Here is a 72,089-nt window from a genome sequence, read left to right as displayed (position 1 = left end):
CTTGCTTAACCTGAGCAAGGTGCGTCTGTATCCCAGTCATTCCCTGTTGCACGCTAATCAGCATCCGGACGATCTGCTTTTCAGTAGACGTTAGGATATGGAGAACAGTAGATGGTTGGGGTACAGTGGGGAAGTGGAGCGGCACCTCATGTGAAGATGCAGATGTGGCAGAGTTGTTGGATGTCCCAGCAGAAATGACAGAGGCAGCGGTGTTTCCTTGATTATCCATAATCCGTTCTCTAGTAACTTCTCTGAACAGATGTCTCTGAGTGTGAGAAGGAGTAGGATTGGTTTCACGTTGAAAACGTCTAGGGCCCCTGAATTAAAGATTGCCACATCAAATATAAGTTAGTCCAGCAACAAAAATTAAAGATTAACATAATTTAAAAGTAAATTATGGCGCAAAACTCAATTAGTTCAACATTCGGTTTCTTGAGTTTAAAATTCCCGGCAACGGCGTCAAATTATGATATACGAAATATGTATATCAATACAGGGAATTTAAAATAGATTTATCAAGTGAAATGTGAACTCTTAGGTATGGTCAGATAAAAAAAATGGTTAGAATGAAGTTGTAGACCCTGAACCGCATTATCACAATAATCTATACTTTTTTTACTAGTGAGTTTTTAGATAGAATATAGGGATTTTAAGTCATGAAACTAAATCAAGAATTTTATACAGAGTTAAGCGCAGGTGGGAAAGCAATATGGTGGCTTGCTAGTGAATTTTATACCTTGGATAGATGATACTTGACCTTAAGGATTTAGTACAAGACTTCAATGACAGCCAAAATTAGAACATTATAAGCAAGAAATGCTACTATCAATAGAAATTTCTATGGCCTAATAAAAAAGTGCTTATTGCCCCTTTAATTATCCTAAATCTTGTCTCATTAGTGGCTTTACCCTTTTGTTACCTTTCTTTAATCAAAATCGTTTAAAACAACAGCTAAACAGGTCGACAAGGCTCCCACGTTCTTAACTCTATTGAACTTCCTAAATTATGTTTAATGAATATGACACAAATCTAGGTTTAATTAGTCGATTATTCTCTCTTCTTTCAACAAACCAAATCTTTATGTTTAGGGCATAAAAAGCGGGGATGAAGATGCGTATCAATAAATCAAGATATTTCATTTAACTATTGAAAGCAATAAAGATCTAAATATTATGAAAGCAATAACAAAGTAGAAATCAAAGCTGTAAACTATTCTAGAAAGTTGTAAGGTGAGCGGCCAAATGAGGAAAGGATCTCAGCTCTTTTGGCCATTCCTAACTAGAGAACTCTCTTACAGGGTTGAAACTCTCGGAAAGCACTAAAAATCAACAGTAAATATGAACAATAGTGTGTAGTGTGTTGTACAAATAAAATCTGGCCCTATTTATAGATCGTTGAAATCGATAGTTGAACAATAGTTGAGTGGCAGTTGAAGCTGAGCAGTTAGGTGGTTGACAACCCTTAATCTATTGAAGTAGTTGAGCAGGTTGTAACTTCCAAGGTAGCCGCTTTGCTTGCCACAGAATTTTAAGGCCATAGATCTTCCTCACTTTCCTGCCTTGGCTGGAGGGTATCAGCGCTGCTCAAGCGATGCTATCATTGCTTATTGGTAATTGAATGGTGTGACCACTAGGAGATGAACACTTAGTCAAATTTTGGAGTGGTCCAATCTCCTTACTCAGAGGCAGATGCGTAGCTACTGGCACAGGCATTGGCTCAAGCAGCAAGAGGGCCGCTTGCCTAGCTGAGGGCACATTCGCTTGGCTTTTGGTACTTAGCTTTTCTGGGTCAGAAACATCGCTTAGAAAGGTTAAAAATGTCAATAATCTCAACAAAAAAAAACTCTGGATCATACCAAGCAAAACAATTCAATAAAGTATATCATAAGTAAGATATTCTAATGGTTTTCACATAAAAATTCAAGTAATGCACATTTTTATCAAGCAATAAATATGTTGTTATTTGAAGTTATCAAGCTCCAATCATGTGTTGTGGGAATTGTTGAAAGAGATATATGACTAGTGCAACGGTCCCCTTATCTAGCGACTTCGAAGAAAAATCACTGGCTAATCTCAACGTGGATTGAGCTTCGCTACCTACTTCACAAAAACGAAGAAACTAAAGGATGAACTAAGATTCTTGACTCTCATTCCTGAGATGAAAACTGAGATGAATGAATACTTGATAGGATTATAGATGACTCTTACAATGCTATAAGAAGTCAGATTTTATGATACAATCGGGTGTCTACTAATGATAAAATCAGGTGTCTAATGGCTCAAGATAATGCAGGGGGCAAGAACGAGCAGTTTACTATCTGAGTAAAACTTTGAATTAGACATAATCATGATATTCTCCTACAAAGAAGTTATGTTGGTCCTTGTACCACATATGTACTACCTTGGAGTACTATCTCATGCCGATGTAGACCAAAGTCTTATGCAAGGTGGATCTCTTTCATCATTTACTACACTGGCATATCCTTTAAGGCAATTAAGTGAAGTGGACTATAATGTTAGTGTCATTTACCCCAACATATGAGCCTTTATGTGCTATTAAGGAGCAAACTGTGGCAGATTTTTTTAAGGAGCATCCTGGAATGGTTCCACCCGAGGATTTTTCATCATCATATGTGGGGTTAGAACCTTGGCAGGGAAGATCCAATACAAGGGCTTAGTAGGTGTCGAAATGGTTATTATCAGTCTTAAGGGACAAGGTTCGTGTTTTTCTTATCGGTTGCAATCGGGATATACCAACAATCAGGAAAAATACAAAGTCTTACTCTCGGTGTTATGGTTCCTTGCCTCTAAAAGGGCAAAGAATGTGCATATCAGAGAAGACTCTCAACTCGTGATCTGCCATGCATTAGGGGAATTCCACTGCAGATAGGCAAATTTGCAAGATCCCTTAGAAGGAGCGAAAGTGCTGCTAAACAATTTGATGAGGCAACTTTCGAAGATATTCCCAGGAAATAAAATTTAGAAGTAAATGATTTAGCATAAAAAGTTTAGGGATAACAGTGGAAACACCTAGTATGGCCACAGGAATGTGCAACAACGTTAGATCCGGTGGAGTAGCGAAAGAGCACCTTGAAAGACTAGCAGGTCCAAGTGCAGTAACTGCGAGACATTTAAATGAGTAGTTACTCAGATACACTATGTTGGATAGGAAATTATTCCTCTGAAGGTTAGATAAGACTCAAGTTCGATATTTAGAGCCCCTAAAAGCTAGAAAAGTAATGGCGGAAGTGCATAAGGGTATCTGAGGATCACACAAAAATATTACAAATATGAGATTGATGATTTTCCGTTACGGTTACTTTTTCTCATAAATTTCTAGAAATTGTGTGGAATATACCCATTGTTGTGAACAATGCCAATGTCAAGGACCTATCCAGCAGATTCTTGTGGACAATTTGAATTCCATGGTGAAGCCATGGCCTTTCAGAACTTGGGCTACAACCCCCCAAAATCTCCCCTTATTTTTGCAGCCAGGTATAGTGCTACTCCATTTTTGGAGTAACATCGTATTTCCACTCTATTTTTTGAGTGGAATTTTTGTGTATTTTTGTGGTGTTTTATGTTTTTTTTTTTTTTTTGTTGTATTATGTAATTTTATTTTTTTTTTTGAAAAATAATGTATACTTTTATATTTTAAAAAAGTGAGATATAATTTTACTTTTTGGAAAAGTGATACACAATTTTATTTGCCTTGATAGAATTTATTTATTTATTAAAAATTATTTTATTGGTAATAGGTATTAATTATAAATGCTAATTTTTATATATGTAATTTTTAAATAAAATATAAATTATATATATTTGGGTTATAATGTCAAAATAAATTATAGTTGAGATGTAATTTATAGATATAAAAAATTATATAAAAAATATAAAAAATAATATATATGAAATATACTTTTTACAGTGAAAAGTGAAGTATGGAATTGGTGATCAAATGGAATTTGCCAATGGGTGAAGGGCTAAAAAGAACGATTTTTCTAAAGAAAATAATGGAGGACTTGCCTGCGAATCTATGAATTCTAGGAAGTACAATCGTAACCATAAGTCCAAAAACTAGATAGGGGCCTATGACATATGGCTTATTGGAAAGGGATTTAGTCATTTTGTTAACAAGTCATTAATTCCCCTATAGAGAAACCCAAAAGAAATGAGGCTAAGAGTGCGTTTGGCAATTAGTTGATAGCTTTTAGTTGTTAGCTGATTCAATTAGTTGTTACCTTATTCAATTAGCTGGTTTGACTAGCTGATTCAATTAGCGGTTTGTATTAAAGTGTTTGGTAAAATAACTGTTTGACGTTAGTTGTTTAAACATAAAATGAATATTAAGGACATTGATATGTTATTTTCTAAAATATTTAATTTTGTTCATTTTGGTTTGAAATTTATGAGAAATTTTGTTATTAATTATTGAAAATTATAAAAATATTTATTTTTATTTTTATTATTTAGATTTGAGAAAATTATTTTTACTAAAAAATAATAATTTTTTATTAAAATTATGTAAAATACAAAATAATAAATCTTTTGTATATATATTTTTATTATGTTAACTATTGTTTTAATATATATAAATAAACTAATAACTTTTGTTTTTTTTATTTGATTTAGTTTTAAAAATTTATATATTTTACAAATAAAATAAATTATATGTAATAATTAATAATAGTAATTATTTTAAATTTAAAAAAATAAAAATATAATTTAATAAATTAAATATATTAAAAATAATTAATAAATACTGCTATAAAAATGTATTTACATGTATAAAATAAATAATTAAGTTTTAAGGATAAATTTGCAGTAAATAATTAGAATATTTGTAATAATTTCGAAGTAATTTTTGACAAAAAAAAAATTATGCATTTCTTTTTATGTATTTGTCACAAAATAATAATTTATATTTTTAAATAAATTAAAATATATAAATTATCTTGTAAATATGTGTAAAATAAATATTTAAATTAAAATTTTATTGACCAATATAAATAGAAAATTTAACATCTTGATTTAATTTAAAAATAATATATTACATTACACAACAACAATATATTACAAAGAAATGCAATAATATTTATTGAATTAAAAGAAAATATATTATGAATCACTAGTAATACAAATACTAAATGAAAAATAATCATTACAAACAAAAACATATTATATTTAGTACGACCTGAATCACCTCCACTTTCACCAATGCCATCAAAGAATTGCGAGAATGAGCCTGTCGAATTTGTTTGATATTGTATTGTTATTTTCTTTATGATTTCTTGTTCTTGATTATAATATAACATACGAAGATTTATGTCTGAAACAATATTAAGATCTATTGTCAAAACTCTATCCTCACATTTAAGCATTTTATATTCTAATTTTTGTTTTTCAATCACATTATACTTGTTAATTTGTTCATATGATTTTTTAAAAAAATTTTGACAACTTTGAGGTGTTGCTCATCATGGTTTGAACATCATAATGAAGGTTTCATCAATCTTTTTTTTCGTTTTAGATATTTTATTCCCGTAGAACGTGTGTGTTTTCTCATGGAGTTTCAATATCAATATCCGTGAAATTGAATGAAGATCCTCCAACGTCACCCTCATCCTCTAGATGAATAAAAATGAAGACAATGCAGGAGAATCGCTAGTTAGATGCTCGGACAATGATGAAAAATGTGTTGTAACATATTTTCGAGGAATGTTTCTAGGAGGGCACACAGTCGTTGTGATCTTTATATTTTTCAAATATTTTAATTGATCATAAATATTATCACATTTAAAACCCGTCTTGTTTTTTTCCGAGAACATTTGTCTAGCATCTCGCAACTAGGAAAAAAAAAGTATACAGTTAATGACAAATTTATAAAAATTTTAGAACAATAAAAATTAAAGAGATTTTTTTCCCAGGCAAGAAATTGTCTAACCTCTTTCTGTAATTTACCCATCCGAGTCGGTACTGATCGAAAACTACGTGCAACCCATTCTTTCCCTTCTGTGCATTTTAGGCTTCAGCCACTCGTGTCGAAAACATGATAGATGTTTGATCAGTGGATGTAATTGCATCTTGAAAATTTTCTAAAAATTTCTCAGTAAGCAACTGATCTTCAACGTAGGAAAAAACAGCATAACATTTAAAAGACATTTTTTTCCTTAACTTTTAGACAAATGTAGTGTATAGGATATGAAACAAAACCCTTTAGTTATAGACGAATCACAATCCACCTACCATATCCCACCTACGACGAGCCAACTACCACATCCCGACTAACATGATGGATCCATTGTTAGCCGTTTGATATACCTAACACAATTGATCAAAGAGAGCCATTGGATCCACCTAACATTATGATCCATTGATAGCCATTTGATCTACCTAACACAATCGATCAAATATGAGTCATTGGATCAAACTAACATGATGGATCCATTGATAGCCATCCTATCTACCTGACACGATTGATCAAATATGAGTCATTGGATCAACCTAACATGATGGATTCATTGATAGCCATTCAATATACCTAACATGATCAACTAAATAAGAGCCATTTGATCTACCTAACATGATCAACTAAATGAGAGTCATTGGATCTACCTAACACTATCCTTATACATCTTATATAAATTATCACCTTTGTAGCATATATTACATACTTCAACCAAATATCAATGTATTTATCTAATATAGAAATGAATAGGCCTTCAAATGGGGTTGCTCAAAGTTCTTATTCATCAACATCTTCGTCGGAAGACGATGCTATCAGCTAACACATCCTGGAAAATACCCATGAGTGTGTGAAGGTAGTCATCTCAGTTATCGAGCAAAATAATATTTTTTTCGATCATTTTTCCACTTCACAGCAACCAACTTGTCATGGGTCTGTGTCAGATAAATTTTTTAATCGTAATCGTGAAGAAATTGCTCGTAATTTATATAATAATTACTTTGCACCTAACCCAATATTTGATGAACGGACCTTTCGCTGACATTTTCAAATGTTTCAAAGTCTGTTTCTTCATATTATTGATGTATTTAAACATCATGATTCATATTTTCAACAACAATATCATGGACTTAGTCGTCCTGGATTGTCGCCTTATCAAAAAGCAACAATTGTATTTGGCATGTTAGCATATGGTACAGCAGCAGATGAAACTGACGAATATGATAAAATAGGTAAATCAATGGTCATTGAGAGTGTAAAAAGATTTTGTCGTACTGTGGTGGAAGTTTTTTTTCTGAGCAATATCTTAGATCACCGAATGCTAATGATATTGTGAGACTACTTCATATTGGCGAATCTTGTGGTTTTCCAAGTATGTTGGGTAGTTTAGATTGTATGCATTGGGAATGAAAAAATTGTCTAACTGTCTGGAAAAGTGCATATGCAGGTCGAAGCGGTTCACCCATTATTATTCTATAAGAGTGGCATATTACGATATTTGGAACTGGCATGCATATTTTGGATTAAAAGGAACCAACAATGATATCAACGTTTTGGAGAATTCACATTTATTTTCATATTTCACTAGTGGAAATTCTCCTCATTTAAGCTATGTTATCCGAGTAAAACAATATAATACTGGTTATTATTTAGCTAATAATATTTATTGAAAGTGGTCAATGATTGTGCAAACTATACATGATCCACGAGGTCTGAAGAAGATATTGCACAAAAACATAAGTCGTATAGAAAAGTCGTTGAACGTACATTTGGTGTTCTACAATCGTGTTGAGGAATTATTGTTGAACTTGGTCGTTTTTGGCAAAAAATATATTTTTTCTGATATAATGACTACTTGTATCATCATGCATAATATGATAATAGAAGAGGAACGCGATCTCAGTGCTCTAATTATTGAAAGGGTGGAAGCACCGCCTATTAGAGTTGAGTTGGGAAGAGACCAATATGCTTAACGTGAAGGATTTTTTTCAGCGATAAAGACAACTTATAGATAGAGAAGCTCACATATTACTTTGTGATGAGTTGATTGAACATATATGGGAGCAATACAGTAATTTGGATAATTAATCGCATATATAATTTTTGATTTAATTTAATGTTTGTTTTAATTTAGCATTGTCTAATTTTCGTATTTAATGTAAATATTTGTGTTAATTTAGATTTTGTAATTTTTTGTATTTAATATAATGTTTGTTTGTTTTGTATTTAACTTCTAAAAATTATTTCTTTAACAATAAAATATTATTTATTTATATTATAAATATATAGTATTTAGAAAAGAATTATGTAAATAATAATAAAAGTTGTTGTTTAAACTAATATATAAAATAGAATATTTGAAGAATATTATTTTTGGAGTTAAAAATAAAGTTGTGGTTTAGAGTAAAAATACTGTAGCAATTGCATTTAAGAGTTACAACCGTATAAATAGAGTTGGTAGGTTGAAGATGGCCTAAACTAGAAAGCAAGAACACAAGCAAGATACCCCGGAAAAATAGAGTGTGTATAGCTCTCTAAAACTTAAATGAGTATAAATGAGGGGTCCTCCCCTATATATAAACACTGTAATGGACCGTGCCGAACACAGACCAGAGTATATCCAAACTCAAATAGACTTTATTTATACAAGATACGGATAAAGATAAATTATGTCAAACGGATAGATACTGACCACGTCAATGGGAGATCTCGGTACTTCTAGAGTATTCTGGGATGTTCCGAGCGGTTTTAGAATGTTCCAGAAGAGTCCGGAACATCTTGGGAGAGTTCCGCTAGCCTCTCCATTTTGGCACATCACAAGGCGCTCATCTGCGTCCCTACGGCAAGTCGTAGTGCGCTCCTCAGCATTCCTCGGCCAAAGTTTTGGTCTGAGACATTCCCCCCCACTTGAGCTAGGAAATGCCCTCAATGCCTCGAAGTCTCGAGTAAAATCCTCGAACTGCCATAGGTCCTTGGCCGGCTCCTAGCTCAGGTAATCTACGCCATCTGGCCAAGTACTTCATCGATGATGGTCGATTATGGTGTTGGACCCCTTGTCAGCTTTATTCCGCACTGAGGGTAGGTGTTTGTATTTTCACATCATGCCCTTATACATTCCTCAAACACGGACACGTTGGCATAACTTCACGAACACCACGTCTCATTCTTTGAATTCTCAGAACACTCTTCTCTGGTCCGCCCACTTCTTCACTCCCTTTTTTGACTTCTTCAGGTAGAATCAGACAACTTTTGCATGGCCTTTCCAATGCTTGCTAAGGTGGAGTGCTAGCGGACTCAGTTCCTCGTACGCTCCTATTAGCTTCTTCGGCATTATTGACTGGAATTCGAGCACTACTTTTAATGGACTCTCTCTCGTACTTCCATTTTTATGATAGACGTGCTCCATTAGTCCATCGGTCTGGAGGTCCATCATTGTAGAAACTTTAACTCGGAATCCAATAACTGAAGGGCTCCATCCAGAATTTTCCCACAAATTGTGGGCCCCAAGCACAACAAATTTTTATCAGGCAACCCTAATATTTCTCAGCATAACTCATGAACAACTTGCTATTCGTCTTCCTTGTACACTTCTTCGGTGTGGGTATAAACTCCATATGCTTAGTATCATGACATTCTCGCAAGGTATCTCGCCTCAAGTCTTCTCACTTTGGCATGCACACCCGATAGCCTTTGGTCACGACTAAGCCATCCTCCAGAGAATATTTCCAAACCTCCCTTCCCCATTGACATAGTACAGAGCCGTTTTCTTGCGACTCAAAGCATTGACCACATTATTCGTCTTTTCGGGTCAATACTTCCTCCTAAACTTGAGCTCTGCAAGGAAGGCAAGCCAACATTTCTAAACATCCGCTAAACCGTTAAGGGACATCCGGTAAGTGGGCCAAGAGACTAGTCTTGCCCCTCCCGCCAAGTCAATATTACAATCGACAGTTCGTCGATGAAATAACCACTAAGGCCGGTCGTTTGGTGTGGTTTCCCTGAACTCCTTGAGGGCTAGCTCTAAGTCCTTAGGCAGGCCCCCAGCATCTTCCTCGCCAACCCCACGGACGTAATTATCACTCCAAAAAGCCGCTAGAGTCGACTTTCTTTATCTCATACCCCTCTCGACTTGTTTCGGGTTGAGTTCCCTCTTTATGTAAACCGTCACGTTACACGGTATCCCACCGTCTGTATCGTAAACCTTTGCTCGTGTCCATGAACTTCATCTCTAAAAATACCTCATAATCATCCATAGGGGTTATATTAAATAATTCAATACCTTTTCAACTGCCAAGTTGGATGGGCACGTCTCTAGCTATGCCAGCTATGGGAGTCCACCCGCCATTGAATCCTTTGAATCACCCTCCAGAAAGTGCCCAACATAGGCCAATCTTACGTAAGGATGGTTCAATACCGAAACGGTCATACCGTATATCGTACTAAACTTTATGGTATGTTAAAAAATATATCGATACCATACCGAAGTTTTCGGTATACCGAAATTTGGTATATCAAAATTTTTGGTATAGTACCAATATTTACCGGTGATGCCAAAAATTTTGAAATAAATTTTCGGTGCAATATCGTTATATACCAAAATTTATCATTAAAAAAATTGAATTTTTATCTTAAATAACACATAGACAATCTTAAATGATAATTAATCAATGCAATCAAATAATTGGAAAAAAAAAAACATTATTAATCAATCCTATTCTGTCATTCCAAACACAATGCACAATCTCATTCCAAACACCACCAATCATCTCATTTAGCCATTCCATATAAAATCGACATTCGATCATAATCAAATATCTAAAAAAAGAAAAAACAAAAACAAAAAAATAAAATATATTTGAAACTTATAGAAGAACGGTCGGCGAAGTGGGCAGACGGCAGACCGACGGCGGCTGGTGTCCAAATGGTAGGCGGACAACAAGCTTGCGGGTGCAGCGGCCAGCGTGCGTGAATATTGAATCGTGTGTCGTGAGTCTCATGATTGCGTACAAGGTGCGTGAGGTTGGAAGGGAATTGGAAAATAAATTAGGGTTACAGATGTCTACCTTTTAGTTACTAGGTTAGTTTTTAGAAAAATATATATTTATATAATAATTAAATTACTAATTAAAATATTATTTATACGGTATAATACCAAAATACTAAAATTTCTGAAAATCTATACCGATATTGTACTGAAATATTTGATGTGGTACCGATATCGTATAAAAAAATTCAGTATATCAAATTTTTTGGTATTTTCAGTACGATACAGTATATCAAATTTTTTGGTATTTTCAGTACGATACAGTACGGTAAATCGGTATTTCAGCATTTTCGGTAGATTTATCCATCCCTAATCTTACAGGTCAGCTGCTCACTCATGTAGTTGTCGTCTACGCCCGGGTCAAGTACACATGTCACCAGTACTCCACCTATCCACACCTTAACGAGCATCCTCCCTCTAAGGGTATTAACAGGAACTGACTTTGTATAGGCCAATCGGTCTTCGGTCCCCTCAATTTGTTTATCCACCACCACGATGCCTCCCCGACTCGTACAATCCCTGGCATAATGATCCTTGCCCTTGCAGATAAAGCATTTGTCATATGTTAGCCCTAGCTTCCTCGCATTCCCAACCTTAGCCCGCGGGTTGCTGCCAAGTATCGTCGGTATCACCAACCTATGGAGTCTGCCAAGTTTGTTCTCCTCCACTTCTGTCTTGGTTAGCCTTCCTCGACTTGTTATCTTTACTTGGCTTCTTCCGCTCAACCCAAGCAACCATTGAGCATACCTGATTGCTTCATTGACGTTTGAAGAGAGCTTTTCCTTAATCCTCAGTTTGTCCCACGGCCTCAGCCCTTCAAGAACATCAATAATGCCTCCTTAGAAGACATATTTGGCACTTTGAACAATAGACCGGAGAAATTCTCGATATACTCCTTTAAGTGACCGTCTTGATGTACCCACCAATGAATTGTACACCATGCCTACTCTTCTGCCATCGGCTGGTGCGAACTCTGCCTTAAGTTCATGCTTTAAATATTCTCAAAGTTGTGATGCCTCCCTTATCACCATGCATCCCCTTGTTCTGCCTCCAGCAAGTACGGGCCAAGCCCTTCAAGAACCAAAATGCAGTTCGGATTTTGGCTTTATCTCCCATGATGCCAGAATCCTCGAAGTATTTCTCTATATCATAGAGAAGTCATCCACCACTCGAGCCTTCCACTCTCCTGTATAACTCCCGAACAAGGGATATTTCCCTTTGGGGCTGCCGGGACAGCCTCAGTCATCCTCCTTGCTTAGAATTCGGCTAGCGCCACCTTCATCGTAGCCAACTCCTCTTGAACATTCGAAGGCTTGGCAACCTTAGGCTTCTCCATCTTCGTAATCTTGACGTTGCACTCCGTCAGCTCAAGATTTTTTTCTACCACAGTCTCCTTGAGAGCAATCACCTCGGCCTTCAGCACCTCGCTGAGCTCCTGTATCGCTAGTTCCCGCTCTCGGGACACATTCCTTGTAGCATTGACCGAGGCCAATATCCCTTCATGCGACTCGCTGCCCTCGAGTTCGCAGATATGTAGCGCTACCTCATCGAGCTTGTCATGGTGATCCCGGCGGTCAGTTCCACCTTGGCCAACCTATTCTTGCGACATCCACAGATTTGTCCCTTACGTTCTTCCGGTTCCATCTCGGAACCTGGTTCTCAACCTTAAACTCAACATCGGACTTGTCAAATGTCATTCCCTCATAATGCAACTCTAATACCACTTGTAACGGGTCGGATGATTCCTCTTCGAATACCTTTCCTTCGGCCTAGTAATCCATCTACGCTCGCGAAAATCTTGCTGGTACAGCCTCGCATATAACCTTAAAAGTAAAGTAGAAAGCAAAAAACACAAGCAAGATGCCCTCGGAAAATTAGAGTGTGTATAGCTCTCAGAAACTGAAGTGAGTACAAATGAAGGGTCTTTCCATATGAGGGTGCTTACTTTTTTAAAAGTTTTTATCTTATTGAATAACTTTTAACTGTTTGACTAGTCAAAAAGCTAATTTACATATTTGGTAAATTAGCTTTTTGAAATAGCTTATTGGATCCAAAAAATGTTAATTTGTGAAAAGATATATAACTCAGTGGTTTCAGAAGAGCTTTACTTTAATTTTTATTATTCTTTATTTGTCATTCAAAATTATTATTTATTTTACACACATATAAATATATTTTGTATTGCGGTAGTTATTAATTGTTTTATATATTTTTTATTTACTAAATTATAATTTTATTTTTATAAATTTAAAATGATTAGATTTGTTATATAATTTATTTTATTGGTAAAATATATACATTTGTTAAAATTAAAATAAAATAGAAAACATAAATATTATTAATTTATTTGATATATAATTTTATATTAATTAATAAATAAGATATAATAAATTTATTGAAAGTTATAAATATAATCAATTCATCAATAAAACATAATGAATATGTATACAGAAATTATACTTATTTAATATTTTACATTGTTCTCCCGAAAATATTAATATTTTTAATATTTTTTTTAAAATCTAGAAACAATAAAAATAAATATTTTATAACACTATCACAATAACTAATAACAAAAAAATTTTAAACTTTTAAACAGAAAGAACACAAATGAATATTTTAAAAAATAAAATATAAATGTCCTCGGTTGTCATTTTATATATAAACAATTAATTTCAAACAAGTGTATTACTAAACATCTTAATACAAACAGCTAATTGAATCAGCTAGTCACACCATTAACTAGTCAAACCAACCAGTTAATTGAATTAACAAACAACTAACCGCTAATTGAATTAGCTAATAGTTAATTATGAAACACACCCTAACACAAAACAAAGTATATTCACATTTGGATATATTCTATCTATACAACATAGGGATAAACTATGTCAAACGGATAGATACTTACTCGGTTAATGGATTATCTCGGTACTTTTGGAGTGTTTTGGAATGTTCCGAGAGGTTCCGGGACACAAGGAAGTAGGGAGGGCGCATTTCGGCACATCGCAGGGCGCTCCTCGGCAAGTCGCAATGCGCTCCTCGGCATTCTTTGGCCAAAGTTTTGGTCCGGGATACAATGAGGTAGGAGGCAAAGTGATTTTCTAATGATAATAGGTACTACGAGTAATTACTAAAGCATTATTTATAGCATTATTCATGTTGGATTTAAAAGAAAAAAAAAAAAAAAAAAAAAAAAAAAAAAAAAAAGAAGACGATCAACCAAAACACAATTCGTTTGTAGGATTTTGTCAAAATCTTACTATTTATCCAAAATTTTCTTCCCAAAAATATCAAATAAAACACCTATTTTTTATTTTTTATATTATACTAAAAATCAATTTTATATTCAAAACATCACATCAACACCTATTTATATCACATCAACAACTGTTCAAATTCAAAATTTTTACTATTCAAATCCCAACTTAAAATCCAAACTCCCCAAACAAACACACCCTCTCAAGTTTTTAGATATTTCTTCCTTGTACTTGAATTTTTACTTTCTTCAGCTTGTTGCTTAATTTTGCTTAATTAGACTTCGAGTTTCAGTCCATTGGTATGATTTTTCTTCAGTGGATTTTCATTTCATTCTTTTCTTTTTTTTTTTTTCTTTTTTTTAAAAATTTGAGTCTATTATTATGATTTTCCTTCGGTGGATTTTTATTTCATTTTTTTTTTTTATCCAATCGATTAAATATAAAATATTCTATCATAAGGGCCTAAGGGCTTTTTGAAATACCTTAGTGAATTCATTCACCACTTTTCAACTTATTTTTTCAAGTAGTCTAAAAAATTGAATATCGGAAATTTCAACAAGCATAATTTTAAGAATCAATTTGGATTTATTTCAAAACTAAACCTAAGTAAAAAATAAAATACAAAATAACTTTTTAGAAGAAAAAGAATATTTGAATGTAATAAAATTTAAAATTGCTTTTAAACTACCAAGACTATTGAAAAAATATATATTATTAATATAAATATGTAAATGTATTTTTGTACTATTTTTTTATAAATTATAATATTTTAGAATTATTAATATTAAATTAAATTTTTCTATCTTAATTCTATTTTTAAATATAATATCTAAATTAAAATAAAAATAAAATCTATTTTCACATGAATTATACTCTATAATTTATTTAAAACTTCATAAATTATACTAGTATTTTAAAATTTTAAATTATGTAGCATAACTAAAACTTTATACTATTTTTTATTTTAGTTTAATTATAATACACAAATTAATAATTTTAAATTATATTATTTTCCTTATTTATTTACTTATTATTATTAAATAATAATAATATTAATTTTTAAAATATTTTTTGCCTTGTTCAAGAGCTATCCAAAAGTACTTTTAAACTAAAGAAGAAAAGGTAAATATCAAATGGGTTTAATATCATCATTATTATCAATTTGGTCTCATTAAAAAAAATTTATTAGTTTTGGTCTCAAGCAAATGAAAATTTATGAATTTTAGCACGGTCATGTGTTCAAGTCAACACGGCCATATTGGATGACTCAGAAGCGTGACAGACAGCCAATACGGCCATGTTGGGCGTGCCCCAAACAGCCAACACGGCTACATTGGATGGCGTTGGGCGCGCCCCAGACAGCCAACACGGTCGTGTTGATTACCCTGCGCTGAACATTGCTATTTTCAAGTCCCTGACGGTCATGTTCTGAACACGGTTGTGTTTTTATCTGTATTGATGTCTGTATTCTGAACACAGTCATATTATAGGTCATGTTCACGACCATATTTTTAAAATAGTGATATTATAGGTTATATTTATTATTATTTTCACTTTTTATTAAAAATTATTTGATATATATTTATAATTCAACAAAAATATTTTTTGCAATTATTTCATTATATAAAAAATAATCAATTTTTAATATTTTAAAACATAATTGTAAAAAATTATAAAAATAATAATATATTAATATATATTTTTAGTAATCATAATTATATATTTTTCAAAATTTATAGTATTTTACTATAAATTTGAATTAATTATTTATATTTTATATATTTAAAATTATAAATTAAATTTGTTCTAAATTTTTTACTATATATATATAATTATGATTAATAAAAATATATCTAAATATATTATTGTTTTTATTATTTTTTATAATTATTTCATAACATAAAAATAAATCATTTTTAATATTTTAAATAATAATTGCAAAAATATGTTTGTTGAATTAAAAATATATGTCAAATAATTTTAACAAAGAAGTGAAAATAAATAAATATGACCTACAATATGATTATATTGAAAATATAATTGTGAGCATGACCTAAAACATGACTGTGTTGAAAATATGATCGTGAACATAGTCTAGAATAGAAAAATAATAATATATTAATATATATTTTTAGTAATCACAATTATATATATTTTTCAAAATTTATATACTATAAATTTTGAATTAATTATTTTATATTTTATATATCTAAAATTATAAATTAAATTTATTTTAAATTTTTTTTACTATATATATAATTATGATTAATAAAAATATATCTAAATATATTATTATTTTTATAATTTTTTTATAATTATTTCATAACATAAAAATAATTAATTTTTAATATTTTAAATAATAATTGCAAAAATATGTTTGTTGAATTAAAAATATATATCAAATAATTTTAACAAAGAAGTGAAAATGAATAAATATGACCTACAATATGATTATATTGAAAATATGGTCGTGAACATGACCTAAAACATGGCTGTGTTGAGAACATGATCGTGAACATGGCATAGAATATGGTTGTATTGAGAATAGAACATGACTAAGTTCAGAATACGGACATCAATACGGGCAAGAACACAGCGTATTCAGAACATGAATGTAAAAAGGGGCATGAACACGGTCATATTCAGTGCAGAGTAATCAACACAGTCGTGTTGGGCCGTGCTCAACACGGCCGTGTTGACTGTTTGGAGCTCTCAGTCACTTTTCTAAGTCATCCAACATGACCAGTCGATAATCAACCATTATGAAACTAAAATTGATAAATTTTCACTTGAGTGAGACCAAAATTAATAACTATAATATTAAATGATACCAAAAATAATTTTTGCTCTAAATTTTTCCTATTTTATCTTCAGTTCTTGTACGGAATAATTTTATAAATTATATATAGAAAAGTAGAAGAAAAGAATTGTGTAAATGAAGAAAATATTTGAGACAAATAAAATAATATAGAAATAATAAGTTTCATTTAAATATTTTACTCAATATGTGCTTTTCTTTCAGAAAAATATATATATTTTCAAAGAAATAATATATTATACCTATTTATTATTTCTATATTATCTATATAATATCTTTTATCTTTCCCATAAAAAAATACATTTTTAAATCATTTCACAAAACACTATTTTTTTATTCAATATTTATTATTTTTAAAACAGTCGGCATCTTTATTTAATTTGACTTTCTTTATTATATATGCAACATTAACTATTGGTTTTTAGCATAGAGTTTTAAAATCTTTTTTTTTAAGAAAATTTAAAATAGTAAAAAATTAACATTTGATATGTTGTTTTATATAAATATATCTATTTTAATTCAATTCATAGTATACATTTATTTTTTGTAATAAAATTTTAAAAATAATAATATTTTATTGGTTAGTAAAAAATTATATTGATATCTTACCCTTGTAAATACAAAAAAATTATTTTTGTAAAAATAAAAATATTTGGATATTTATATATGGATACTTTTATATAATAGAAAATAAATATTTTGAATATGAAAGACAAAAACACTAAAACAGATATAATGAGTTTGGATGAACTGAGTATTTAATATTAGAAAAATATATATTATTGTAACTGAATATTATCAAAAATTTCAAAACTAGCTATGTAATCGGAGTTGAGATTGTTTATTCTTACAAAGCTGTTATATCAAAACTATTATTCGATGATTAGAGTTGTTAAATGAAGCAAGTCGTTCGTGAATTTCACTTAGTTCGGCTTGATTCGATTTTGTTAAAGTCCGAACTCAAACGTAAACAAACCAGAGTTAAATAACATAAATATCCTCGTTTTGTTAACCAACGAACTTAAACCTTGTTTGTAAACATTGCGAACGCTCGTGAAATTATATATATTATGAAATTATTAATAAATAAATAAAATATGAATTAAAAAAATAAAATAAAATATTATCTATATTCAAACAAGCTAGAACAAGCCCAAACGAGCTTAATTAAATCGAACACAAATACGAGTTCGAACAATAAAAAAATTTAGCAAACCGAGCTTGAATGTTTAACGAACGAATATAAACTTAGTTCATAGACGTTAACAAACAAATACAATTACTTAAAATTTTATTTGATTCGACTAGGTAACAAGTGTATCAATAATACACACCCATTGGAGCGTATTGTACTAAGAAACCGAACGTTAGAAGGAAGGTGGTAACCGGGGCCAATATTTGGCCAAAAATACATGTAGTAGTTGCTACTTAATTATTCCCCTCTCTCTCTCTCTCTCTTCTTTTCTGTAGTGTGGTAGCAGCAGACAAAGCCTTTCCTTTTCCATCTACAGACAGCAACCACTTGATTGATTTTTAATAATCTCTTGTTATATATATAAGTTATAACTAACATTCATTATTAAATATAAATAAATAAAGAAACCAAAACAACCTGGTTCCAAACTCATCCTCACCTCTGCCTGCCTTACCAAATTATTCGATTATTAGCATGCAATGCAAACTCACATTTTGCTTTCCTTGACTTGAATGACTGTATCCACTACCACTGCCTGTCTGCATATCACCCACCCACCCACCCACCATTTCTGTACCTCCATTCAAATTCAGGCTGCTTCCAAAAACGCTATATATATATAAGGTAACCATATTGGATTCATTTCCCATCCATCCCTCATCATTACAAATATTTTCTATATTTTCATCCATCCATTCGATGATGGCTTTTCCTAAAGTTGTTATTGCCCCCATCTTTATTCTTCTAGTGATCCTACATCATCAAGTCCATGCTGTCCAAATCAAACAAGAGGTAATAATAATAATTCATCACACCTCAACTCTAATTCATTATGCTTTAAAACACTAATGATTACAATATCTACATTTCAGGCTAGCAATGTTGTCTCAGAGAGTTCATACAGTCCTGAACCAGGTAAACATAAAAAAACAGGCACAGAAATAATCTACTTGTTACCAGGTAGTGCTTATGTTGTTTGCTCGCTTCACAATTGTACATGTGTTTCCAACAAACAGATTGTGGAAGAGCTTGTGCAGCACGGTGTAGGCTATCTAGCAGGCCAAGGCTGTGCAAGAGGGCGTGCGGGACTTGCTGTATGAGATGCAAGTGTGTGCCTCCGGGCACCTATGGCAACTTAGACCTCTGCCCTTGCTATGCTAACATGACTACCCGTAACAACAAGCGCAAATGCCCATAATTACACAACCCTAATCAACTCCCAACTACTGAAACCTATATGTCTCCTTATTGCATCATATTCTTTTCTCATCTTTCGTATTCTCTCTTGTATTATTGTTGTTTCCCTATTTATTTTCGCAGAGTGGAGTTTATAATGTTAAAACTGTGATCAAGGAAAGTAATAGATGACTGTATTTTTCTCTTCTGCTAACCTAGTCCTGTTCTGGTAAGGGTAAGCACATCATGTTACAATCCAAAATTAACAAAAACTTTGGTCTATTGTGATTACAAGTCCTAATCCTGAAGGGATAGCAACCTAAATGTACTTGTCAGAAGGAGAATGTGATCTACTTGAGAACTCAATAAAAGTTAGGTCGAAAATTGCATAGTCTCAAACAGTATCAACTCTTAGACTAGATCGAATCAGAAGAAGAAACCTTAACAGGCAGTAGGTTGACAAAGTGAATTTTAATGTAAGAATCTTAAAATGTAATACCAGGTCAAATGACATGCATTGATCCCTAACCGCATTCAGCTTTTGACTTTAGATGGCCAAAATATACAAATACTAGAAATACCATTAAGAACAAGAAATGTACAGCCAAGGTTAAGGTTGTACATGATGTGGAAAATCCATTGCAATCAAAATATCAAGATAATGCATTATCTGTAGCACTTGAAGAGTAGCAGAACATAATCAGGGGGAAAAAGTTATTTGTTTTAAGCAGATATATAAAGGAGGCTTACAGATCTGCACAGCACTTTCCGCTTATGAAATCTACAACTTGTGTAGTTGTTTGATCAAGGGCAGAAGTGACTGAAGCCAAATTTTGGAGAAACTCTTCAGCTGTTGGCTTTTCACCATCAATAAGATCTGTCACGGCTTTCAACAATATAGCAGGCACTTTGAAGAGATCTGCCACATAAGCAACAGCAGCTCCCTAACCACACAACAATCACAAACCACCGAGAGATCAAAACAAAATAGAATATGGTGTTTCTTGAGACCAACTAACGCATTTTTAAGTGAAGGCTACCTCCATGTCCTTCACAGTTGCATTATTAGCAAGAATTGAGGCTTCATCTTCTGGAGTCATATCCAAGGAATCCCCAGTAGACAGTTTGCAAACCTACATAATCCTCGTCGTGTTCCTCCTTTCATTAGTATGTAAGATACAAATATGGGCTGAGCTGCATCTACACTAAATTCAAATACACCCCAAAAAATGCAATATTCTACATGTGACCAAACTATAGAGAATAAGGAAAATCTTTGGCATATCAATTAAGTCCGTGACAAAATGCTTTAGTAAGTCTGATCATCTATGAGAATGTAAGTTATGTAACACAATCTATATACTGCAATTTGCAAATACCAATCAGGAAAACATGTAAGCAATTCAAAACCAATAAAGAAGGCTCGCTATCATTTCTAAAAGATTGGAGTAGTAACCTTCAAACTCAGCTCCTTCGCAAGATTTGGAGTGGAGTACATTTCCCGTGCTCCAACACCATAAAGGTCAAAGACCTGTATGCATCCAACAATGCTATTATTATCAAATGAATAAGGCAGCTTTACAAGCAATGAAGATTGTCAAGAAGCAATATCATTCAAAATGAAATAGAGATCCCAATGGGATTGCATCCCTAAATCAGGACTCTGGGAGGAAATGCAACACTGTGAGACGGATATTTTGTGGAAGCAATCTGCATTTGCTGAATAGTTGAAAATTTGCTGATGAAGTGTGAGGCATTGAGAAATATAAGAGGCAGAAATGAGAGCAGAAAAGTACTTACAGGAATAGGAATTCTTCTGTCATGGAAAGCAACATCAGAAACGAGAAATACATCACCAATCGATGCACCTTTTGCCTGGTACAATCATGGTCATGATGCCAATACAGAATATTAAAAAGGATAAATGCAAAGAGACAATACAATCATGGAAGCGATTGTCATGCCTTGAATCCTCCAGCAGTTCCTGCATTAATGATAAGGTCTGGGCGCAATGCTTGTATAGAAGCATAAGTCAGGAGAGCTGCAGAAACTGTGCCTACGCAATCAACCCCTGATGATGATATCACACACCAACTCAGTAGTTGCATACTAAAACACTTGAATCTGGATATGAGATCAGGAACATGCAATGCTTCATCCATAAAAATCATTTACTTAGAACTGCCACATTCATTATATAATACTTCGTCTCCTTTTTTAACTTCAAATGCAATTGATCTCCATTCATTGCAAAATCGGACAGCTTTTGACCATAACCTAGTCAAATCACTACATCAAAGGGCAATTGCACGACCAAAAAAATGAAAAAAAATTTATATGTATTTCTGGAAGTTTTTAAATGTAATTTCTGGATAAGTAATTAAAAGAGATAGATACTAAAAGAAAGAGCAGTGCTACTACAAAACACAACCATAAGAATACGCTGAGTGGTTGTATGCCATTGTTATTAAATATGTCCTCTAAACAAGAGCTGTGGATTTAAAAGTACAAACCCAAAGTTTTGTCTTTTCCAGGACAAACAATGTCGATGTTCAAATCGTTGTATTTCCCAGAGTATCTCACCCATGAAACTCCCTCTGGAAACCTGTAAAGTTCAGGTTGAAACTTTGTATAAGCATGTGAAATGTGAGGCGATATTGTATTATAAAGATTAAACTGAGTTTATGTGAGCAATATAAAACCAAACTCCGCAGCCCTTTTCATCTTGATTATATAAACTACATCAATGATAATTGAAGCAAATACTAATAAAGTAGCTACTTAGAACATATCTCAAATATGCGACTCCATAAAATTCAATAAAAACAGCTGAAAATTCATGTCCAGCAATAGCTTCCAAGCTAGTAAGAATAACAAGCAAGCTATCATGCTTCCTACTCCTGTATATACATCAAATAATCCAACAAGCCAGAAATTCGCAAAAACAAAATTAAAATTGACAGAAGCATACACAGAATCAGGCTGCTCGGTTAGCTGAAACTTTTCCACCAGAGGAGACGCCTCAGTTTGCATTGCTTTTCAGAACCACAAAAACACACTCCGAAATCAGCAATCATTCATCATCATCATCATCATCATATATTTATAAAGCAGATTAAGATATAACAAAAAAGTACCGATTACGAAGAGAATATTGGAGATAGGGCGCTTGGCTGCCGACCCATCTCTGACTTCCGACACCGCCTTGTCGTCGTGTGAAGGCGCCATCGATCGATCGGTCTCTCAGCCTTTGTTCTCGCACCTCAGTCCAGTCGTATTGCGATCGTAGTAGAAATCCTTTTTCGCTTCTCCAGTCAAATATTGAAAAACGCAACCAGCCCCCTCCTCCTCCTGTTACCGGTAGAACAAGAACAAAACACCAAAACCGGTGCAGTTGTGCGTATTTGTACAGTCCTCTATATACTAGCGACTTTAGGCCTAACTGCACGTTACTGCACACTTAATGGATGTACACTCATAGACCAATCATCCATCGCCACATTTAACTCTGACCAATCAACGGTCCCCGTTACATACCCACTCACCCAAAATCGAGCCGTTTTATTAATGATATTGTATTTAAAATAATAAAAATGTTTAAAAATATAAATAAATTATAATATTATTTTATCATATTTTATCTGATCTCATTATTTATTTAAAAATAAATATTAATATATTTTTCATATTCTAAATATATACTTTTTTTAGTCAATTTTTATTGACCTAAGATACGATTTTTAGATAATTATTTTTTTTTTATGAATTGATAAATTTATATGATAACGTAGAAATCAAAAATGGTAAATGAATGAGAGTAAATAAAATAAAATTTGTATTTAAAAAGTGAAATAGGATAATAATTATTGGACATCCCAAATAAAAAAATACGAAATTAGTTTGCCCATATATATCTTTTTTTTTGTGTGTTTGAATTTTAGTATATTACTCTCATTACTTAGATACGGGAATTTAGGTAAAGTATAATTAGTAAGTAATTAAAAAATGTATTAGTCAAAATAATTATAGATTAAGATTAAAATAACTAAATAGTTTAATTAAGATTAAAAAAATTTAAACTTTAAATTTTAAAATATGATTAGTGTATAATTAATTTTTCAAAAAAGAAAATAAAAAATTATATGAGACGGACGAAAATAAAAAATAGAAACAAATTATGTGGGACGAAGAAAATAATATTTTATAGGTATAATATAATAAATATATGTATAATTTTGTTCATATATATATATATATCTATTTTTTAATGGTATTATTTGTAATATTGAGTAAAGTATATAAATATTTTTTATTAAAATAAAAAGAAAAAGTTTTACAAAAAAGAGAAACACATATATTTAAATTGGAATGGCAAAATGGTTACATGTTAGAGATAAGAGTATATGATTAAAAAATTAAAAATATATTTAAATATTTTTTAAAATTATATTTCAATAAAATATACATGTTTTATCATAGTCAAAGGACTCTTTTGTTTAGGATACGATATTTTTAGACAATGTAGATTAGTAAATTATTAATAATAAGTTATGATATTATTTTATTATTTTTTATATGAGTAGTATTATAGGTACTTTATACTTCACCTCCCTTAACAATCTATCTATTTTTCTATTTTAGTCATTCACATAACAAAATATTCATTTTTTTTAGTAATTATATTATCTACCTAACATTACAAATAACATTCAAATTTAAAATATATTACAAAAATTACATTACCTTTATATCATACAATACTAACAGGGTTAATTTAGTCTTTTTACCTTTATTTCTATTTTATTCTAATATTTCTAAAACTTCGTACAAAAAGCAAATGGATATATAGATATGAGAAAAAGGCGTATGTTTTTACCATTATATCTCAATAAAATATATGCCATATGAATATCATTTTGTAGTACATAATAAAATTTATGTAATGCAAATCAATAAAATATATATATATATATATTTATAATTAACTTAAAACTAATTTTATAGAAAATGAAAAATTTTGAATATAGATAAAATATTTATTCATTGAAGAGTGGGATAGAAATAAAGGAGTTTTAAGCGGATTCTACGTATAATATATTAGAAATTTAATTACTTAATTTAAATTTGTTAAGTATATATTATATATTTACCAAAATAGAAATGTGTTATATTTTATGCACGGACAAAAAAAATAATAAAATGGGGTCATGTGTGATGAAATTGACGGAGTATATAATAGAGATATTATTTTATAAATAATAAAAAATTATATAACACAAATAAATAAAAAAAATATATTTATTTATTTCGACTAATATAATCTAATCAAAAAAAAAAAAAAAAGAAGTTTTTAATATAAATAAAAATATTTATTTATTGAAAAGAAACAAAAATAAATAAGTTTTGATTGTGTGCTATATGTAAAATATTGGAAATTTAATTAAATTAATTATATTTGTTAAATATATTTTAAAATGTATAAATTTACTAAAAATAAAAATATATCTACGGTTATAAAACATTTTCAAATAAAAATTATGTTCAATTATTATGAAATTGATGAAGTATTTACACACAGATAATTCAAAATAAACGCAATAAAATAAGAAACAAATACCAACACATGGAGGTAGTATCTGTTTTAAGATTGATCTTGGCCATAAATGAATTAGCCTTTAGCAAATATTCACTGTGTCCCACAATATTTTTATTAATATATTTTTTAATTATTTATTAATTATATATTTTTTTAAATTATTGTTTCTATGGTAACATATACATTTTTACTAGGACGGATGACAGAGTATTAAATAAATGATCATTTTAAAACAAAAGAAAATATATGCATGATAGGTTAACCATATATTGGATGTGTTCATTTTATGTTCCTTAGGTGAATGTATTTTTTTATATTAGATATAAAATAGTCTTAATAATATAAAAAAATAATATTTTTTCTGTTTTAATTGAATTTATATATTTATTTTTTTAGCAGATTGAAAAAAATAATAATATTTTATTAATTAGTAAAAGTGTGTAAGATAATTTGATATTATTAAATACAAAAAAGTGAATCTTTTTATAAAAGTTTGAAGTATTTTGATATTTGTTATAATTATTTTTATTATAATAGAAAATACACTATTCGTCCCAAAACAATAGAGGCATTTGGGATGGACATAAGAATTAATAAATAATAGTATTATATTGACAGTGGATGTAAAAGTGTTTTTAAAAGATCAAAATGCACATAGACGATGGATAGTTTAATAGTATTATACATTTATGTAATTATTGGGAAAAAGTATGGATAGTTTTGTAAAAAGATGGGGATGTAGTTATAAATAATGAAAATGAGACTATTGTTTTCAAACAAATGAAAATAAAAAATGAGACTAATTATTTTGGGACGGTGGGAGTATATATTTTTTAGTATGACCGATAAAAATGGTAAAATTGATACAGTCGATTGAGACGAAAAAGTATTTTTTTATTACATTATTAATTTTTGTAAGTGATATATATTATATGTAGGGTGTATGTATATATTATATTTTTTTATAATATTTATCAAAAATGGTTTAAAAAATACAAAATTGAGTGAACACACAAATTATTTTGATAAAAATAAAAATAAATTTTCTTTTGTGTGTGCTTTGGTTTGTGTTTAGTGTTAATTGTGGAAATATTTTTGGAAACTGTAATTTTATTTGGTCGCAGTGATCATTGTTTTCTTTAACGGGGTTTGGTATTGAGAATGAAATTGTAGACAAATGAGAGTAAATAATGGAATTGAAAAGAAATAGAATTGAGTAGAGAATGAGAATTAATTCTCTTTGTTTTAGAATTCAGTTAGAGAAATATAAAAAAAATGCGGATATATGAATGATCAAACAAGAAAAAATGATTAACTGGATAAAAAGAAAGTTTTAACTAATGGGAATTCATGAAAAATATTTTTTGTCATTTTTAAAAAATATATATAAATTATATACGATGTTTTTTAAGATTATATTTTAGTATAATTTCTTAAAAGATCGTAAAAATTAAATACTTTAAAAATAAATTAAATTTGTTTTTTGTAAAATTGAAATAATATAATTTAAAAAAATTATAAAAAATAAATAATATAAAACATTTTAAAAATTAAACAAAAAAAAAACATATACTACAACATCATTTCTCTCAATTTCTCTGGGAGAGAAATAGAAATAATTTATTTCTCAAATTTCATTTCTCTTACTCAAACAAACAAGAGAAATGATACTATTTCTATTTTTCTGGCCTCATTTCTCTGTATCAAACACGCCATAAATGTTTTTTTGAGAATGAAATAAAATTTATTTTTATTGAAAAATATAAGTAAAATAGTTATGATATAAAAATAAAAGAATAGACTTTGATTTTTGAAACTTTTAAAATAATACAAAATTATATAAATAAATTCATGTGATATGAATAAGTATTTGGTGTTATGTTTAATATAAAAAAATTTAAATTTTTATGTAATATTCAAATAAAAAATATATACTCCAATTGTTAAATACAAATTAGAACATATTTAAATCGAAATTAAAGATAGACCCAAAAAATTTATAAATCTAACTTAAGTCGATAACAAACATCATGATTTCATATTATAATAAATTTAAGTTAATTACATATAGGGCTTAGGTCCTTCAAAAAGCCCAACCAAATATGGTGACACAACTAAGAAACAAGGAATTGAACTCAAATCAAACGGCTTACAATTCTCACTCACCACAAACCCAAAATATTCATCGATGTGACAAAAAAAAATATGCGAACAAACTATTTGCAACAAGATCTTACCGCCGACAAACTTACATTACTTCGAAAAGAGCTCATCGGGACAAACTTAGTATCAGGTGAAGGAGGCACGCCGGAAAAATTCAAAAGAATTAACCGAACTTACGGGTAAGGAATCAAGTGAAGAGAATCCTGATATAGAAGAACCCTTACTGCTATGTTAATAAAGGTATCTTATTCAACCCACAACACACATATATATAAATTAATAGCCCAAATTAACCCTAATTTCAATGGCCAGACATAATAATGTCTTGGTTATATAGGTTGTGGATTGAATTACACGGGTTTCATTCCGGATTTCCGGGTATGAGTATTAAAAAATCCAACACATTTTTCATTAGTCTTGATAGATCGAAAGCGCATGTATTTTATGTTTATATCATATACGATATTTGATTGATTATGATTGGATTCTACCTAATTTCTATGTGTATTGTTTATTTCCAACATGCAAGAGAGAAAAAATAAATTTGGTGAATTTGGAGAAAAATAAAGAAAAAAAAAATCAGCATTAAGACAATCAAGTTAGTCATGACCATGACTAACAATACCCTTCTGACATGGTGGGAATTTAATTGAAGGCCAAAAAACCAATCTGCTACAAAAATAGAGCAAAATTAAAAGAGAAAGCAGGGGAGTTACACACAGACGGAGAGAGCGGCCAAATACGCGCAGGAGCAGGAGACTGACAGATTCATAGAATACGCATGATATAATTTTATTTTTCTTTATTGTTCTTTGCTATTCGATTATGCAGTAGATATTTTTCTGGTTTGAGAGATGATAATATTTTGGTTCTTGTGTTTTGGAGATTCTTGAATTTCTGTATAAAAGTTCTTTTTAGTATCAATATTTGTCTAATCCTGAAATAATGTTTGTAATTGTTAGATTTATTAAATATTTTGATACTGATATTTAAATTGGTCTGATAATCTAAAGTCGATTCAGGTAGGATATCCGTAATCGTATTCACACTTGAATAGATGACAATTGGGTTGAATAGTTCCTTCCCGGAGGTTAGATAATCAAATCTAATTGCTCATCTTAGGTAGTAATTATTTTGAATTGGGTTTTTCTATATTAAAATGCGATTAAACAATATTTCCTATGTGAGTATCTAGGTTTATTAACTTAATTAGAGATAATTAAGGTCGTACCTTAATTACATACATTGTAAGAAAAAATTGGTTTTCAGAGCTTGTTGATAACTATAATCAATTTATTGATAGTCTAATAACAATTAACTTTATTGAATTGATGATAAAACACAAGTGTCATAACTGTATCATCCCTTGAGCCAAACATCACATTGATAGCTAATTTTCCGTTAATTTAATTGCTTTGTTATTCTATCTCCATTAGATAATAAAAGAAAATTCTCCCATTTATTTACTGCATTAGAGCACGAAAGGGTGAATTACACAATCTCTGTGGAGAACGATACCTTCCCCTGTATTACATTAAATTGTGATCACATAGTAGGTGAAATATTTGATTGACTATGCGACCAGTCAATTTTTAGCGCCGTTGTCGGGGATTGGCGCTTTGTTTTACTCTTTTGTGATATTTATTTGTTTTATTTTCATATATCCTCCTATTTATGCCTCGTTCTTCTCGTACATGTGAATTGATATTTAGTCTTGAGATCAAGAAAGTTGAGCGAAAGCTGCAAAAGGAAGCCAAACAACGAAAAACTGCTCAAGTTGCAAAGCTTGCCGATTCTTTAAACCACCTCAGAACCTCTAGCTCTAGCGACTCTGAAAGTGACCAAGAAACTGTCATGGCTGAGGATACCCACACTCTAAGAGAGTTTGCTGCTCCCAACTTGACGCAGCAGCTCTTATGTATTAATTTTCTAACTTTGAATAACGCTATTGCTTTTGAACTCAAATCTAGCTTAATTCATTTACCGTCTTTTTTTCATGGACTTGTAAGCAAAGAACCTCACAAACACTTGCAAAAGTTCGACGTGGTGTGCTTCAGCATGAAACCACCAGGTATTACTGACGAACAAATCAAACTCAAAGCCTTCCTATTATCACTCAAGGATGCTGCAAATGATTAGCTTGACTATCTCCCACCTGGAAGCATCGACACGTGGAATGACATAATAAGATCTTTTTGGAAAAGTACCTTCTGGCTTCCAGAGCTGCGATTCTGAGGAAAGAGATATGTGGGATCAAGAAAAAATCAGGTGAAATGCTCCATGATTATTGGGAGCGATTTAATAAACTTATCATTAGATGTCCACAACATCAAATTCTTTCACAATTATTAAATCAATATCTCTATGATGGTTCGTCATAAAAAAAAAATATCTCTATGATGGTTTGTCACTGATAGATAGGAACATCATCGATGCTGCAAGTGGTGGAGCTCTAGTGAATAAGACATAAGCACAAGCCTGGGATCTTATTGCTCAGATGGCTGAGAACACGCAACAGTTTGGCTTGAGGGATGTTGAACAGACGAGCGGAAACAATAACGACAATTCTATCCAATCGATGCAGCAACAACTTTCTGAGTTGATGAGCTTTGTTCGCAAGATGGTTGTAGAAAAATTTAATCCGAGTGTCCAGGCCAAGGCGTGTAGAATATGCACGAGTGCAGGCCACCATACGGATGCATGCCTGACCCTCTAAGAAGGCTATGCAGTGGATGTAAACGCTGCAAACTATAGTGGGAATAAACCTTCAGTGTACAATCCGTACTCTAACACCTACAATTCAGGCTAGAGAGATCATCCGAACCTGCGCTATGGAAGCGACAACAGAATAATGCTGCTCAACTATTCGGAGCTACGCAACAAATACAACAACTTCGTTTCTATGAGAAACAGCCGCCCCAAACACCCACAAACAACTCCAGTCCGTCTTTGGAAGACGTGGTAAAGTCTATGGCTACTACTACCCTGCAGTTCCAACAAGAGATGAGATCGACCGTTGACAAATTACAAGGTCAGATCAATCAAGTGTCAGATGAGGTAAGACAGCTGCGTAAAAGAGGAAAGTGGCCCGCTCAGCCTGAGCCAAATCCAGCAAATGTCAGTGCCATCACTATTTGTAGTGACATGATGATTGAATGTCCTTCCCGACTTAATCTAAAGAATACGAGTGCTATAACACTCCATAGTGGGAAGAAAGTGGATGGTTCAAATCCTATCTCAAAGGAGCACAATGAAGGAGAAATTGAAAATGAGATTGGAAAGGAAGCTGAGATCCACGAAAAGGTACATCTAATTTGGTTCTTCCTACTGAAACTAAATCGGCTCCTTTCCCTGACAGGTTGAAGAAACCACAAAAGACAAATAAGAAAAAAGAGATGATGGAGATATTTAAGAATGTGGAACTTAATATCCCGCTCCTGGAAGCTATCAACCAAATTCTCCAAGTATGCAAAATTTTTGAAAGAACTGTGCACCAACAAGAAAAAATTGCGAGAGGATTAGTACATTATAGCGGGTGAGACGTTTCTCCTGTTCTCATAAGAAAGGCACGACCTAAAACAGATGATCCACGTAGGTTTTTTCTTTCCTTTGTAAGATTGAAAAAACTGAGATAACTAAGGCTATGCTAGATCTAGGAGCTGCTATTAATGTAATGCCACGATCAATATATGACTCTTTAAATCTAAGGCCTCTAAAAGAAACAGGAATTATTATTCACCTTGCTGAGCGAACCAATGCTTATCCTAATGGTGTGATAGAAGATGTACTAGTTCAAGTGAGTGTCTTAATTTTTCATGTTGATTTTTATATTCTGGATATGCATGATGCATACTATTTTAATCCACCGTCTCTTTTGTTAGGAAGACCTTTTATGTGCACTGCAACAACGATAGATGTTAAAAAAGGCACACTCAGGTTGGAGTTTGATAGAGAAGAATTTCATTTCAATATTTTCAATCCTATTAAATGTCCTGTTGAATCTGAATCGTTATACAGTTAATGCATTAATATTTTGGTGCAAGAAACCTATGAATTTGGTGATGAGAGTAAACGAAAAAATGTGTTGACAAAGCAGTTAGATTAAAGACCAACTGAAGAGATGACAACGAGTAAAAGAGAAAAAAGGATTGTCGGAAAATTTAGTTGGATTCCTAAGGGATCAACATTGTTGCCCATGAAAAAGTACCATAAGGAGAATCGAAGTTTTAAGGCGAAGAAAAAGTGTGTGGCCAATAGACATCGCTTTAAATCATACCACGGGGGATCCTCACCTGATCCTATAAAGTCAGCACCTGTTGCCAATTTTGATATTCAGAATTGATGCGAGACGAAGTCTAGCTCAAAACTATAAAGAAATGCGTTTTTTAGGAGACAACCCAAACCATTTATTTGTTTTCTTTAATTTTTATTGTTTGCTTGTCTTTTTATTGTTTTAATGTTAATAATAATATTGATTGTTTTGTATGGTTTTGTGCAGGTCTTTTAGAAAATAATTATTGGCTCTTGGCAAAGGCGCATCAATTTCCTTAACCCCCCTTAAAAAAAATCAAATTAAGAGGTAGCTTTAGTCATGTCATGGCTAATTAACACCTCCCACACTGCCTAATTCCCCTTAATCCATCCAATTTTCAGAATAAAAGGTAGTCTTTAGTTATGGTCATGACTAAACACCATCTATCACATTGGCCTGCCTATTTCCTTAAACTAAATTTTAATCCTAGCCCTAAATTAAACCGGTCAAGACCGAACCGCCTCTCTCTCCCCTTTCTTTCTCTTCTTCCCCTCTCTCCCCTTCGCCCCATTCTTTCCGTTCGACTGCCGTCGTTCTTCTTCTTCACCTGCACTCAAACCGTGCTCGACCGAATCTCTCCCAATGAACCGGACCATCGACACCGTTGATCACCTCAGCCTTCTTCCTCCATCAGCAGCCCTAGCTCCGCCATAAACAGCCGCGTCGCCACTTCTATTCAGCCGCGCTCAACACCAGCCACCAGCCACCTGCAATGACCAGTCCGATTCCCCTGTCGACCAGTAGTTCGCCGTCGCTCCTGCTGCACCGTTGTTACTCTATCCTTCAATATTGTTCTTTCCTCTTCGGTATTGTTATTCGGTAGTATCTCGCGATCCTTCTATTTTTACTACTTTAAATTTTTAGTTATAGATAATATGTTGAGATAGAACGATCAATGTTCTTGAATTGCCAATTTGAGGTCTCTAATGACTAGGAATTTGAGAACTTGGTGTCAATCATTTCTTCGATGTGATAGCGTTGTTGGCATGTTAGTCCAGATTAATAACCTGAATTGCACATTGAACCTACTTTGTTTAATTCAAGCACCGTGATACTCCCTGATACTTACTAGTTATGGATATGAGGGATTTTATTTGGTTTGTCATGATTTGGTTGCACTCACTTCTTTGAAGAAATCTTGTTTTGGTTTGGTAGGATTCGCATGGTGGAATCAAGTGCACGTCCTTTCCTTTGATTTCTTATTGTAAATGGTCTTTCTGGAATACTTTGTTGCACTTTGTGAGTTTATTTTTGTAGTTAACGAGAAATCTCAAGTCTCCTTCAATATTGGTGTACGATCAAATGCAAAGGTGTTGACAAGGAACAACGCAACACACTGTAGCATTGCACCTCCCTATGGACTCTAGAGAAGCATCGCAATCCTTTCCTCATTATTTCTCGATTGCATTAGGGACCATGCACACTTTAGGTGTTGAGAGAGTTATGCAAAAATTTTGGGGCAAATTTTTTATTTTGTGCTACTTTTTATGCCTGATTTGTTGTCCTTTTGCATGTTTTTTAGATTAGTCTGAAGTGAGTCAAATGTGATTTGTGTGATAGGTTTGTCTAGCATGACTAATGATAATTGAGTGATGATATGTTGAGTCAAGTTGACATTTGAACCCTGTAAGAATTTGAGCCTATGTTCCAAAAGTTACATTAGAAAAATAAACTAAATAGTACTCAAACTTTTGGAAATTCTTTCTCGTGTGATTTGTAGTGCTCAATTAGATGACCTATAACTTGAGTGATTATGCATATTGAACTTGCAATTATCGAGTCTTGCGTTTTGGAAATGATAAGGGCATTAGATAACTCAATTAAGTCTTTCTCTATCACCTAGCATAATAATTTTTCCCTAGTTAGCCAATTTGAGCCTTTTAGCCTATTATTCTTTTATAATAAATCGTTTTTAGCCTCGTACCCTTCTTTTGATTAAGCCATCTCCGATTTAAACCCTATGTTAGAAAAAATTACTTTAAGTTCAATTTGTGATGCATTTTATTTCTTTGCTACTAGTTAGAAACGGAATTTGGGTACGAATAAATCATAATATGCAGGAATGATCATGGGTAGTGATGATATCTTTATATAAAGGAAAAAGCAAAAAAAAAAAAAATTGAAAAAAAAATGAAAAAAAAAAAGAGAAAAAGAAAAAAATAATTATCTTGATGAAGTATATAATTACGTTAGAAATCAATGGCCCTACTGACAAGATGAAGACTTTAGCTATGGGGTTTAGGTCGAGTTATACAAATTTAGTTTCGATGTTTCAAGGTATGGGTATTAAAAAAATCCAATAACTATATTTTTTTAAAAAAAAATTATAATATTGATAAATAATATCCATTAAAAAGTATACTAATATCCATTAAAAGTATTCTAATAGGTTTGTGTATTTTGGTATTTTGAAAATTATAAAAATTTTAAATTAAATTTTATTTGATAGGATATTTTTAATAAAAAATTAATTATATAAAAAATTAATGCTCCGACTAAAATAATTGTCTCTGAAAGACAAATTGCAAGTAATAATGAATCAACTATACGCTTACAGTGTGGTAAACCATTCGGTTCTAAAGACAAATATCTTCAAAATAAAATAGGAATTAATTATTATAATCAAGAAAATATCATGATTGATATTGATAAAACTCAATCTAATAAGGAAATCAACCTTGAAATAATTGATCTAGAAGAGCATGATCTTGAAGAACATGATTAACTTATTGAAAATTCAATCAATTATGTTCTTTCAATATTAGTATTGTAAAGAGAAAATAATTGGTAATGCATTCGCATACAATTTAGAACTTGATATAATGGAAGAAAATGAGGATTTATATGTAGGCAAAGAAATAACTGACCGAAATAAAAAGATGCGATTCAATCAAAGTTTGACTTATTAAACAAAAAAGATCTCTGGACAAATTGTTCAAATACCAAATTGTATAAAATTGGGATACAAATAGGTGTTTGTACGAAAAAAATAAAATAAAGTTAATGAAATTATGAGATATAAAGTCCATTTTGTATTTAAAAATTCTCATGAAGACCTAACGTAGATTTTGGTGAAACATACTCTTCAATTGTTGATAAAATAATATTTATATATCATGTGAGCCTATTAGTGTGAGAAAGTTCGACATGTGTCTTTTAAATGTAGTTACTGCATATCTTTATAACTCATTGGATATTGATGTTTTTATAAAAAATTTATGAGGGATTTAATATATCTTGCGCATGCAAATCAAACCCAAATAGATCATATTCCATCAAATTGCAAAAGTCACTATATGGACTTCAGAAATCATGGTGAATGTGGTATAATTGTCTTAGTGAATGCTTAATAAAAGATGGTTATACTAATGATCTAATATGTCCATGTGTCTTTATAAAGAGAAATGAATCGAATTTTGTCACTATTGTAATATTTGTTGACAATTTCAATATAATTGGAACTCTTAAATAGCTTCAAATTGTAGTTGAATATCCAAAAAAAATTTGAAAAATTAAATATTTAAGAAAGACAAAATATTGTCTGACATTACAAATAGATCGTAAAATATTGGGATATGTATTCATCAATTCACTAATACCCAAAAAATATTAAAATAATTTTATATGAATAAATCTTACTCTCTTAGTATATCAATGGTGGTTAGATTCATTGATCTCAACAAATATCCATTTAGGCTAATGAAAGAAAATGAAAAAAATATATAAATATTTGGTCCCGAGGTACCATATCTTCGTGCTATTGATGCACTAATGTAGCTTGCATTGAAGTAGTGCTAAACATATTTTTTGTAATCTTCAGGGGACATATGATATTATAAATATATATATTCTCAAAAAAATTGATAATAATTCACTAATATATTTTAAATTATTATTTTTATTAAAATTATAATAATATTAATAAATATTATCATATTATTTATCACTTATACAACAACAACAACAATAATAATAATTTTAAAAATTCAATAAAATCTCTTGTTTATAATGAGAGATTTTGTACTATACAAATTTTTTATAAATTTCTATCGAGATCCAATAAAATTTATAGATTTTTTAAAGTTTATGAATTGTTGAATGCCTCGTGAATTTTTAAAAAGCTTTTAAAAGTTTAAAATAAATACTTCAAGATTTTAAAAGAATATTAAAAATTTTGATTGAATATCTCCTAACTTTAAAAAAAACTTTTAAAAGTTTAAATTAAATACCCCAAATTTTTAAAATCTAACAAAATATTATAGAATTATTATTGAATACTCGTTTCTTTGTAAAAATATAAAGAATTGACCGATTTTTCCGGAGTAATATTGATACATACATACACAAATACATATTCTCACACACACATATATATATATATATATATTACATACACACAACCGTATACATATACTTATTATATGATAATTGAATCATTTTCAAGGAATTGAGAGAATTATTTTGGACAATGTCGTGTGGAACTAAATTAGATATGGAGAGAATTAAAAGGAGATGAGTTAAATTAAGAGGCCAATGCGTGTGAAACCAACGAATGATCCATTCTTCTTCATTTTCGTGTGTTTGTTTGTGAATTTGATTTTTATTTTTGAATTTTTAAACAGTTGTTTGATGTAATATAAATAATTGTTGATATAATATTTTAAATATAATATTAATTTTTAATACAATATAAGAAATAAAAAATAGTTTTTTTATTTTTAATTTTAGAAAAAAAAATAAGAATAAAAAGTTTTTTTTTTAAAAAAACATTGTTCGCAGCTTTTTCATCCTTTGTTAATTTTTAGTTTTATATTTACTACTTATCACAAATTTTGTTTATTCTTGGTTATCATTGCATGAAACACCGATTCCGAAGACTGTTTGAGTTGGTCTGAGTTGGTCGGAGAATTCAATATCATAATTTTCAAATAGATCAATTTCATATAGGCTGTCCAAGGGTGAATTTTATGGTAACATCTCGTCCAACATATGTAATTGTAATGAATAAATTACTGAAATAAATAATTTTTTTTTTAAATTTTAAAATAATTCTATATAGATTTTATATATATACAAAAATTTTCAACATTTAGATATTTGTTACGGTTTGAATTGCGTAACAAATTTATATAGGACGACATCCCGTCGAAAATATATTTATTACGGATAAATTACCGAAATAAATACAAAAAAAAAAAGTTGACCAACCATTAAACTTTTTATTCCGATAAATTTCGTAACAAAAGCTACTTTTTGTAGCAGACTTATTTTGACGGACAAAATACTCGCTACAAAAAGTCAATTTTTTGGTAGTGTTTAATGACAATGAATTAATTGGTACATGGTGTGTTCGTTTGGAGAATTTCTCCAAAATTTTACTATTTATCCAATTTTATTTCTTAAAAAAAATATCAATCGAACACCTATTTTTTATTTTTTATATTATACTAAAAATTAATTTTATATTCAAAACATCACATCAATATTTATTTATATCACATTATACAACTATTACAATTCAAAATTTGTACTATTCAAATCCCAACTCAAAATCCAAACGCTCAAACAAGTGGATTTTGAAAGTTTGTTTGGTTAAAAGAAAGATGAGGAGAGGGGAAGAAAATCTATATTGTGTTTGATTTGGAATTTTTTTGAAGACTTTCACGACTCATCAATATTTTTTTTAAAAAAAATTATACTAAATTAAATTTATATTTTATAATTTTTATATTATATTAAAAATTAATTTAATATTTAAAATATCATATTAATACATATTTATATCAAATAAAAAAATTATTAAAATTTAACCCAAAATCAAAACCCAACCAAAAACAATCTTAAAAGTGCTTCAAACATGACAAGTGGATAGAAAATAAGATTACAACAATTCCGATAAGAAAATTAATAATAAAAAATATGATAGTAAGACCAACCGACGGGGATCTCTATTGAAATTTATCAGGAATATAACCCTAAACTCATAATTTATTGTGTTGAAATAATTGAGATAAGAAAATAAAGGTAATAAATCTAACATGATTTCATTAGCATTGTCGGATTCGGATCTCCAAATTAATAGAGGGTTTGTGTTCTTCAAGTCTATGGCGCCAATCCTCCTGAGAAAACTGCTAGGATTTCTGTCGTTACTCTCATGATGAGATATGAAAAGTATTAGTTATTGCGCCTAAACCTGGGATCATAATTCTAATTTATATATCTTGTTATTAATTGTTCTCATCACCCAATTAATAAATTACTGGATTTTTGCACATAAGAGACCCGCACTTACTAAATACATTTAAACCCAGTAAATTTATAGATCACTTAACATAGACTTAATCTTACGGATAGCTCAAATAGTTACATTTAATCCACAATTGGAATTTTAATCCAACAATTTCTCATTTTGGTAAATGTATATTGAATAACCTTATGAGCTCATGGAAATTTTTCTATCAAATTCTTTAATGTATTTTACCAATCTTATCTATAATCAAATAAATGCGGATCAAAGCGGTCGTCACTGCATTTATCGCAATGAGACCGATCGGTGGTCATAACATCAATATAATCTAAGATTCGATCAAGTGTGGATGCACAACATGGAAATTTCATGTAATGTGATCTTAACATGCCTATTTCCAGCTAATCCACCTTGATTTTAATTCAGAACAACTGAATACTGAATTAATGTTGAATATTGAACAGTGCATACTGGATACTGCAGTATAAAATAAAGTAACATTAACTGTATTTGAACATGACTAATTAGCTCTCTATAAACCAAAATATTAAAATATGGTTCCACTTTCATATGTCCAGCATGCTCACTATAGAACTTAGGTGGAAACTCTTTAGTAATTAAGCGAATCCGCAATCATGAAAACTTTATAAATATGTTCAATAGTTAATTCATGATGTGAAGCCACACAATTAAGCAAATGAAGATTATTATCATCAAATAATGTACTAGTTCTAACCGATTTTAAATTTCGGAAGAAACAAAACTCTATATCCGAATGAGTAATAATAACTGAATTTGTTCAAAATAGAGATCAAAATTTAATTTTGACTAAAGATGGTATCAAAAATGTCTCATTCAAATCCAAATAATTACCATTACTTAATAATAATCTAAAATTATTATTGGCTTCAACTTTAACTTTCTTTTTGTTACCCATATAGATGTATATTTCACCATCAATTTTTTTTTCGGCAATAGAAAAAAACATTTTGCATAACTACACTGATGTAAGTTGTTACACTAAAATACACCCCCAGGAGTGTCTATAAACTAAATTTAAACTAATTTCAAGAGCAAGACCAATAGGATAAACATGTCTTCCGAAAGGTCTAACTTAAGTGCCCTCAACTTAATAGCAATATTAAACATGTTCAGGATGTACTCCCTTATATTACATTTGTTGTTATATCTTACGGTAATGAGACTCTTAAGAAGAATATTTATTTTCGCCTTATCGCTTTTGGTAAAACGTTTCTCGATTTCGACAAGGAACTCTTGGCAGTAATGATATCATCAGATATCGTACCTCCAAAAAATTTATGGAGTACTTTTCTTAATGATCATCAGACTTAGGTGTTGGACCTATCCCATTTCTCAAATAACTGTATTTCATATGCAGTTCTTCTCACCGTATGAACGAGTTGGTCTACTCTTAATGCCAAGTCAATGTCCACACAACCCAAATGAATCAATATTAACTCTTTTTCAGTGGTTATATTTGTTCCTATACCATGTTGGGACCAATATATATATATATATAAATGTTTATGAAGCATAATAAAGCTAAATAATAATGAATTCTCATCCCAAAACACTAAGTGCAACATCAATGAATAATCTTTTGATCAATAACATTGATTGCTAGTAGTCATCTTGTTGCAATAATCATATACGGATAATAAGTAATGTCAAACAGTAAACTAATCTTTGGACTGATGCACTATTCACATAAGTTAAAATCATATAACCATCTCATACATATTATTGCATATGTATATTTCATTCTGATAATTATCATTTGTCTTTGGGCCGAAGAATAATCACATAAATTAAAATATACATAAACACTTACATTATCAAGTAAAAATCTCATAAGAGATGTTACTTTGACAATTTCAAATACTTGATTTTCACCATCAAAACGTAACAAACATTATTAATGAATTTGTAATTTTCTTAATCCAAATTAGAATCAAAATTATGGTCAATGTATATGGGTCTGATTTCATAAAAATAAGGAATGTGTATAAGCAACTGAATGCATATGACTATAAGCAACTGAATGTTCAATATGCGAATTTATAAAATAAACTAGCAATCATATAATAAGTTATCGAGCAACATCAACAATTATCTTTGGACAAATTACTGGCTCGCCAATAATGAACTTATTTTGACAAATTACTGGCTCATTAAACATGTATGTAACTACTTAATCGTTGACTTGCCTTTGGGTCAATCATCATCCTTATGAGTCACACAGACAATCTTTTAATATATAAAATAAACTGAGCTTTGACAGCATAATTGTTTCAACCAATTTATAAAATATATTATATTATTTATTACTAATTAATTTCACCTTAAAGAAAATCGGATACAAATGAAAATTTTTAGCAACAACAATTAATTTCTGAACTCATTAAAATAATTTAGTAGTCCAAAAAAGTACTAGATGCAACGAAACTATACAAATAACAAACATGCCACCCAAATATACTATAAATTAATATATATTAAGTAATTATAGTCGAATTTGAACAAATACATAATGTAAAAAACATATGCTACTGTATCTCAAATTTAACCGATCATCAAACGGATCAGAATGAATTCACAATTATGTTTATAAATCAACTGTTTAAATCAGAACACTATATTGATACAAATATCAAATAAATTGATCCGTGTAATTCCATAAACTGATTAGAGATGCATAGTCATAGTTGCATATAAATATTCACAATTATATATTGCCAAATTGCAAAATTATTTTAATCAAAATTAAATAAATAAACTAAACTAACAACTATCATATATGAACGTGCAAGTCCAACTCTAATTGCACACTCATTAATATGGATGCATGTTTAATCAATTGATTTGCCCTTAAATAGATGAATAGATGAATAAATAAACACCCAGATTGCATGGTCATAATTGCGCCCTTATTCACACACATATCATTCTACACTTAAATAATCAATTTAATCATACGTGTTCAATACAAATGAAATTTTCAATTGAAGCAAATTATTTTTTAAACATTTGAGAATAATTCAAATTCCACAAATTATTTCAAGAAATTATAATAATAAATGAATGACAGCCGCTCATATCTTAATACGATTTCAAGAACAATCACGCAGAGACGGATTTAGAAAAAAAAATTTATTGGTGGCACAATAGATATATTAAAAAATATATATTAAAATAATAATATTAATATTTATAGAAATAAATTATTATTAATGATATAGAAAATAATATTATAATACTATTATATATATATTTTAAATATAAATTGATTATTTTTATTGGATTGTATTTTAATTATTTGGATACTCATGACTGTTTAAATTTTAAATAATCCACTAAAATATTTTTGGATAATAATGACATTCAAATTTTAAGTGGGGACACTCAAACTTTTTAGTGGTAGCACAATTATTTAATTATAAAAAATTTCTTTTAGTGTGATAAAATTAGTGGTGGCACGTGCTACCACTGCTGCAGTTGTTTTAGTTATACACCAATCAATTATTAGATTACAAAATTAATTAATCTAACTAGGTATCAAAATCATTGAAACCGACAGTCAAACAAATAAATATAGGGCGTGTTTGGCAATTAGCTGATAGTTGTTAGCTGATTCAATTAGCTGGTTTGACTAGCTGATTTGATTAGCTTTTTGTATTAAAATGTTTGGTAAAACAACTGTTTGATATTAGTTGTTTATACGTAAAATGACAATTGAGGACATTTTTATTTTATTTTTGTTTTTAATATATTCAATTATGTTCTTTTGAGTTTAGAATATTAAAAATATTTTGTTATTAGTTATTAAAAATTGTAAAAATGTTATAAAAGTATTTATTTTTATTACAGTTAGATTTAAAAAATAATATATTTTTATTAAAAAATATATAAATAGTTTTTCTATTGAAAATGATGTAAAATATAAAATAATAAATTTTTCGTGTATATATTTATTATGTTAGTTATCGATTAGTTCATTATATTTATAATTTTCAATAAATTTAATTTATTTTTAGTATAAAATTTATATAATGTAATTTTAATATAAAAATAAATTATTAATATTTATATTTTCTATTTTACGTTGATTTTAATAAATTTATATATTTTACAATTAAAATAATTTTTATATAAAAATTAATTATTTTAAATTTATAAAAGTAAAACTATAATATAATAAAATATTATAATATAATTAATAAATAATAAAAATATATTTATTTGTGTAAAATACATTATAAATTTTTAAGGGCATATAAGAAATAAAAACTTTTTTACAAAAAAAAGCTATTTCAAAACGTTGAATAAATTAACTTTTTAGAAATTAGCTTTTTTGGTCCAAAAAGCTATTCCAAAAAGCTAATTTACCAAACATCTAAATTAGCTTTTTGACCGGTCAAACAACTAAAAACTGTTCAATAAGCTAAAAGCTCTTCAAAAAGCTATTTGCCAAATACCCCTTTATACACAATATATATCTAATTGCACACGAACCAAATATATATATAAAACAGATAAAAATAATTGCAATATATATATCTAATTGCACACGAACCAAATATATATAAAACAGATAAAAATAATTGCAATATATATATCTAATTGCACACGAACCAAATATATATAACCAACTTCTAAAATTGAAAACAGATAGTTAAATCGACGCATGATCGAATTTCGCACAAATATTGAAATCAACCGGACGCAACAATATGCAGGATTAAATTCGCATAGAGCCAAATCTGATTTCAATTAATTTATCTAATAAAATATTTCAATAATTCAACGTGCAAAAGACTCGGATATTAATTGTTGAAACTAAATTAATTTTATATTCAAAATATCACGTTTATATATATTTTTATCAAATCGAAAAATTATTAAAACTTAATTAAAAAAATCTAAAAAACCCAACCAAAAACAATCTTAAAAGTGCTTCAAACAACATGACTAGTAGATAGACAATAAGATTATAACAATTTCGATTAAAAGAATTAATAAAAAATAAGATTGTAAGACCAACCGAGGGGATCTCTACTGCAGAGATTCTCCTCCCTCCTCAGCTAGAATCCTAGCAAGCATATATATATATTAAAAACAAAATTGTAAAAATCTCTTGGATATTTTTGCAGAGATACTCAATAAATTTTACTTTTTAAAAAAAGTTTATATAGTATTTATTGATATTATATTTAGTTTTTTGTATTTTTTATATTTTATATTATCTAAAATTTTATTCTTTAGGTAATAATATAAATATTGATACATTTTATTTATTTTTAATTATAAAACTAATTAATTTTAATACAAATATAAATAAATGACAATATATTATATTTGATAATTGAAAAGAAAAGACCACAATAATACATATTTGTTATGATAATAATAGTTTTTAAAATTATATTTATAATATAAAAATAAATATTTAAAAAAATTCATAATAATTTGCTAATATATTTTAGTTTTAAATTATTATTTTTATTAAAATTATAATAATAATATTAATAATATTATCATATTATTTATTACATTAACAACAGGAGCAACACCAATAATAATAATAATAATAATAATTTTAAAATTTTATCAAAATTTCTGGTGATCAGGAAATATTCTATCATATACAAAATTTTTATATTTTTCCATTAAAATCTATTAAAATGCCTTGGGCGACACACGGGCTACAAAGGCCGGGACAAAGGGTCGCGATCCCGCGAGGGTGAGCTAACCCCAACAACCTGTCCTCAATTTGTGAACGTGTATAGTTCATACCACACTCTTCAATATGAAAATCTGGTTTGAAATTCACCTTGCCATAGACTTTGAAAGTAAGACTTTTAAAAGTTTAGATTGAATACCTATAGATTTTAAAAGACTTTTAAAAATCTAGATTGAATATCCCAGATTTTGAAAGTCCAACAAAATTTTACGGAGTCTTGAATACACCCCCTAAGTTTGATGAATTTTAATAATTTATTTAGAAAGATTTTTACAGATTTGATTGAATTCTTTTGGATTTATATAAATTTTATAGGATTGTTAAACATATATTTTATAAATATAATATATTTATAATTAACTTTATTATATATTATTATCTTTTTATAAAATAAATAAATAAATAAATAATATATAATTATTAATAATGTAAAAAAATATTATAGCATATGGTATAACACTACTATATTGTATATTAATATATTTTATTTTATAGTTTTTAGTATTATATTATTATTCAATATATGAAATTATTTGTATATTTTTTATTAGTTATTATTATTATTTATATAATTTTTTACATAAAAAATAAATATATATATAAATAAAGTAAAACAATATAATTTACGATTTTTGAAATAAATATTAAAATAAAAAAGTAAATAAATATAAATTAACGGTTCAACAAAAAAAAAAATATTTATTCCACTCTCACCAATATGATAATACCGTGTATTTGATAATTGAAAAGGAAGAACCACATTTGAATGACAATATATTGTATTTAATACTTAAAAAGAAAAGACAACAATAATATATATTTATTATGATAGTAATATTATTTAAATATTATATTTATGATATAAAAATATATATTTTCAGAAAAATGATAATAAATAATAATTTGAAATTATTATTTTTATTAAAAATAAATTTTAATAATATTAAAAAATATTATCATATCATTTATCACGTATACAACAATAATAATAATTTTAAAAATTCATCAAAATATATATTTATTAACAAAGATTTTATACGTCAAAATTTTAAAATATTTTTAAAAGTCTTTATTTGAATACGTCCAGATTTTTAAAACACTTTTAAAAGTCTTTATTGAATACACTCATATTTTAAAAATTAAAAAAAAAATTATTTTTATCTTAATATAATAAAAATTCATCAATTTTAATCCCAATATAAATATATTATCAATTATTGACATTACGGGAAACACAAAACAACAGAAGTCCGTGTGTAGATGTGCGTTCATATATTCTGATCTCGGGTGGTTGGTTCATGGGCCCTTAAAATATTCCACTTTTGCAAACCGAATACAAACGTACAGTTAAAAAAACATGTGGCAGCAATTTTCTTCGAATCTAGCGCGATCGCGCCACAGGGGATTATCCAGGACCAGGAGCATTCGTTGGTTATGGATCATATACATATCTCCAATTTTATTTTATTTACAATCTAGCTAGCTCAGGAAACTAGTGAGCTGCAATGGAGGTCCGCTGCATTCAGTCTCCTACATTAAGCAGGATTCCGCCTAGTCGGTTAATGGAGAAGACGCTATTCCTACGTGGGCACACAGGAATGCAGTTTTCCACTATTGCCCCAACGCTTAGATTTAAGAGTCATAATGTTCGACCATCAGGTATATATATATATGTCTTCCTATTTCTTCTTTCAATTCCTAACTAATTTTTCCCCTTTGGAATTGGAGTTTACTTGGTTTGGGAATTTTGGGCTTTTGGAATATGATCTGTTTTTTTTTTTTTTTTTTATTTCTGTTCTTTCTTTTTCTTTTTTGTTTTGCAATGCTGGTTCATTGTATTCTGTACGCGGAACTGATTTGGGGTCCCTGCCATGGAAATACTCGTACTTCATATTTAGGGATGCATAGATCTCATTCAGACTTTATCACGATTGCGATATTTAATTTTATCCTTAAATTGATTTAATTTGCAAATTATTTAGTGTTACTCTCCAAATCAATGTGCAAAATGTAAGATCTTTGTAGTTATATGTTCTCTGCGTTAAACATGACCGAGATCTTGTCTAAATTTTTAGTTAGCGTAAGTCAGCTTAAGCCCATCCTTATCTATAAATCTCATTATCTTGAAAGGAGGATGAATGGATGATGGTAAGTTGGAATGCCTTTCATAATTATGCTATAAGCAGGAGATTCTTTTGTATAACAGGAAAAAGACACGGTGATTTAACTTACAAAAGACAGTTTTTGCATTATTTGTATGTAACAGAGCCTCATGGAACTTCATCATTTCAAGTGTAGTAAACAACAGTGTCAAATTGTCATAGAATTTGTACTTTGTGGTGTCGACAATGCTTATATGGTGGTGTATAATGTGAGTATATATATATATATATATCCCCGTAATCCTATTTATCATATTCTTTACTCCTTTAAGGTTCTATGAAAATCAAGTCATCAACAACACTAGATGCTACTTCGAGTGATGTTGGGAATAAAGATGAGAAACTTGTGTTTGTAGCTGGTGCTACCGGTAGAGTTGGATCACGAACTGTAAGGTAGTGTACTATCAATTTCTTTTACCTAATGTTATGCTTAATAGCCGGGCCTGGTTTGTCTAGGGAGCTGTTGAAGTTAGGATTTAGAGTTCGAGCAGGTGTTCGAAGTACTCAGAAAGCTGAACCTCTTGTGAAAGTATGGCTATCCAGTCACTTTGCTTTCCATTTTCAATGTAAAGATTCCATTTGACAAACCCCATTATTAAACCAATTCTTTTCTCTCCACAGAGCGTTAAGGACATGAAGTCTGAGGATGTCGGAGGCAATAACCGTAAGATTATATAGCTTTTTGATCCATTGTAATTGACATAACATGAAGTTAAGTTAGTACTTCGACACACTTGTGGTGCCACATTAAAAGTTTTGTGTCCATCTTCTCCCCTGAGTAAGAGTCACATGCTGCAGACTCAAAACCATACGACTAAAAAAGGGGCATGTATGTATATATATATATATATACTATGAAGTTGGGATACTGTAATAATGTTTTGCTGATCGGTATATGCATCTTTAGCCCAGCCATAGATATGCTGGAGCTAGTGGAATGTGACCTCGAGAAACCAGCCGAGATTCTACCAGCTCTAGGCAATTCATCCACGGTGATATGTTCCATTGGTGCCAGTGAGAAAGAGGTTTTCGATGTAACCGGACCATACAGAATTGATTACCAAGCAACCAAAAATCTGATTGATGCAGGCAAGCTGAGTCCCTGTATAATCTATTATTAGTTTATGGCTTCTCATGTAATGAAAGTTTGTGTCATCTATGGTTCGATGCTGAGTTTATCCCTGTAACACTTTGGGCGCACAGCAACTTCTGCAAAAGTTGATCAGTTCATTTTGGTCACCTCTCTGGGGACGAACAAATTTGGATTTCCAGCTGCTATCTTGAAGTAAGGCGAAGCATTTTGTTTCTCTTCTGTTCTAATCTTAACTGCTTGTACAGTTGCACTGTCTTATTTTCGGTGTTTGATCTGAGAAAATATAGTTTGTTTTGGGGAGTTCTATGTTGGAAAAGGAAGGCCGAAGAAGCGCTTCTTGCTAGTGGCCTTCCTTACACGGTGAGTTTATTAGATTGAAATCGAGTTCCATTGAAAGGGATATGAAATATTATTTCGATGACTTATAAAAATTTAAGGGAAGTATTTGTATTTGATTTACATATATAGAATACTTGATATGAACTTTGTTGAATAATTCATCCTTCTTGTGTTAATCAAAATAGTTAATAGACTGAATAAGAATTATATTCATTTTGTGCGAAACACTATAGTATGCTAACTATGTAAAAGTACTATATATGTTTTCCACACCAATGAACAATGGGCAATGAATGAAGATAGATGTTATGTTGTTTATCCTTCTCCCAATAGCTTTTAATTTGCAGATAGTGAGGCCCGGGGGAATGGAGCGCCCAACTGATTCCTTCAAAGAAACTCACAACTTAACCTTGTCGGAGGAGGATACATTGTTTGGTGGCCTGGTGTCCAATCTGCAGGTTATCTTTATACTATTATAATGCTCTGCTTAGAACACCAACTTGACATGTATGATGTTCCCTTATGTGCTGATCAATAATAGGTAGCTGAGTTGATGGCTTTCATGGCCAAAAATCGACACCTTTCATGCTTTAAAATTGTTGAAGTGGTGGCAGAAACTACGGCCCCTTTGACACCCTTTGATGAGCTACTAAAGAAGATACCATCTAAGGGAGGAGAAATTCCCACTCAGAAGGTAATATTAAATAGAAAAATTACAAGTGAAGTAACACATATGAAAAGCATGCCTGGTGATTCTATGGTTTTAAATATATAAGATGATAATTCGATAGATAGTGTTACATTTCGTGTATTGCAGGCTGTGGAAGAGAGTAAAGTGGATGAGACTAAGACGACAATTGCAGCAACAGCAAAGGCAACATCAGCACAATCTCCATTTGTTGTGTGAGTATCCATCGATGACACATGTTCGTTACGTTGTTGAAGGAAGTATGCATCTGAAATGTGTTGTTGTGTTTTTGTAATAAAGGTACGAAGACTTGAAGCCCCCCACATCGCCAACTCCGAGTGCACCAATTTTTTCGGGAAACAACAAACCGACGGTGACGGTAAATGAGAAGCCTGAACCGAAAACCAAACTCCTTTCACCGTATTTCATGTGAGACTAACTAGTACTTACTTTCTAGTTATATACATATATATAGTTGTTTTTTGGTATGAGTAAATGAGTTTTGAGGAGCTGCAGGTATGAAGACTTGAAGCCCCCCACAACGCCAACTCCGAGTGCACCAACTTTTTCGGGAAACAACAAACCGACAACGACGGTGAATGACAAGCCTGAACCGAAAACCAAACCCCTTTCACCTTATTTCATGTGAGATTTACTAGTACTTACTTACTAGTTAAGTAGTTATATATATATATATATATAGGCAAAACTACTCATGGTTTCGAAATTCAGCGTAAATTCTCCTTATACTTTAAAAATTGTATGACTCCCTTTATACTTTAAAAACGTTGCATGAAACCCCCTCCATGGAAAAAAGTGTAGATAAAAAATCATCTTCTCATCACACAAAAAAATATAAAAAGGGGTTCATGCAACAATTTTTAAAGTATAAGGAAGCACTATACGATTTTTTAAGTAGAAGAAAATTTATGCTGAGTTTCAAAACTAGAGGGAAGTTATAGGCTGTTTTGCATTATTATTTTTTGGTATGAGTGAATGAATGGATATGTTTGTTGTTGTTTCGAGGAGCTGCAGGTACGAAGACTTGAAGCCCCCCACATCGCCAACTCCGAGTGCACCAATTTTGTCGGGAGACAACAGACCAACAACGATGGTGAATGAGAAGCCTGAACCGAAAACCAAACCTCTTTCACCTTATTTCATGTGAGACTGACTAGTACTAACTTATTACTTATATATAGTTGTTTTTTGGTATGAACGAATGAATGGATATGTTCTGCAGGTATGAAGATTTGAAGCCACCGAGTTCCCCCATGCCTTCGTCCCCAAAATATTAATTCAATTCATGATCCCATCCCATCCCATCCATAAAGTTGTCATCCATTTACAAATATTAATCATCCATGGCCTCAAATTGGTTGGTAAATTCTTGTATTAATGTGGTATATATCTGTCTGTCTGTCTGTCAATCATGTAATGTCAAATTATGAATCAATTGATTATAATCTTATTGATTCAATTTTTGAATTAAAATTGGTTGGTTTGATTGTGTTTGAGTTCTGGACAAGAAATAGATATAGAAATAGAAATATTGGCAATGGGGACACTAGTTGTTTTTCTCCCTCGGCTTGCTCCCGTATGATATATGCATGCACAATGCCATTTTTGCGATTGCTACGTAAAAATGATCTATAATAATTTTATTTCAATCATAAACTTCAATTTTTACTTTAAAAATATATTCTCTATGTATTCTTATTTTATATAATTTTTCATATCTATAAATTACACCCCAATTTTAATTGATTTTTACATTAGATTCATACACATATAATTTATATTTTATTTAAAAATTACATATATGAAAATTAATATTTATAATTAATAACTATTACAAATAAAATAATTTTAAATAAATAATTAAATGCTATCAAGACAAATATGATATAATAATTAAACAAAGATAATGTAATATTATTATTTCATAACAATTTATTAAAAAAACATATATTACAATAATAGTTCAAATAAAATACGAAATACTTATTCAGTGGAGTTACTATATTGCTCTCATATATGCTCTATTAAATCATTACGGAGTGCAAAGTGAGCATCTTTATCTCTAATTTGTTTATGTCGGGCAAGAAATTGTTGAAGTTGGATGGTTTCATCGGTTGCCATTTCCACGGATGTGGGTGGTGTTTCTAAAACTTCTCTGATATGTGCACTGAGATCTTGTTCATCTTCTATTTATCATATTATGCATATTAATGCAAGCAATGATAATATCATGCAGAGCATTTTTTTTTTTGGCCAAAATCGAACAACTCCAGCAATTATATGCCAACGTGATTGTAGAACTCCGAAAGCACGCTCAACATTTTTTCTACAAGACTCTTGTTTCTGTGCAAAAAGTCTTTTTTTTTTGACCTCGTGGATCACAAATAGTTTGCACAAGCGTAGCCCACTTAGGATAAATACAATCAACTAGATAATACTCCATATTATATTCTTTCCCTTGAAGGGTATAATATGCGGGAGGAGCAATACTAGAGCAAGATTTGAAAACAAGTGCGAAAATTCTAAAAAATTAATGTCATTATTGGCACATGGCATACCAAAATATGTATGCCAAATCCAAATATCATAATCAGCCACAGCTTCGAGAATAATAGTTTGTGATCCACTACGACCTGCATATTGACCTGCGAAAGTCGTAAGATAGTTTTTCCATTTCCAATGCATACAATCTAAACTGCCCAACTTACCCGGAAAACCACGAGATTATCCAATATGAAGCAACCTTGCAATATCATTAGCATTAGAATGTCGAAGATATTCAGTTGAAAAAATTTCAAACACGGCACGGAAAAATCTTTCAACACTTTCAATTGTTGTTGATTCACCAATTTTAATGTACTCATCAGTTAAATCTGCAGGTACACCATATGCTAACACCTAAAAATAGCAGTTACCTTTTGTAAGGTTGACAAGCCAAGTCTACAAAGACCATCTCTCCGTTGTTGAAAATATGGATCATGATCTTTAACCGCATAACAATACGAAGAAACAAACTTCGAGACATTCAAAATCGCCGACGAAACATTTGTTCATTATGTAAAGGATTATTTGAAAAATAATCATTATATAAATTATGATATGAACTTTCACAATCACGATTAATTACTCGATGACCTGGGATAGAGCTTCGATGGGTTGATTGAGAGGGATTGAGTGATTGTTCCAAATAAGCATTATTTTGCATCAATATGGAGATTTCTGTTTCATCCTTTTGAAATGAGTCCATGAAAATTCTACTCACTTCTTCATCATCAGACGATGAAGAGTTACTCATATTGAAAAAATAATATTGTTTTGATAAGTGAATCTAAGTTTGATGAATAAACCTTCGTTGGATGCCCAATAATTTATAGAATAAAAATTTTAGATAAAATATAAGTATATGAGAATTATTTGGATAATATAGATATTCATCCAACGGATGAAATGAAGATGAAATCCAAACTAACGCTCATGATTGCTATGACATGGATAAGTGGATTTTTATAATTTATAATATATAATAATTGATTGGATAATATAGATATCCAATCCAACGGATGAAATAAAGATGAAATCCAAATGAACGCTTATGATTGCTCTGACATGGATAAATGGATTTTTATAATTTATAATATATAATAATTGATTGGATAATATAGATATCCAATCCAACGGATGAAATGTAAATAAAATCCAAACGAACGGTTCGGATTACTTTTGATATAGATAAGTAGATTGTTATAGTATGTATATATATATATATGTATAGTCAAATATAATATAAATAATTGAGATTGGTCAAAAAAGTATTTTGATCCAATGGCTAGGGTGTTGTGAAATCTAAATGAATGTTTGAGATTAAGTTTTTCAATGGATAAGATTTGATATCTATCCAAAATTTGTCTATAAATATATCTTTCCACTATTTGAATTATTGCACCAAAACCACTAACTTCTCATTCTAATATAACAAAAGTTTATTAAAATTTCTTCTCAAAATGTCCATCTGAGGTGGTGGTTATAGTCATGATGAAGATGTGGTGCTATACCAATATTATTTAGATATCTCGCAAGATCCAATTACCGGAAGACACCAATCTATGGATCAATTTTGGAATCGAATCACTTATGCATACAATCAAATTAAAAATCTTGATTGGGAAATACGTAGTGCAATATCTGTACAAAATCGGATCCAAGCCATGGAGAAAGTTGTTTGAAAGTTACTTGCTTGTATCAAGAAAGTAAAAACTTTAAAACCTAGTGGAGCTTTAGAGATGAATATTGTAAGTTATTTCATAAATTTATTGTTAATATATATAGCTTGAAAGTTCTATTTGTAACCTTAAAATATTGGTTGCAGTTAAATCAAGTAAATGAGATACTAACGAAGGAAGATACAAGTTTTAAAAGGAAGATGCAAGTTTCAAAAAAGGTTTTAAATTTGATCATTTTTGGAATTTGTTAAAAGATTTTGCATAATTTAATGATCACAATGAAACTAGAAATCCATATAAAATACTTCAAAATAATTCCACTAATGTATTATCATCGTCAGATAACACTGCTTTTGAATCTCCTGGAAATTCATCATTTTTTGTTAACTTAGACGATGATGAGAGTGGGTTAAATTTAAATTATAATGTTGGTGGGTCTTCATATGAGCGCCCCATGGGGTGAAAAAAAGTAAAGTAGCAGAAGAAAAATAAAGACAAAAAGATGCTCATGTTAGTGAAGTTAAAGAGCAAAATTCAATGGTTGTGAAAATACTACAAAAATCAAATTTGCACAGACAATAATTTTTGCAACTAGAATGAAAAAAAAATTAGCATTTAAGAGAATGACACACGAGGAAAAAAATTATGAATATGGACTTGAATGCTATTTCTGGTCCTGCTCAGCGTGCTTATTATCGGCTCAAGAAAAATAAAATTTTACAATAAAAGAACAATGAAATTTCAGGATCAAATCCACAGTCTTCTTCGAATATGTTTTTTCAATATTTCAATGATATTGGTGGAGATGGAAATTCTGATATTCCTCCATATTAAATCAGTGTATTTTAATATTTTATGCAATTGTATTTTATCAATGTAATTTGTTTTTTTTTTAAAGCAATTTGTTTTATGTAATTTGAATTCTATCAATATAATATTTTATGTAATTTGCATCCTATGCAACGTGCTTTTGTATTTTAATTGTATTTTTTAAATAATTTTATAACGTACATTATTTTCAACTTTAAATAAATTTAAATTTAAATACACATGTATCATCTTTTAATAATTATACATACATATTATAATTTTTTTTTGTGAAAAATATATAAAATAATTAATTTTAAAATAAAAAATTAAACATAACTCTTTACAAAATAAAATTACACGTTAATTTACAAAATAAAATTACATATCACTTTCAAAAAATAAAATTATATATCATTTTAAAAAAATAAAATTACAATCACTTTTAAAATATATAATTAAACATTATTTTTAAAAAAAATAAAAATTATATCACTTTCCAAAAAGTAAAATTATATATCAATTTAAAAATACAATTATACATTATTTTTTTAAAAAATAAAATTATATATTACTTTCCAAAATATAAAATTATATCACTTTTAAAAAATAAAATTATACATTATTTTTCAAAATAGTAAAATTACATGCAATTTTTTAAAATATAAAATTATACATCATCTATTAAAAAATTAAAATTACACAATACACCCCAAAAAATACTAAAAATATAAAAACTCCACAAAAACTCCACTCCAAAAATGGAGTGGAGCATATCTGCAAATATGGGGGTATTTGGGGTGGGTTGGAGCCCCTCCCCCTATTTTTTGTACAACCCACTACATATGCAGTGAGTTGAAGATGATCTAATATAGCCCTGCTGACCTAATCCAAGTGTTTTAAGTACGTGAGACAGTAGTAGGTGTTGTGCTGCTGAATTTGTAATCCCAATTCGGGGATATATATATTGAGATAAAGAATCAAATTATATTAATTGAAGGGTGACTTTGATTTAAATCTCTGTCGGTTAATAAATGTTTAAATTCAGTCCCTCCAGATTAATAAATGACATTGCACTCCCTACATTTGCATAATATTTACACTGCAGTCCCTACTATTCAATTTGCCCATGGAATAATGAGTTAATGTAACAAATTTTTATATTCTTCGGTTGATTTTACATAAACTTATGTTTTCTATTTACATACTTTGAAATTATCTCACGATCCCAATCAATTTTTTTCTTCAAAAACCATTCACCTTCTACTTTCAATTCGTTGCCACTGAACGTCACCCTAAATACCATCGACACCGTCGCACTGGAACTTGTTCGCATCAAGGATGAAAAGAGAAGATATAACAAAATTACGTTGTTTACTCGAAAATGTTGAAAATGTTTCATCTCTGAAACAAAGTTCCAAGAAGTAAGTTAAAGTTTATTGTTTTTGCTAGAATCGATATTTTAACTTTGTATTTTTTTTTTCTAATTCATAATATGCTTTTATCTTTTTTTCTTGTGCCTCTATCGGGTGATTTTTTTAAGTATTAAGGTGTTAGACTATATCTCTAGCATAGTGTTGGTTATAGATGTATCTATTTTGCGATTAGTAGAAATTTTATTTGTTCTTTATATTGTTTATGAGTGACTCACATTGCCTTTAGTGTGCCTAGATTGTTAATTTATATGCCTCAAAATAGAAGATTACTTACTTTTGGCAGTTGTGCTATAAAATTGTATTTGTGTTGAGTATACTCATGAAGACATATCTTTGTTTTAAAATGATGTCAGACCCGAAAAAGAATAAAATGGCTTACCTCCAGATTTTTTTTATACAATTCTTCTATACAAAGATCGTTAAACTTAAAGTTGGGAACTGAAAGATCTGCAACTCACACTGTTTGGGTATTTTCTAAATTGTCTGAAAAAAAAAAAAAAAACTACATTGACATCGGTTGCCTAGAGTAAAGTGTGCTTACCCTAGAGTAATTTATTTATGAAAGAACTCTAAAGTTAAGTGTGCTTACCCTAGAGTAATTTGAGAATGAGTGACCCCCTAGAAAGTCTCCCAGGGTGCAGTCTACAATCCCGACATGCTCGGTTTCACGTGGCTTGCGGCCGGGGTGTCACAGTTGGTATCAGAGCCAAGAACTCTAGTCTCTATAAGTATGATTGTTTGAATTAGGGGTATGTACATAAAGAATTAAATTTGCTCCTCATATATTCTAATATATTTTTTCGTTAGGATGTTTTTCTAGTCTACAAAATGCTAACATGGACAAAGAAAATAAAGAGTGTGGAGACCAAGACATATCTCATAAGTTATCCACTAATTCATCGCTATGTTTTATCATAATTCACAACATCATATGTTATGTCAAACATATTTTATGTGATATTCCCATCCATCATTGAATACATATACAAATGATCACAATGATCGTTTCAACAGTATTGATTGATATAAACCAATATTCGATAAAATTGCAATGATATATTCAACCTATAATTGTTTAAGCTAGCAACAGTCATGATTGGGTGTCGAGAAACCCCTAAGTGGAAGCGACATACTCCCAATGATGAGATTTGTTCATTTATTTCACTAAGTTACATACTTCTGAGCTGAATGGATATGCTCGCCTTGAGAGATATTCCTTATAAGTAATTTTATACATATTCGACTTATTTTGAGAAACTATGTATTCACCAAATTTTTTGAAAGCATTAATAGATACATTTTATGTACACATCAATAACTAATACATGTCTCATAGAATGGGAGGGTTCAATATGTCTCATGTGTAACACTATGGACCATGTTATACAGTAATGAGTACATGAGGAACATAAAGGACCTCAAATATTACGTAGAATTTAATAAGCAAATTCATATGTAATGTATTGTTGTTAACAACTATTACTTTTACTCATATTTTAATAATTACAATAACTTGTAATGTACTTTCATTATGAATGCACGTACCCTTATTTTCTACTTTAAAAGAATTTGTTTGGACAAATATATACCTTGACATAATAGTTGTGTACACCCTGTAATATATAAGAGATATAATCGAATTTACAAATCACTCAATAATGGTCTACATAAATTTACATTCAATTTACAGTTTTTCATAAACAAAAGAAAATTCCAGCCATGGGAAACACACAAGAAATACCTACGATCAAATCTCCTTGCAATTTTTTCGGTTGTCATAGACGACCACAATGATCATATTTTTAGTTTGTTTCACATGTTGTGATTCAAACCGCATTTTATTGACCAGTCTGGTTGGATAGATGATGTGTGATAAATTATCTTTGTTTACAAGTTGTTGCGCACTATATCCATATCGTGGGTCAGCACCAAGTTAATGGATTCATCATAGACATCACATATTGCCGGATGGAATCAAGCATCCCAATACAAGGTAATGACCTTGGTAAGCGCACCAAACTATTCAACGATGCAGCTATATTGGTATTTATTATTTCTCAACGAGTCTCTTGAAATAGATAATTCGCCCGTCACTAGTGTTGCAATTGTGCAATGAAGTTTTGAGCAAATGGCAGGGCCTCTACAACATATGTTATATGCTGCTCAAAATTCTTCTATAGAGGGGCATAATCGGTTTTGTTGAAAACGGATGTCCATCGTTTCTTGTTGTGCATTGGATATCTCTGCATTACCTATATGAAATTTACTTATTGTGTTGTACATATAATAATAAATGACACATATACTTTACACATACCTAAGTGTGAAATTTGTCCACTAGGTACCGAAGATAGTATACGTTGTGGGCTTCAGAATATACGCCAGAAATTTACTTTAGAAGTTTCGAGTGTCTATCCAAAAAAAAATGTATTCTTTTCAATTATCGACCATCAGCATGAAGAACATACCTTAAACTCTAGAAAAATCATTCCTATTGCTTATCATTTTCGAAAAACACCGTTGCATAGCTATATGATTTTAACATTACCTAATACAAGCACATAAAATAAATACCAAGGTTCATAGATGATTAGTCATAGTATATACCAACAACATCAAGGTATTTTCAAACAAATCTATCATGCAATATAAGACAATATGAGTATAAAATTAATAAATAGGTATATTATACTGGGAAAAGTATCCGTGAAAATGTCCACGGATACTAGCAAGAAATCACAACAGGCTCCACAAAACTTTTTTCCTATGTATACTGTCCGAACGAAAGATTATAATGAAATTCAATTAGCAACTACACCAATCATAATCTCAAACAAGGCAACAATCACTGAAGCAATAGTAAAATACTTACCGAAATGAATCGCGAGCCCTAACAACACCATCTTAATTAACTAACAAAATTATCGCACCAAATGAACATTGTACACTGAGGAATCAAACCTTCTCCTTACCTATTTTCTTTTGCGCGAAAGAAACCTAAAATTTGGGATTTGGATTCGAAACCCACCACACAGATTCACCATCAATCACAGACTCTTTCCGGTGAATGAAACTGAACGATGTAGACAATCTTTTTTCTTTGCGCAAATGAAATCAAAGGCTGGACAGAATTTCATTCATTTGAGCGAAAAAAAAACCTAACAAATAGAGAGAAAAAAAAAATAAAATTGATAAAATAAATTTTTGGTTGAAATGGAAAAAAATTGGAAATGAAAAAATGGTGGAGAGTTAATGATAAGGATTTTAATAAATGAGTATCAAAACTGTTTGGAGACTGAATTTAAATATGAAAATAGAGGTAGGGATTGAATGATTTATTGTATCGTGTAATATATATTTTCTATTACGGGTTAATATGAATCTAGCTATGGACAATTCAACAAAAAAGAATAATTATTTTTTTTTCAAGATCGAGAGACATCTGGATACTAGTAGAACCGTGTATGACAGATGACCTGAGGCGTCGAAGGTTTGAACCTATGACCATAAGTCCACCCCACACCATCGGGTCATTCCTTACGTGATTTAATTCATGACTTAATTGCTCTTTTTTTTGTAGATCATGAAGTGGTTGGTGTGTGAGGTTAAAGTGCAAAGTCATTCATAAATTGTGATTCCATGAAAGGCAGCACCCCCGATACGGTGCACAGCTGCTCAACCCCACCAAATTCAACTTTGATATTGTTTTTATTATTTTAGACGAGATATGTACTTAGGGCACCCTTAACGCAGAAACCCACCACAAGTTTCTTCCACGTGTAACGTCAGTTTTAAAATAAAATTATATATTTAATCATATTTTTTATAATATTTAATAAAAATAAATTAGTATTTCTTAACAATAAAAAAATAAATAAAAATTAATTTTTATGAATTGCACTCATATAATAATTAAAATTTATAAATTTATAAATTTAAAATATTAAATAAAAAATTAATTAAAAAAATTTAAATATTTTAAATAAAACAAATTTTTTATAAATATAATTTTTATAGTTTATTATATAATATAAATATTATTTTTATTATTTATTAAATGATAAAAAAAGGTCATGGGCTCCAATAAAATAGGAAGGAACGGTACACTCGCAGGTGACCGTCTCTCAATGTTGACGTGGAGGGCACTTGCTGGGAAGCACCCCGTTGCGGGTGGCCTTATGCATATGAATGAATATCTTTTAACTTATACTCAAAATAATTTGATTGGACATATAAATTTAAAAGTAATGATATTTTAATATAAAAGTATAATAAATAAAAGGTAAATACAAATATTGTAAAACTTTTATTAATAAAATTGATAAAAAAAAAAAGCAAATTAGTTATTATTTGTTACGGATAATAAAATTATAAGTAGATAAAATTGTTTACATAAACACGCGGCCAAATAAACTGTGAGGACGACCCAAAAATACTTATGTATTCTATTTGTAATTAATATCTAAAAATATTAGTGAAAATACTTAATTTGGCCGCTCTCAAACGTATATCATCATAATCAAACTGGGTTAGCAAATGTTTGTGTTCTTGTATGCTTTTAGTGATTTTTTAATTTCAACAACAATTGGTATCAAAATCCAATTCGAAGGAGTTAGTCGGTTGAGTGAACCAAATGACATTGGGCATTGATTCTAAGAAATCCTCATTGACCTTGTTATTGGAATATGTTGTAGTTTCTTGTGTAGAAAGTCTTCTGGCTTTGTGGTGGTTTGTTAGATGGTCGATCCCGACAATTATGGTGAGGTAGAAGGTTCCTTTGTGATAGATGGTGTCATTGGTTATGGAAAGCCCTTGTTGAGTTTATAATTGAAATATGTGGTGGCGCCTTATGACGAAAGACTTTTGGCATTGTGGTGGTCAGTTGGATGATCGGTCTCGAAAGTTATGATCAAACAACAAATCTCTTTATGATAGACGGTACAAAATAGATAGATCAGTGGAATATTACTGGACGAGAGACTGTAGGTTATATGATCCTTAGTTTGAGAGGAATATTATTGAGTGCAAACTTAAGTCTGATATTGGAAAATTAAAAGAAATACTCACACCTTATGAGTCTCACGTATAATTCCACTTATATAAGATTTTTCGGAAGAAGTCCAAGAATAAGTCCGTATGAAATTGGCCCAAAACGGATAATAGCATACTAATATTATAACAGTCTATATTATATTGATTATTATTGGTGATGAAATTGATTTGCATCGCTATGCAATCAAAAAACATCATCAAATAATGTAAATCAATAATAAAAAATGTTAATGTCATTACATGAACCTAATGTACTGAAAAATCAATGTCAAATTCACAAGCCATATGATCTCACAACTTCAAATATGATCGTAGGCTTACCATCTTCACATAAAAATTGATTTATTCAAACGGTTGGACAATTTTTCCATTACAATGCATACAAATGAATTCTTCTAAGCAACCCTGAAAAACCACTTGTCTGTAAGTCAACATGCGTATAACTTTTGGACATATTATAATGGTGATAATCCAACTTTACCAAGTGCATCAGAGAGTTGTTGAATCGAACTATGCCTCTTAATAATCTACAATGCGTTGAAATATGAAATAATCATTGAATAAATGATTATAGTCACCCTTGCGAATTTTTTTCTAGGTAAGCTCTTCATTTTTTTAATTTAATGTGTACTTTCTTCCTCCTTGTATAAAATGATCCTCAAAATTACTATATGATGTTGACGGTTTTGCGTCTACCATTGGTAAGTAGTTTCAAACTCTTTGTCTAAATCAAAACTCATTCAAGAGAAATATAAGTAACATTTTGATTATTTTTAAGATAATGAAGAAGTCAAATTTTCTAATAGTGTATTTAAAACAATGTTGTAAAAAAATTATGAAACTATATGTTCATGAATAGTTGAAGAAATTAAATTGAAAAAGTATTTTATTATGCATAATGAGAAGTAACAATATCACTTACTAAAATTTAATTATTTAGTACAATAAAATTATATAACATGCATGTGTATTTGATTATAAGGAGTAACAATACAGTATTTTCTTTGAGCATATTGAAGTGATATGGCATGCAGTATATTTTTTATTGCAAGAAATAAAAAAAAATACTTTATTAATCAATTTTTTTAGTATAATAATCTAATATATCATACACTGCTTATTTTAAAAGAAGTGACAATATAATGCTTGAAAAATTAATTTTTGTTATACAATAAACTGATATGCATGGGCTACGTGCTACTTGAGGGCTCTGTTGCTCCCTGAGCTTCATTCGTGCCTTTAATTTTTATAGTGGCAGCGACCGGCTACAACAACGGGGTGAATAAAAGAAAGCAAGAATCAAAATGGAAGAAGGAAAATAATAAAAAATAAAAGAAAAATATAGAAGAGGATGGAGGAGGATAATGATGATAACGCTGTTGTTGTTGGACTTGAAGAAAATAGTTAATATTGTGGGCTTTTCTATGTAATTATATCACATTAGTTAACTAGGGCCCATTGCTTGTGTTATAGCCCATCTAATATCATATATATACATAGTTAGAAAAATGTAAAAATAATTTAGTTAAGTTGTATTCTGAAAGCCTGAAAGCCTAACCGTATTCCTCTGTTCTTCTTCTCTTTCAAGAAATTCTACAACTTCTTCATGGTATCAGAACGGTAAATTCGATCAAGGGTTTGATTTCTTAATTTTGCAGTATTTTCTACTAATAGTTTCTATATCTCTTATATAAGTTGTTGCTGAAATTTTTCTTCGGCTACTATTGGATTTTTTTTACTGAACTCTGATGGCAAACATATCTCCATCTTTTGATTCAATGACAAATCCATTGTCATCTAATATGGTTACTCTTCCAAGAGCCTTAATGTTATATTATGGAGATAATCCAGCACAAGCCTTATCTACTGTGTTACTTAATCCAACCAATATCTTGCCCTGGAGCCACACAGTGAAAACTGCTTTAATAGCGAAAGGAAAATTGGGATTCATTATAGGAACTCAAATGTGTTCTGCATCAAACACATTGCAGCATGAAGCTTGGATTGAAGTAGATGCAATGGTAAGAACTTGGCTTCGAAATTCAATCTCATTGGAATTACAGGAAGCATTTGTATATAGCAAATCTACAAAAAAAAAAATGTGGGACAGCATACAGGAAAAATTTGGTCAATGCAATAGCTCTATGATCTACCAATTGAAAACAACTATTCAGAATTTGAAACAGGGAGATTATTCACTTTCATTCTACTACACAAAGTCGCAGAAAATGTGGGATGAACTTGCTGCCAATTGAGCCACCAAACATATGTGTAGTTTTTAACTGCTCATGCTTCCTACATCATCATGTAGCAGAAAAACATCAGAGAGATCAACTCATTCAATTCTTAAAGGGGTTGAATGAGAATTATGAAGGCCTGAAAAATCAAATTCTTGTTATGAATCCTCTACCTTCTATGTCAAAGGCCTACTCAACGGTTCTACAAGTTGAAAAACATAAGGAACTACAAATTCTCTTCGGTAGATAAAAGTTCCCATGTCGCCCTAGCTGCTGATATCAACAAGAATACTCATACCCTATATAGTTCTACAAACAAGATGGATAAGAGAAAAAAATATTGTTGACAAAAGAAACTTAGTTTGTGAATACTGTAAAAGAAAAGGTCATACCAAAGATACATGTTTTAAACTTCATGGAGTTCCTACTTAGGAAAAAGAATTACAGGAGAAAAAAAGCCATCATATTAATAATGTGATAACTAATTCATCCAGAGGAAATTTAGGCACCAATACTAATTAAGGAAATCTTGAGGCAATGGTTGAAGCTGCTGTGAAAAAATTATTTCTCTCTAAGAACACATCATCTGATGGACCAGCGGATTTCTGTAATTCCATCCTTGAATACTCTGGTAATGTCTCTCTCTCTAGCACTATAGTTTTAAATGAGTGTACTTGGCTAATTGACAATGGAGCATCTTGCCGCATTTGCAAAACCTTAAACACCCTGTTTGATCTCAACCAAGTACTTAATAAACCCCAAATTATGCTTGCCAATGGCATCATCATATATCCCTCGTATATTGGTTCTGTTTATCTCACACATAATATCACAATTCACAATGTCTTTTACATTCATGAATTACAATACAATCTTCTCTCCGTCAGCATGAAAAAGTTGTTGTTGTGGGACAAAGAGTGGGCAACCTATACACTCTAAATCTCAATCCTGGGTCAACTTCCACCTATACCTCCCAAATGATAAATGATGCTTCCTCATCTCCATCACCATCAGAGTTATGGCACATTAGACTTGGATACCCTTCTCAACAGACATTAAAGCACATCAACATACAACCCAAGATGTCTTCATCTGATATTCCTTGTGACATTTGCTATAAAGCAAAACAACATCGCAAACCTTTTCATAACAACACTTCATCTATCTATTCTTGCTTTGAATTGGTACATGGTGACTTGTGGGGTCCTTTCAAAACCCCAACTCTTACTGGTTGCTCTTATTTCCTTACTTTAGTTGATGATTTCTTTAGAGCTTTATGGATTTTCTTACTTTATAATAAACAAAAGATCTCTAATGTTCTTACAGATTTTTTCTCTCAAATATCTACTTAATATGGTGTCTCTGTCAAAAAATTCAGAACTGACAATGGGGGGAATTTATTGGTACAACTTGTCAAGCCATTTTTCATAAACTTGGCATTATCCATCAACACTCATGTCCTTATAGTCCCCAACAAAATGGCCATGTAGAACTCAAGCACAAACACCTATTACAAATCACTAGAGCACTTCTTTTTCAAGACAACTTACCTAACCGTTTTTGGGAGAAGTCTTGTTTTATTCTTCTTGTTTACTCAATAGATTACCCTCTAAAACCTTAGAATGGATCTCACCTTATGAGAAATTTCACAATATATCACTTGATCTTACCTTTTTCAAATCTTTTAGCTGCCTAGCATATGCTTTGAATGTATAACCCCGCAAGAATAAACTTAGTCCTAGATCAGCTAAATGCATATTTCTTGGCCTACAACCAGGGGTTAAAGGTTTCAAATTGTACAATCTGGATACTTTAAAGTATGCATCACTAGAGATGTACTATTTCATGAAAATATATTCCCATTCTCTTATCCCTCATCTACTCCAAAGTCACCAGTACCTTCCAATTCTCCTCTCATTTCTTACTCCAATCCATCTCATATCCTTTTACTTTAGCAATGTCTCTCCATGACCATTTCAAATTCCCTACTTCCTTCAGCTCTTAATCCTGAGGTGTCCAACCCTATTGTGCCTACTTCTCCTACCTTCACTTCTCCTTCACAATCTAATATTTCTCATATTCCTTTAGAACCTCATAATAGGCCTGTAAAACAAACAAGAAAACCAGCATGGCTGAATGATTTTATATGTTCCACAGTTCATCCCTTACCTCCTACTACTTTGTAGTTGTGGCATGGTGTTTCCTCTGTTGACTTCCAAGTACCTTCAATATATTCTCAAACTAGTAAAGAAGAACACTAGAGGAAAACAATGGATGATGAATTATAGGCCCTCTATGCCAATCAAACTTGGGAGTTTGCACCCTTACCTGAAGGTGTCAAACCAAAATCGTGCAAGTGGATTTATAGAATAAAAACCAATGCCGATGGATCTTTTCAATGTTGCAAAGCCTGATTAGTAGCTAAAGGTTTTCTCCAAGTTCCGGGGAAAGATTACACTGATTATTTTGCCCCTGTGGCAAAACCAGTAACTGTACGAATATTACTAACCCTTGCTGCTACTAGAAAATGGAGAATCCACCAACTTGATGTCAACAATGCATTCTTACATGGTTGGTTGGATGAAGAATTGTATATGGTACCTCCTCACGGATGCCTAACACCCCCTGCTTTGGTTTGCAAGCTTAAACGTTCTCTTTATGGCCTAAAACAGGTCCCTCGTCAATGGTATAAGGAATTTTTGTCAAAGTTGATCTCCTTTGGCTTCATCAGATCATCTCATGATCATTGCTTATTCACTCTCAGCTTCAATGCCCATTTTATTATTCTTCTGATATGACAAAGCTTATACTATTATGAACCTTGGAACAACATATCTCTTCTTGGGAATACAGGTTTAACACTCTTCTCATGGCTTAATTATCTCTCAAGACAAATTTCTTTTGGATATACTTACAGAATCTGGAATGCTTCACTCTAATCCTGCTGCCACACCTACTGCTTTGGAAAACAAGCTTCAAGCCAAAGTTGGTACTCCTCTATCATTTTCTCAAGCCTCACAATTTCGAAGATTAATTGGTCGAGTATTATATCTCACCATGACTCGACCAGATATTACTTTCGCTGTTAAACAACTCTCACAATTTATTGCTGAACCCACATCTCAATATTGGAACGCCATCCAACATCTTCTCAAATATCTTAGAGGCAGCATTGGAGCTAAGCTATTCTTCCCCTCACCATCTACTTTAGCCCTATCTGTCTATTCAGATGTTGATTGGGGTTTGCTGCCTGGACACTCGAAAATCATTAACCGGGTTCTGCATTTACTTGGGTGATTGCTTTATCTCTTGGAAATAAAAGAAGCAACCAACTGTATCTTGCTCCTCAACTGAAGTAGAATTTTGCGCGCTAGCTACCTCTGTTTCTGAACTTCTTTGGATCACATATCTGCTTCAGGATTTTTGCATGTTTGTTATCACTCCAATACCATTACATTGTGATAACCTTTCTACTATCCATTTGGTCAAAAATCCGGTTCACCACGAGCGATCGAAACATATTGACATTGATTGTTAGTTTGTTCGACAACATTTCACTCAAGGACTCCTACACTTAGTTCACATTTCTACCACCGACCATATTGTAGATGTCTTTACCAAAGCTCTTGGCCCCTCCATTTTTGCTCGATTTTTATCCAAGCTTAACTTGGTGACCCCCAAGTTTGCGCTTGAGGGGGGGGGGGATGATGGATGATGATGATGATGATAACGTTGCTATTGTTGGACTTTAAGAAAATAGTTAATATTTTGGGTTTTTCTATGTAATTATATCATATTAGTTAGCTAGGGTCCATTAATTGTGTTATAGCCCATCTAATATCATATATATATATATATATGCATAGTTAGAAAACTGTAAAAATAATTTAGTTCAATTGTATTCTGAAAGCCTTAAAGCCTAACCGTATTCCTCTGGTTCTTCTTTTCTTTCAAGAAATTCTACAATTTCTTTAGAGGATGAAAATGATAACTGCAGTGATAGGTGAATGATGTTACTTTATAATATTTTATAAAATTTCTACTATTCATAAAAAAAATAAAATTTCCCTAAAATATCAAATTTCAAATCTACTTGTCACTTTTTTATATTATATTATATTAAAAATTAATTTTACATTCAAAATACTGTATTAATATTTATTTATATTACACCATACAATTATTCAAATTTAAAATTATTACTATTCAAATTCCAAATCAAAATCCAATCCTCAAACCAACACACCCAAATGAAATGAAAGAATAAAGATTTAAAAAAAAAAATTGATAAGAAAAAAATTAAAAAAAAAAAGAAAAGAAAAGAAGAAGAGGGAACGAGCGGTTGTGGATGTGACAGTACAATTAGAGTAGAAGTAGCGGCTTGAAGATCGACTACTTAACCGTTTGACTCCCGATCTTATATTTTCCGTTGACGATTTTTCGGCTCGCAACAGCTATCCTTTCCAGGGTCAAAAATTCGACAGGCTTGAAGAAAGATTGATGCAGGTGAGGCCGCATCAAAGTTATTTGTGACTTCATTTTCTCTCTCTAACATGGTTGTGTTCTTTATATACATATATATGTATGTGGATGTGTTTAAAAATATACAACACTTTATTTTTTAAACACATATTAAATACTCTTTTTCCGTTAAAATTAGTTCATTTGGATCTGATACGAAAATTTTAAAAAATATATATTTTATTGAAAAAATGATAAAAGTAAAATGATAGTAAAAAATATTTTTAAAAATTTAATTAGAAATTAAAATAAACAAAGAAATAGTATAATAAAGATAGTAATATTTATTATAAATAATTATTAATGAAGCTTAATAATTAAATATTATTTTTTTAAACTTGTCAAAATTAGTAATAAGTTAAATTTACTAGACGAAGAGAATATTAGTTTATATCATAATACTAATAAAATTATTTTTATTATTTTATTTAATTTGTAACTCAAATTCTAAATTTACTTTAAATAGTGAATACTCCATCCATTTCAGTTTTTTTTTTTTTTTGTAATTTTGTTGTAAATTAAAAAATAATAGTAATATTTTATTAATTATTGATAGTGTGTATAAAATTTTGATATTTTTATATTTAAAATAATTGTATGAATAATGATATATTTATAATTTAAATAAAAATTAAAATAATATTTTAGTATTAAATTAATGTTAGTTCTACGTATACTTTGTAGTATTATTAAAAAAAAAAAAAAGAAAAAAAAAGGAGGTTAATTTGAGTTGGGACTTATGAAGAACTTTTTATATATAGGGAGTGTGGCAGAGCTGCCTGCCCCTCCCTCACCTGAGAGGAAAGCCTTTTCACGTGACGCCTCAGTTTCTTTTCGATTTCCGCAATTCGACCTTGTTGCCAACCGCAACCGCAACCGCAGCTTGGAATGGAGGACGACAGGATAGGCCTGGTTTTGGCCAAAACTGCGGAGTTGAGGTCGAGGATTGTCAGTAGCATCCGCAAATCAACGGATGAGTTAGGAGGGAAGGCAAGCGAGTCGAAGGAATTACAAGTAGGGACGCCTGTGGAAAACCGGGAAGACGACGAAACCGAGAGTCTTATCAATGTTAAGGACGCTCTTGAATCCATCGAAGGACTGCTCTCTTCTCTGCAGGTCCCTTTAGTTTTATTATCTTTTGAAATATTGGAACTTAATTGTACGTTTTGCAATTGAGTTGCGAGGAGGGCGAATAGCCAGTTTTTGAATTTTCAGATTCGATTCTGTTTATCGGGGCTTGAGGTATGTATATTCAGGTGACTAGGTGACTGTTGAGTTTAGGGTTCGAGTAAAACTACTTTCCCTCCAAATTTCCGCCATTGTCATTCTCTTCTTACTTATTTGCTCCGGATTTTGTTTCCTCAAATGTGTTGATTTTCATCTAGGTTCGAAGCAAAATGTGGAAAATTCCAACTGTGGAGGTTTTCATTACTTAGTAAAAATACTTGTAAAGCATAATTGGGATATTATGATTACGATGCTGCAGCGAATTGTAGATGAATCGTATTATAGAATATAGAATCTATCGTTTGACTTGCTGATTGGCTTATTGGCGGAATTCCTTTACAAGCTACGCTACGTAACGAGAGGTTCTATGAATCTAATCAAATCCTACGGCGAATTAATCATATGTAGGATGGAAAAGTTCGTTCGATTTATTTCCCCCTTTGTAAATCAGCCTCTTGATGTGTTCTGACTAGGTTAGTTTGATAAATCTGTAATGCTTTACACGCAGCTTCGGTTTCTTACTTATCTTCTTCCAAGAAGTTTGGTGCATTGTCCCTTTCTAAGACTGGATCTCAATACAAAATTACTGAGTTGTTTTGCTTTTATATTTTTCAACGCATTCACGTTGAAGTTGTGCATAACGTGGGAAGTGCGGCGAAGCATTATCTGAGCTTTCTAATTACTTCATTTGTGTTTGCTTTACCTATTTGCTTTTTGCTAGGTTTCCATTGATAGACCTCACATTGTTCACTTGTCAATCCTAGTTTGATACTCTCTAAGGTTGACGCGATTGTCACCCGTTTCTTGATATATTTACTTTCAGTTTTATTATAAAGTGCAGCATATGATTATTTAATCAAATTGGATTATATTATCCCAAATGGTACGGTTGTTTCATACTAGTTTATAATTTGATTGACACCTTACGATACTGAAAATATCTCTGTTCAATGTCATCCATTCAGTGGCTAAAGATTTGACTTCTGATTCGTGCAGGATCTTCAGCAACGACAATGGTGTGCCAAGGAATCTGCCTTGGTCGAGATCGAGTACAGCCGCAAGAAGCTGCTCAACGAGCTGAAGGAATACAAAGGCAAGGATTCAGAAGTCATACGTGAGGCAATTGCATTTGCAGGCGAAACAGAGGATAGCAGCAGCGATCTGATTCTTCCACCATATCCCACCCGACCTCACCTGGACAACGTATATCCCCCAGCTCTTCCTTCCACAGATAAATTCGCCCAAAATGGAGATACAGGTAGTCCTCATGAATCTGAGGAAAGGGGGGGCGTGTTTAAATGGGTGAAGGCCATGATAGGTGCTGCAGCAAAAACATCATTGACTGTAGTCGGGATTGTTGCCATCTTGAGTTTGTCGGGATTTGAGCTGAGGCTGAGGAGACCGGATAATCGATTCGAGCTTTCACAAGTATTGAAAGTGCAAGGAAATGGAAATGATGAGAAGGAAGCTCCACATGAGTGCCCGCCCGGGAAAGTTGCGGTGGTGGAAAATGATGAAGTACGCTGTGTTGTCAAGGAAAGAGTCGAAATCCCTTTCGACTGTGTGGATGCTACTCCTAATGTGAGGTATGGTTTAGGATGAATTTGAAAATAGATAACGCACGTTACTACTACATGCATATATACATTTTGTTGCGAGTAAGATGGTATGGTAATTTGTTTGGAAGATGGTACAGTACTGTATTGTTGCCTTAGGCTGGTCCAGATTATTGGGTTGGGAAAATTTGATCGGCATTTCCATGCACACATTCAAGGTCCTAACTAAGGATGGAGAAATTTAACGAATATACCGAAATACCAACATATCGTACCGTATCGTGTTGAAAATACTGAAAATTTCGGTACGGCATGGATATCGTATCGAAGTTTTCAGTACGGTATCGGTATGAATTTTTGAAAAGTTCGGTATTTCGATATGATATTGTACTGATATTATTTTTATTTAAATAATTTAATTATTAATATAAATAATAATTATTAATTTTTGTTATGTAGACTATTGAAAATTTATTGATTTTTTCATAATATTTTTGTTGTAGAGAATTATGATATTTATTAATTTTTTTAATTATTTTGAAATTTAAAATTATATTTTCAATATAATCGGTATATACCGGTATTTACCGAAATCAAAATTTTTGGTATAAGCGGTATATACTGATACCGTACCGAAATTAAAATTTTCGATATAAACAGTATATATCGGTACCGTATCAAAAATTTTGGTATATCGAAATTCTGGTATCAGTTATCGACCGATATCTTCGATACGGTACGGTACGTCATCACTAGTCCTAACTTCACTAGCACCCATTTCTTTTTTTACATAAAAGTAACTGTGAGGCCATTTCTTTTTTTCCATAAAAGTAACTGTGAGTGTGTTTACTTTTGAGATTTGTATTCTTTATTCAATTTTATTTTTTTGATATCAAATTAAATATTTTACTTTTTTATTAATTATATTATATTAATTTAATTTTTTATATTCAAAATATCATATCAACTTATATTTATATTATATTCCATCTATTTATCTACCATGCCTACATTGTCTTTCTATGTCCATCTCACATTTTTTGTCATTCTTTTTTTTATAAAAAAATATTACAAACCTTAATCTCATTATAATTTTTCTAATAATATTTTTAATTTTAATTGAACTAATTAGTCTTAATTTTAATTTATAATTATTTATATCGTAAAATAATTATTTTTACTAATACATTCTTAATTATTTATTAGCTATACATTCTTAACATAAACATGCAACGTGCGGCGGAGAAAGTATTAATCAATTATATTAATTTAAAATTTTAATATTTAAGATTAAAACCGTAAATATCTTTTTTATTATGAAAAAAAAAAATAGACATTAAAACACGGTTCAAAAGCAAGTAAGTTTTTTTCTTTATTACGAGGAGTGGATTATTTTTTTTTATACAACATATTACATATAATAATTATTTTATTTTAAAATATCATTATCCGTAATATATAGCAAGAACAATAGCTATATTATAGAAGGCCAAATTGATTCAATGGAAGATTTTTTATTTTTGATTTTAAACAAGCATTTAATGATTTATATCTAGAGACAAATAATAATAATAAAGGCATGTGAACAAGGTTTGGTGCGGCAGAGCACCTCCCAGGCTTGTGTTTGTGTTTGTCTTTTATTTTAAAAGATATTTTTTATAAAAAAAAATATTGTATTACCTCCTTTCGGTTCTAAAGATCACATTTACTTTATTTGTGTTATATTTGAATATTGATTGTTATATCAAAATCTAATACAAATTAAAAAAAAGAATTGCAAAAATATTTTTATTAGTGTCTTATAATATTAATAGAAGATATTTGTACAAAAAAAATTAAACAAATATGAGGATATTTTTAATGTTAGTACAATGACGCAAAAGATAAATGTGACCTTTAAAAACGGCCGAAAGAGAGTAATATTACTATAGGATAGCGAATAAAAATATTAATTATTTATACCGCTAGCCGTTATTTTATATATTGTATTATATAATACATTGTGTATATAAATGCTCTCTCCGTCCATTAAAATGAGCTCATTTGGATCCGACACGAATATTATGAAAAATAAATATTTTATTAAAAGTGTAATAAAAGTAAAAAGTTAGTTGAACGTATTTTCAGAAATTCAGTTATAAATTAAAGTAAATTGAGAGATAATATTATAAACTTAGCGGTATTTATTGTAAATAAGTATTGAATATATGATAATAATTAAATATTGATTGTTGACTTTGTCAAAATAAGTAATAAGATAAATTTAACGGACAGATGAAGTATGTATATATATAGGTGTGTGTGTGCAACAGGGTATATGCATAATATATATTATGTATGATGTATGCATGATCGGCATGTAATATATATTAGATATTAAAGTGCATGTGTGAAAGTATAGGAATGAATGAAAGATGTAGTGTAGGAGAGAGAGTAGATAGAATGTGATTGATGGGGTAATTTACAAATGATCTCATTCACTGGTGTATATATAGACAAACATAGATATACATTTATGGCCGTAAAAGAAACACATAATGTCGACGATGAATCTGTGTTCTGTACGCAAATATGCTATGTGTACAACACTCTTCGTTGGATATTTTTGTACAGATAATGTGCTTCGTTAGAATTTTATTAGAACAAATATTGTGGAAAAAAATTATAGTGAAGGAAAAATAGTATAACATTCTTGTTCTGATGCACCCCTTGTTGTGAACGTTATTTGAGATCCCTTAACCGACACATTTTAATTTTCTATACCAATTTTTCAAATATTGCAATCGGTAATGCCTTGATTTATATATCCGCTAAATATTATCTAATGAAATTTTTTTGCATATTAATTTCACTATTCTGTTGAAGATCATGACTGAAATTTATTTTTGGTGAAATGTATTTCGGTCCATCTCGTTTAATGTAACTCCCTTTCAATTGAGCTATACAAGCTATATCATCTTCATACAATGTGTCAGAAAATTTTTATCGTCTATTATTAACTCGCAATTTTTCAGAATATATTGAGTCATTAATCTCAACCAAATACATTTTCGACTAACTTCATGTATTGCTAATATTTCAGCATGATTTCAAGAATGACAGTTAAAGTTTATTTCATTGATCTCCAAGATATCACAGTTTCGCTAAAAGTAAATATGTAGCCAATTTGAAACTTGGCTTTATGAGAGTCTAAG

At 30.6% G+C, this 72,089-nt stretch overlaps 4 protein-coding genes and 1 non-coding gene across 9 annotated transcripts; 3 read left to right on the top strand and 2 right to left on the bottom strand.

The window, feature by feature from the left end:
• Window positions 1-18,365: 18,365 nt before the first annotated feature.
• Window positions 18,366-22,852, bottom strand: LOC127252587 (5'-methylthioadenosine/S-adenosylhomocysteine nucleosidase). Of its 3 annotated transcripts, none has more exons than XM_051276824.1 (9): window positions 22,595-22,852; window positions 22,429-22,492; window positions 21,971-22,062; window positions 21,422-21,528; window positions 21,258-21,332; window positions 20,914-20,988; window positions 20,498-20,590; window positions 18,721-20,401; window positions 18,366-18,591 (listed from the first exon to the last, which is right to left on the bottom strand). In XM_051276824.1, the coding sequence occupies exons 1-8, from the start codon at window positions 22,683-22,685 to the stop codon at window positions 20,204-20,206; spliced, it is 795 nt and encodes a 264-aa protein (XP_051132781.1). In that variant the 5' UTR covers window positions 22,686-22,852; the 3' UTR covers window positions 18,366-18,591; window positions 18,721-20,203. The 3 variants fall into 3 exon arrangements, with proteins under 3 accessions (XP_051132781.1, XP_051132783.1, XP_051132782.1); XM_051276826.1 differs by having other exon boundaries at window positions 18,773-20,401; XM_051276825.1 differs by having other exon boundaries at window positions 18,366-19,053; window positions 19,239-20,401.
• Window positions 18,944-19,479, top strand: LOC127252588 (snakin-2-like). The gene is made up of 3 exons (XM_051276827.1): window positions 18,944-19,073; window positions 19,154-19,196; window positions 19,298-19,479. The coding sequence occupies exons 1-3, from the start codon at window positions 18,981-18,983 to the stop codon at window positions 19,477-19,479; spliced, it is 318 nt and encodes a 105-aa protein (XP_051132784.1). The 5' UTR covers window positions 18,944-18,980.
• Window positions 22,853-29,444: 6,592 nt separating the features above from the next.
• On the bottom strand, window positions 29,445-29,551 carry LOC127252740 (small nucleolar RNA R71). The gene has a single exon (XR_007839133.1). It is a non-coding gene; the product is annotated as a small nucleolar RNA R71 (small nucleolar RNA).
• A 15,414-nt stretch (window positions 29,552-44,965) lies between these two features.
• LOC127252736 (protein TIC 62, chloroplastic) lies at window positions 44,966-49,332 on the top strand. 3 transcript variants are annotated; one of them, XM_051277050.1, is made up of 14 exons: window positions 44,977-45,195; window positions 45,971-46,091; window positions 46,155-46,227; window positions 46,320-46,362; window positions 46,611-46,787; window positions 46,902-46,983; window positions 47,079-47,151; window positions 47,478-47,588; window positions 47,672-47,824; window positions 47,948-48,033; window positions 48,119-48,247; window positions 48,335-48,463; window positions 48,854-48,982; window positions 49,062-49,332. In XM_051277050.1, exons 1-14 carry the CDS (start codon window positions 45,042-45,044, stop codon window positions 49,114-49,116), a joined length of 1,515 nt encoding a protein of 504 aa, XP_051133007.1. In that variant the 5' UTR covers window positions 44,977-45,041; the 3' UTR covers window positions 49,117-49,332. The 3 variants fall into 3 exon arrangements, with proteins under 3 accessions (XP_051133009.1, XP_051133008.1, XP_051133007.1); XM_051277051.1 differs by lacking the exon at window positions 48,854-48,982 and having other exon boundaries at window positions 44,967-45,195; XM_051277052.1 differs by lacking the exons at window positions 48,119-48,247; window positions 48,335-48,463 and having other exon boundaries at window positions 44,966-45,195.
• A 17,554-nt stretch (window positions 49,333-66,886) lies between these two features.
• Window positions 66,887-69,093, top strand: LOC127252332 (plastid division protein PDV2-like). Its single transcript, XM_051276471.1, has 2 exons — window positions 66,887-67,228; window positions 68,336-69,093. The coding sequence occupies exons 1-2, from the start codon at window positions 67,001-67,003 to the stop codon at window positions 68,939-68,941; spliced, it is 834 nt and encodes a 277-aa protein (XP_051132428.1). The 5' UTR covers window positions 66,887-67,000; the 3' UTR covers window positions 68,942-69,093.
• The last annotated feature ends 2,996 nt before the right edge of the window (window positions 69,094-72,089 follow it).

Source organism: Andrographis paniculata, unplaced genomic scaffold (assembly GCF_009805555.1).
Source record: "Andrographis paniculata isolate CXL003 unplaced genomic scaffold, ASM980555v1 Contig46END, whole genome shotgun sequence".
NCBI lineage: Eukaryota > Viridiplantae > Streptophyta > Magnoliopsida > Lamiales > Acanthaceae > Andrographis > Andrographis paniculata.
Note: the sequence above shows the minus strand (reverse complement) of the source record. Positions and strands in the feature narration are given on the sequence as shown.

Excerpts from the sequence above, each read along its gene's own strand:
- LOC127252588 (XM_051276827.1), top strand. The coding sequence starts at position 18,981 with ATGATGGCTTTTCCTAAAGTTGTTATTGCCCCCATCTTTATTCTTCTA. Across the intron at positions 19,074-19,153 it reads CTGTCCAAATCAAACAAGAG|GCTAGCAATGTTGTCTCAGA; the intron begins GTAATAATAATA and ends TCTACATTTCAG. Across the intron at positions 19,197-19,297 it reads TTCATACAGTCCTGAACCAG|ATTGTGGAAGAGCTTGTGCA; the intron begins GTAAACATAAAA and ends TCCAACAAACAG.
- LOC127252587 (XM_051276824.1), bottom strand. The coding sequence starts at position 22,685 with ATGGCGCCTTCACACGACGACAAGGCGGTGTCGGAAGTCAGAGATGGG. Across the intron at positions 21,333-21,421 it reads GAACTGCTGGAGGATTCAAG|GCAAAAGGTGCATCGATTGG; the intron begins GCATGACAATCG and ends TGATTGTACCAG. Across the intron at positions 20,989-21,257 it reads ACAGAAGAATTCCTATTCCT|GTCTTTGACCTTTATGGTGT; the intron begins GTAAGTACTTTT and ends GGATGCATACAG.
- LOC127252736 (XM_051277050.1), top strand. The coding sequence starts at position 45,042 with ATGGAGGTCCGCTGCATTCAGTCTCCTACATTAAGCAGGATTCCGCCT. Across the intron at positions 46,363-46,610 it reads GGATGTCGGAGGCAATAACC|CCATAGATATGCTGGAGCTA; the intron begins GTAAGATTATAT and ends TCTTTAGCCCAG. Across the intron at positions 48,248-48,334 it reads CTCCTTTCACCGTATTTCAT|GTATGAAGACTTGAAGCCCC; the intron begins GTGAGACTAACT and ends GAGGAGCTGCAG.
- LOC127252332 (XM_051276471.1), top strand. The coding sequence starts at position 67,001 with ATGGAGGACGACAGGATAGGCCTGGTTTTGGCCAAAACTGCGGAGTTG. Across the intron at positions 67,229-68,335 it reads GACTGCTCTCTTCTCTGCAG|GATCTTCAGCAACGACAATG; the intron begins GTCCCTTTAGTT and ends TGATTCGTGCAG.